The sequence below is a fragment of the Myotis myotis genome, unplaced genomic scaffold (assembly GCF_014108235.1).
Source record: "Myotis myotis isolate mMyoMyo1 unplaced genomic scaffold, mMyoMyo1.p scaffold_m19_p_4, whole genome shotgun sequence".
Classification (NCBI taxonomy): Eukaryota; Metazoa; Chordata; class Mammalia; order Chiroptera; family Vespertilionidae; genus Myotis; species Myotis myotis.
The window spans coordinates 47,256,206-47,328,294 of record NW_023416346.1 but is presented as its reverse complement, the minus strand read 5'-3'; the positions used below and the strand labels follow the sequence as shown (position 1 = coordinate 47,328,294).

Genomic DNA, 72,089 nt, shown 5'->3' with positions numbered 1-72,089 from the left:
TACATTTAAAGCACTTAGAACAGTATCTGACTCAAAGAAACTGATTAATAAATACCAACTGATATTATTTTTATTATTATAGTCATTATTTAGGAGCTTAAGGTAGAAACACAGATAAACACATGCATTCAATACACTGTTTAACCACTAGTTTGTTTAAAAAATGCAGATGGGAAAATTAAAGGCTCTATTTATTATTAATTATTCTCAAGAACAGGAGAGAGTAATTGTGCTGAATTTTTAAATATGACATTTTTGTTGTTGTTTTTAATCCTCACCCAAGGATATGTTTATTGATTTGAGAGAGAGAAAGAGAGAGAGAGGGAGAGGTGAGATAGAGACCCATCAATTGGTTACTTCTTGTATATGCCCCTCCTGGGGTGCCCTGGATTCAGCCTGCAACCCAGGACCCTTCAGTGTGTTGGCTGATGCTCTAACCACTGACACACACCAGCCAGGACTAAATGGTATTTCTTAAGAGCCTAGATAGAATAAAGTTTAAGTGACCAGGTACATGAATCATTTTGTTTCTCTGCTTTTTTGAACTCTTTGTCAGCTTCATCTTAACAAGATTTCCTTTATAGTCACAAGATGGCTGCAGCAGTGCCATATATCGCATGCAGATAAGACAATGTCCAGAGGCAGAAAAGGGGCCACGGCCTTGGTGTCTTCTGATGAATGAGAAAACAGTTATCAGAAGCCCTCAATAAATTTTTACTCATGTCTCATTGGCCAAAATTCATGATCACTCTTACATGAAGCAATGGCAAGGAGGATAGGACCATTGATCAAGATTTATGCCTGGCTGAAAATAGGATCCTTAGCATGTGGGCAGAGGTGGACACATTAAATAAGTTGTGTCTTTGCAAGAAAAAAAGAGGGGAAGTGGATATTTAGTATGCAAGTAACTGTTGTAGAGAAAGTATTCTACAGGTTATTCTGTAAAGTCGTAAATATTGAGTACACCTCAAATAAAATTGAGACATATAGTTTTGATGTGCACATTTAGAAAGAAAAGTTTAATTTCTACAACTAGGCCCTTGCCTAGGAAGTGTTCTAATGTCTAATATTAGTAAATGCATAATACTAGGCTTATTAGAATTCAAATCAAATTTCTATTATAACTTAAAGCTTACTAAGTTTTCTATAGCCAACTTTATAATTTAGACCCAAGTAAATACAGATATATTTTCCCAGATTAACTACTTTTTTCCTCTTTAGGCATTATGCATAAGGGAAAAGAAAATTGCATGAAAATATAACCATATTTTACAATCAGAATTGAATGTCAGTTCAGTGTCTTTTTTTAAAAAAAATATTGATTTTTAGAGAGGAAGGGAGAGGAATGGAGAGATAGAAACATCGACAGGAGAGAAACATAAATCAGCTACCTCCCACATGCCCCATACTGGGGATCAGGCCCACAACCTGGGCATGTGCCCTGACCAGGAATCAAACCGGCAACATCCTAGTAGTTCATGGCTTAATGTTCAACCACTGAGCCACACAGGCTGGACTGAATGTCAGTTCAGGTTCTTTACTTCTAACTATACCCAAAGAGTATCTGAGAAAAGTGAATGAGTCCCATTTCTGACTTCCTGTCTTTCTGAGTCATTAGAAAATGAATTATAATTCTCCAATTTGCCTTACACACTTTAGTGAGCTAATTACAACAACACTTTACAGTTCAGCCTACTTAAAAATCAAACTGTGGAAGTTGTGATAAACCTACTGGCAATTGAGAGACAGCAAAGATGGATTATCTCCACATGCTCAGGAGACTGCTTGAAGTTTAGAGAGTCACATCTGTTTCTGTTATACTTGGTATTTTTCCTCTCCTTATGGAGGCTCTCTCTGGCCCTGTTGACTTGCAGATATGCAAATGAGTCTTATCCAAGCATGCTTAGTTTCTGGGATGGAAAGTTTCCAGGCAGAGACACAGCAAAAAGTCATGCTACATTCACCTTCAGAGCCTGAAAAAATGTATGCTAGGTCTCATAAGCAAACTTTCAATTTTGGAGAGAGATAGTAAAAGCTTATGATATATTTCAGTGTGTTTGGGGTTGAAAAGAGGTGAAACATTTTATTACTATAGGATGCACTGATAAGAATAAAAATAATACCTCTGAACAAGTTCAATAAATCTTTCAATATTTGTTTTTTGAGTTCTCCATTTTTTATTCATTCAAGTTTCCTGAAAACATTCCCATAATTCTGCATTGGAACCATGTAATCAGAAAGCCATAACCTGCAGAGATAGTATTCTTTCACACAGATACTTCATTGACTTTAAAGATTAAAGTAATGTTTTTAAAAATAGTTTTGTTAATCCATGTGCAGACTTAGTTTTGTGATTATCAGTCATAGTTGAGTCCACTATTTTAGATGGAAGTCAGAGAAGTGATATATAATCGAGCAGTCAGAAGAATAACAGTTATTTCTATAACCAAAAGAAGTGAATCGACCAAAATATTCCTTCATATAGATATGACATTCACCAACAGTGGGTCAAACCCCCCAACCCATCAGAAAATAGTTGGTTCAGTTTATCTCATAAACACTGACATATGATCCCATTAAAGTAAAAGTAATCACTGGAGTTTTGAACATATCCAATTGCTTATGGGAAATTTTAGTTTTCCACCATTGGTTGAAATGCATCAATTTGAGATTATTAAAGATTTTGTCTTATTAGCTGTATGTCCAGGGCACATTAGTACAAGAAACTAAGTCTATACTGATTTATAAATTTATTCCACTGCACTGAAGAGCTATATGTTTGTGTACAATCAATTAACTAATGCACGTTCATAAAGATACTGCTGTATGGGTAGTACGGTGTTAACAGCAATAAAAGATAGGGAAGGGTTAGAACATAAGGACCCTATTCCTAACCTATCCCAGGTTAGGCCTCTTTGAGAGAAGAATAGTGTCTGGAAAATTAAATAGTTTCATCCTACTATGTGATGGTTAGCCTACTCATTGGGAATATGTTCATTTTTGGCTGTCACCCCAAGAAAAGTCATCCAGATGCTACAACTTTGTATGTAAGAAAACGAGGGTTGGAGAGTGTGTGCATTGGCATTGGCATGTGTGGAAGAAAGATCGTACTTGTTTGCATAATATAGGATATTACTTAGACCAGTGGTTGGCAAATTCATTAGTCAACAGAGCCAAATATCAACAGTACAACGATTGAAATTTCTTTTGAGAGCCAAATTTTTTAAACTTAAACTATATAGATAGGTACATTGTTATTAACTTAATTAGGGTACTCCTAAGCTGGCCTTTGCTAAAAACGTCCTCTATCTGATTGACGTATGTTCGCTGAGGTCAACCCCTTCCAACTCTCCCATCCACCCGTCTTGTATACTTGTTTCGTCTATCTCCTTTCCGAAAACTGACTTCTGCGCATGGGCCACGAAGTTTCAATCGCACTGTACGTGCGTGCCCGCACGTGGTATTTTGTGGAAGAGCCACACTCAAGGGTCCAAAGAGCCGCATGTGGCTCGCGAGCTGCGGTTTGCCGACCACTGACTTAGACCAAAAAGTGAGAAGTTATATAGAGAATTAATTCATCTTATTTTAAAACTCTTTTTATTTTCTTACTGCATCTCTGTTGTGGAGGGTTGAATTAATCATAGTTCTCAGTTGATGGTACATTGATACCATTGTTGCTTGCAAAGCCCAGACTTGTTTATTTTTATCTATTTCCATTTTTCATTCCCCCAGGCAACCATTCTCATCTTTTAATGTGTTTTGTGCTTGTGTAATTTTAGTTTACACAAATGGTATTGTGATATAGATCTCATTCTCTTTATTTTCCTTTTTCACTTGACATGTTTTTTTTTTAAAAATTCTACTTCAGTGCATGTATATCTACTTTGTCATTTCTAAATGCTGCATAATCTCCATAATGCACACTCACCACATTTGACCTATCAGATACCCCACTGATGAATATTCCAATCACCTTCAACTCTTTGCCTCCATAAACAACAGTGCAGTAAATAGCCTTGGACATGTACACGTCTGTGCTTTTGTAAGAATGTATCCTGGGTTACACAGTGTACATACACTTAGTTTGACTAAATAGTTGTTCCCTATTGCTCTCTGGAATGACTCATCCCAGCAACAGTGCATGACAGACCGTGGAGTCCAGCGGTTAGGAAACTTTTTATGTAAAGGCTGAGATAGTAATTTAGATTTTGCAGGCCATACAGAGTCATGTTCATGTATGTTTCCTGTTTTTCTCATCACCTGTCACAAGTGTAAAAACAGTTCTTATGTTGTTGACTGTTCAAAAAATGGGCAAGAACAGCATTTGTCCTTTGGGCTGTCCAGAGGCCTGATGTAGCCTCACACCCCTGCCAACATGTGACAGATTATTCACTACTCTTAACTTTGGTCAGTCGCATGGATGTAAACTGAGAGCTCACTGTCTTAAATTCCACTTCTCTGATTATTAATCAGTTAGATCATCCCTTCAATTATTTGTTAACATTTGGATTTCTTCATCAATACACCTCCTATTTGAAAATTTGCTCAATTTTTCTAGTTTTTGTTGTTGTTGATTTTTAGTAGTTTGTTTTATATTAGATATTATTCATTTTCAGTTTTAGGTACTTTTAGTATCTCTTTCCAACCAGTTATCTGTTCATTAACACTATTCATTCTGTCTTTCAGTGAACAGAAATTCTTAATGTTGATGTATTTGAAGAACTTTGTAATTGTCTGAAATATAAACAGATGGAGTGAGTCACCAGAAAAGACAGTGAGTTTTTGAGCACTGAAGTGTTTCTGAAAAGGCTGAATGGACATTTGGCATCAATGTTATATTGTAGTGTTTCAAATATTGAATAGGTATTGTGGATTCGATTATTAAAGTTTCTTTAAACACTGCGATTATTTGTTATGTATGAAGCAAGTGAGAGCAATATTTGGAAATCACAGGATTTGAGTAGTAGAAGGGATATTAGTGATTCACCTAATCCAGACTTCTCATTTTGTGTAGTAAGAAACAGGACGGAGCAGTGGGGGTTCTGGCTTGTTTCCCACGGTGAGTCACTGGCAGAGGCTGGATCAGAATTTCCTTCTTCATCATTCATTGCACTTTCCACTACCTCAAGATAAATTCTAAATTGAGTGGTTCAGCAGTAAATAGTGTAGGTGATTCCAGAAGTAGGAGGATGCCACTGAGGTAGAAAAAAATATGCAGAAAGGGGAAGCTACAAGTTTTCCTAGGACTGACTGGTTCATGATAAATGCTGGTGCTCCTTCTGTAACAATTTATAATCTATTTTGTTGTCATTTACAATATAGATTCCCTGCTTGAAATTATTGGCTTTCCCATGCACCCCACACACAAATTGTACTATCTCTTCTCTTTCCAAGAGCACTGTGCTTTTACAGCTAAGCTGAGACTGTATAATGAACTAAAAGCATTGCAGAATCCTTAACATCATGCACTCAAGAGAGCTACTAGGCTGGTGTCCAGCTGCCATTGCACAGAATCAGTCTCCTCACACAGAGTTCAGTAACAAAGCCTTTCAAGATCTCTGCCCCTTTCTGCCCTTTCTCTACTCTAATGAAAAAGCTTATGGGAAAACATGGAGTTGTTTAAATCAGCTTATTTGAGTGAGGTCTTACTAGGTCCACCCTGGCACTATTAGAGAAATTATATCTTTAGACACAGTTTCTTCTCTTTCCATGGATTTCAGGCTTTTTGAGTTTTGCACATTGGTAAACTACACAATACGATTATGGGGTCCTTTTGGTAAGGTGATAACATTACCAAGCAACTCTTACAGTCTTCTAATGTTCATATATGAGTTCATAGCATTAGCGATTTTAATGTTGGTCGAGAATGGGATACAGGGGGTTGATAGGCTAGAAAATGTATTTGCAATATTATAGGGTAGCCATAACTTTGAGTGTGATTTATAGGCACATGCATATGTCAGGAGTTCAGTAAAGATGCTCCAGATCTTTTTTTTTTTGTCAATAGGGATGTTTTCATGACTAGCTTGTTTCATCATCTCAGAAGCACAGTGGGAGATTTCCCAGTTTTCTCCCAGAACTTTACCAAACTTGACAGCTAAGTGGAAGGATAAAGAGGCTACTTTCATAAGACTACTTTCAAAAATCTTTGCTCAATTTCAGTTTTCGTTGTCATCTAATTCCCTCTACAATGTGTTCAGCACTCCTGTATAAGAATATACACAAAATAGGGCAAAAACAGTTGTGAGTACACAAAACACAGTTTATTCTATATTATTATTTAGTAGAGGCCTGGTGCACAAAAATTTGAGCACTCGGGGTGGTCCCTCAGCCCAGCCTGTGCCCTCTCACAGTCTGGGACCCCTCGGGGGATGACCACCTGCTGGCTTAGGCTCGCTCCTCCGGGGATTGGGCCTAAGCTGGCAGTCAGACATCCCTCTGGCAGCCCGGAAGCCCTCAGGGGATGTCCACTTGCCAGCGGGGAGCAGGCCTAAGCTGCAGTCGGACATCCTTAGCATTGCTGAGAAGGCGGGAGAGGCTCCCACCACTACCGCTGTACTGGCAGCCCTCAGCCTGGCTTATGGCTGAGCAGAGCTCCCCCTATGGGAGCACACTAACCACCAGGGGGCAGCTCCTGCACTGAGCATCTGCCCCCTGGTGGTCAGTGTGTGTCATAGTGACCAGTGATTCCCAGTCTTTCTGCTGTTAGGGTCAATTTGCATATTACCCTTTTATTATATAGGATAGAGGCCTGGTGCATGGCTGGGGGCTGGCTGGTTTGCCCCTGAAGGGTGTCACAGATCAGGGTGGTGGTCCCCCCTGGGGTGCCTGGATAGCCTGGGTGAGGGGCTGATGGCTGTTTGTAGGCTTGCCACAGCCCCTTCAAGGTCGGGGTCCCCCCTGGGGTGCCTGGCCAGCTTGGATGAAGGGCTGATGGCTGTTTGAAGGCTGACCACAGCCCCCTAGAAGGGACCATCATCCCATGAGGGTGTGGCCATTCTGGGTGAGGGGCTGATGACTGTTTGCAGGCTGGCCACGGCCCCCAGCCACCCAAGCTCCCAGTGAAGGCTGGCTGAAAGCAGGTATCTGGGATTTATTTATCTTCTATAATTGAAACTTTGTTGCCTTGAGAGGAGCCCACAGCCTGCCAGGGCAGGCGGGAAGCTTGGCTTCCTCCATCACCGGGGCAACCAAGCTTCCTGCTTTCTCCAGCTCCGTGGCTGCTGGCCGCCATCTTGGTTGGGTTAATTTGCATATAGTTGCTCTGACTGACTGGTGGGCATGGCTCGGGGCATAGTGGAGGTGCGGTCAATTTGCATGTTTCCCTTTTATTAGATTAGATTAACTATTGTATTATATTCCATATGAACAACTATAAACATACTTTGCCCCACCCAGAATTTGATGCAACAAGATATTCAGGTGCTGCCCTGGCCAGTCTTGCTCAGTGGATAGATAGTTGGCCTATGGACTGAATGGTCCCAGGTTCAATTCCAATCAAGGGCACATGCCCAGGTTGCGGGCTCGAAATCCAGTTGGGCAGCAATTCCCAACCTGTGGGTCGCGACCCCTTTGGGGGTCGAACGACCCTTTCACAGGGGTTGCCTAAGACCATCGGAAAACACATATATAATTACATATTGTTTTTGTGATTAATCACTATGCTTTAATTATGTTCAATTTGTAACAATGAAAATACATCCTGCATATTAGATATTTACATTACGATTCATAAAAGTAGCAAAATTATAGTTATGAAGTAGCAACGAAAATAATTTTATGGTTGGGGGTCACCACAACATGAGGAACTGTATTAAAGGGTCATGGCATTAGGAAGGTTGAGAACCACTGCAGTAGGGGGTGTGCAGGAGGTCAATGATTCTTCTCTCTCAAATCAATAAAAATATTTCAAAAAGAAAAAGATATTCAGGTGCTGGTAAAGTTTAAAGTAACCAAGAACAGTTCTTTATGACATGCATCCCAATTTCTCAGTATTACCTACTTTTGACTTCGGGATTCGCCACTATGCTGAAGCTATTTCTGTTGCCTCTTTTCTGATTCTAGTTTTTATTAAATTTATTGCAGTGACTGGTTAGTAAAAGTACATAGGTTTCAGGTTTACAATTCTATAACACATTATCTGTATATTGTATTTTGTGTTCACAACCCCAAATCTAGTCACTTTCCATCACCATTTATCCCCCTTTATCCTATTTTACCTCCCCCCAACTCCCTTTCCCTCTTGTAATCACCATACCATTGTTTGTGTCTATGAGATTTTTTTTTTTAATTGCTTAAAGTATTACAAAGGGTATTACATATGTGTCCATTTTATCCCCCCGCCCTAGAAAGTCCCCTAGCCTCCCCTATCCCCCAATGTCTTATGTCCACTGGTTATGCTTATATGCATGCATACAAGTACTTTAGTTGATCTCTTACCCCCCTACCTCCTGCCCCGCAACCCTCCCCGGCCTTCCTGCTGCAGTTTGACAATCTGTTTGAGGCAGCTCTGCCTCTGTATCTATTATTGTTCAAAAGTTTATAATGGTCTCTATTATCCATGAATGAGTGAGATCATGTGGTATTTTTCCTTCATTGACTGGCTTATTTCACTTAGCATAATGCTCTCCAGTTCCATCCATGACATTGCAAATGGTAAGAGTAATCACCATACCATTGTTTGTGTCTATGAGATTTTTTTTTTTTTGCTTAATTCCCTCACCTTTTTTACAAAGCTCCCTAATTCCCCCCATGCTGACATCTGCCAGTTTTCTGTATCTATGACTGCATCTATATTTTTTGTTTGTTTCTTTTGTTGATTAGATTCCACATATAAGTGAATTCATATGGCATTTGTCTTTCTCTGACTGGCTTGTTTCACCTAGCACAGTGGTCAGCAAACTCATTAGTCAACAGAGCCAAATATCAACAGTACAACGATTGAAATTTCTTTTGAGAGCCAAATTTTTTAAACTTAAACTATATACGTAGGTACATTGTTATTAACTTAATTAGGGTACTCCTAAGGCTTAGGAAGAGCCACACTCTCCAGGTCCATCCATGCTACTGCAAATGGTAAGAGGTTTTTTTTCTTCTTTTTTACAGCTGTGTAGTAGTCCATCATATAAATGTACTATAGCTTTTTTATCCATTCATCTGCTAATGGGAACTTGGGCTGTTTCCAAATCTTAACTATTGTAATTTGTGATGCTATGAACATAAGGGTGCATATATTTTTTCTTACTGGTGTTTCAGGTTTCTTAGGATATATTCCTAGAAGTGGGACATTGGGTGAAGTGGGAATTCCATTTTCCACAGTAGCTATACCAGTCTGCATTCCCAAAGAATATATATCCTGCTGCTTTGTGGTGAAAGGCACTGAAGATAACAAATACATCTATCTGATATCATGTTTCAAATAAGGCTGCTGGATCTTTGTTGATTTTCTGTCTGGAAAATATATACATTGATGTCAATGGGGTGTTAAAATCCCCTTCTATGACTGTATTACTGTCAATCTCTCCCTTTATGTACATCAAGGTTTGCATTATATATTTAGTTACTCCTCTGTTTGGTATATAATTGTTCACAACATTTACATCCTCTTGTTGGATTGCTCCCTTTAATATTATGTGGTGTTTTTTGTTGTCTCTTGTCAAAACCTTTGTTTTAAAGTCTGTTTTGTCAGTTATAAGTATTGCTACCCAAGCTTTTTCAATTTCCATTTGCATGAAATACAATTTTCCATCCCTTTACTGGTATTCTTTGTGTATCTTTCATTGTAATGTAGGTTTCTTATAGACAACCTATATATGGGTCTTGTGTTCTTATCCATTCAGCTACCCTATGTCTTTTAATTAGATCATGTAATCCATTTACATTTAAAATGATTATTTTATATATATATATATATTTTATTGATTTTTTACAGAGAGGAAGGGAGAGAGATAGAGAGTCAGAAACATCGATGAGAGAGAAACATCAACCAGCCGCCTCCTGCACATCCCCCACTGGGGATGTGCCCAGAACCCAGGTACATGCCCTTGACCAGAATCGAACCTGGGACCTTTCAGTCCGCAGGCCGACGCTCCATCCACTGAGCCAAACCAGTTTCAGCAAAATGATTATTGATAGTTATGTATTTATTGCCATTTTCTTTTAACTGTGTTCCTCTTTTTTTTCCTTCTCTTATTTTTCTTAAAGAAGACCCTGTAACATTTCTTGTAATACTGGTTTGTTGGTAACAAACTCCCTTAGCTTTTTCTTTTATGCGAAGCTCTCTATTTTTCCTTGGATTTTAAATGATAGCCTCACTGGGTAGTAGTCTTGGTTGTAGGTCCTTGCTTTTAATCACTGAATATTTCATGGCAATCCCATCTGGCCTACAGAGTTTCTGTTGAGAAATCACTTATCAGTTTTGTGGGGGCTCCCTTTTAGGTAACTGTTTTTCTCTTTCTGCTTTTATGATTCTCTCTTTGTCTTTAATCTTTACCATTTTAATTATAATGTGTCTTGGTGTGGGCCTCTTGGTTCATCTTCTTTGGGACTCTCTGTGCTTCCTCGACTTGTCTGTTCTTTTTCCTTTCGCAGGTTAGGTAACTTTTATGCATTATTTCTTCAAATAGGTTTGCAATCCCTTGCTCTCTCTCTTCTTCTAGTACCCTTATTATGCAGATGTTGTTACACTTCATGTTGTCCCAAAAGTTGTTTAAACTATCGTCATTCTTTAAAATTCTTTTTTTTTTCATTTGCTGCTCTGATTGGTTGTTTTCTGCAAATTGCTGATTTGATCTGCTGCTTCATCCAATGTACTGTTTATTCCTTCTAGTGTATTCTTCATTTCAGATATCACATTTTTCATTTCTGACTGGTTCTTTTTTACAGTTTCTATGTCCATTTTTATGCTTGCTAACTCTTTGTTTATGTTCTCACTGAGTTCCCTGAGCATCCTTATAACCCCCTTTTTGAACGCTATATCTGGTACATTGCTTGCTTCAATTTTATTTAGTTCTTTTTCTGGAGAATTGTCCTCTTCTTTCATTTGGGGAATGGTTCTTTGTCTCCCCATTTTGGCTGCCTCTTTGTGTTTGTTTTTACATAGTAGGAAGATCTGCCATGACTCACACTCTTGATGGATTTATTTATGTAGTACTTGGCCTGTGGAACTCAGTTGCACTGTCTCTTTGATAATCTGAGCTGGATAGTCCAGGAATGTCCCTTCTGTGGGTTATGTGGGCCTTCCCGTTGTAACTTAGTTTTGATTGCTATTGGCTTGTTTGGGTGTTTGGGGTTGACCCTCAGGCTAACTGTGAAAATTGTCCCTGACCACCGTATATGAGTTGTTGTTCAGGTGCTGACCACATGAAGCAGAATTCACCTCAGCAGGTTCTGGTGCCAGCTGAAATCTCCCTTTGGATATTCTGCTTGTGAAGCTAATTGGATACTGCTGTTGCCTCTTTTCTTTCCCAATAGAGCACACAGCTCTGGCAGTAAATAGCTTCCCTCCCTATCCTTTCCAGTAGCACTACACCTGCTTCCATTATACTCTTTCTCTTTGTTGTTTAGCCCAAGGACACAATTTAAACACTGCTTATTTCTCTGCAAGTCAAAACATTCCTTGCTTGAATAGAAAGGGAATGAGAAAATGGAGGTAGGAGAAGGAGTAGTTCTTTCTTTATTTTACCTTCCTCATGCAACGAATGTCTTATTTGAGAAGTCCTAGTTAAAAAGAATTGCAGGTGTACACACAGGTATTTTCCTATAGTGGTTGAACAATTCAGACTCAGTTGTATTTCCTTTCTAGAAGCTAAAAAACTGATGAGTATCCAGCAGTCTCTGGAGTGTAGTGAAGTGACACTCTCTTTCCTATGTACAAGCAAATGAGCTTCTCAGAGTAGCTCAAACCACTTCTACTGCAACACCTGTTTGACATAAAGCATCTCATTATACTCCCCTCAAGGAGAGGGGGACAAACTTGCCATAGGTCCCCATACTCTAGGTTCCAAATCCCTGGCACTAGCTAATCCCAAATATGTGTGAAGCCCAGATAAACACTGAAATGCTGACCAGAGCCACAGTAAACAAGTGCTTCAAGAAAGGCAGAGTAAGGTATCAAAACAATATAATCACTTACTGATACTATAGTGAATTGAGATTAGATGTTAATTATGTAAATAATAAAATCTTACTTGTGCCAAACATAACTTCTGCAGGTTATCTCTCAGGCTACTTTTTTCCTATAACCTTAGGGAAAAACTAGAGATGAGACAACACATTTATTGAGGTGCAGTGTGAGATGACTATAAATGCAGAATAAAACAGTCACTTGTGGTAAAGATATTAAATTGGCCTAAAAAACTCAAAGTATGGTCCTACTTAATCACCACCAGTAAGAATAAATATTGTTGTTCTGAAAGGTTTTGATGGTTTTCTTATCAGTAGCCAACTTGGGCAGAAATTTCATGTCTTGTTACTGGGCTTTCTCTCACCATGAGAACTATTGTGTACTTGCTTGCCCATTCTGGCATTGCTTTGCACACTTGTTCGGGTGTGAAAGCAGCTCTTTCCATATAGGAAAAGCTGAAAGAGTATCAGCTGCATTATCTGTTGACTATCAGGTGACTTAACCTTGCTCTCAGTACTAGGAGTCTTTCATTACCTATGGACTGCTTTTCCCAAAGAAAAGTAATTTTTTTCTGGCTGTGAGGACCATCTATATAGATAAAAGCCTAAGCCCGGTAGCTATGACATGCAGTGGCCACCAGGGGTCAGACACTCCAACCAGTAGAGGAGGGAGCCCAATTCCTTGCAGAATCGGCAGTGGGTTAGGTTGCTGCTGGGGCACTGTTGGCCCTGAATCTGCTTCACCCACACCCTGGACCCAGAAATCAGTTTTGGCCTGATCCCCCCAGGCTAGGCCAAGGGGCTCACTGATGCAGGAGCCTGTGCACTGGTCCTCTAGTAAAAGGATAAAATAGTATAAGGACTCATTGTTGGGATTTCCATTTATGGTGACACAATAGAATTATGAACACCAGGAAAAGCCTATCAAACCTTGCTCTAGAGCAGCGGTTCTCAACCTGTGGGTCGCGACCCCTTTGGGAGTCAAACGACCCTTTCACAGAGATCGCCTAAGACCATCGGAAAACACATATATAATTACATATTGTTTTTGTGATTAATCACTATGCTTTAATTATGTTCAATTTGTAACAATGAAATTGGGGGTTACCACAACATGAGGAACTGCATTAAAGGGTCGCGGCATTAGGAAGGTTGAGAACCACTGCTCTAGAGCCTTTCTTCATGAAGGGAACACATTCTCCAGGTCAGGGTTTGTCAGTGGTGAACACTGGAGTTTTAATTTCTCATTGGATATTTCATTGTAAGAATCATAGAGGTGGTGATTTTTCCCCTTTATAAAATTCAAATGAAGCCTTAAGTTGTATTCTCTCGTTTTCTGTTTCAGTGAGCTAATGCTGTGCTTGGGATACATTAACTCTAAATTTGACATTTCCAATGACCACAGGCTGGACTTTAGTCTAGAGATATTATCCTGCAATGTAGTATTCATGCTAGCTGCTCACAGTGGAGGAAAAGGTGACTGCAAGCATTTTATTCAGCCTGATCATTATGTACTTAGGCTATTCATGGTTACATAAAGCTAGGTGACATGTACATTCAGATGCTTGGCATTGTCATTACAATGCAGTGCAATTCAATAAATATTTATTGGCCACTTATGTGGCTAGTATCACAATCATGTCTTTTCTTTCCATAACACTTGATATATCCAAATAGGTACAAGAGATATCTGGGTAGAAATTCTTCTGAATTGTTCCCTTGATTGGCCTATTACTGGATCTTTTCTTTTGGATCTTAAAATATGCTTTTTTGTTGTTGTCCTCTGAGGGTAAACAAGAAGAGGCCCTGGATGGGACAATTAGAGCAAGTGTCTTTGTTGTGGTTGGTAGGAAACAAAATCAGAATTATAAATTGAATCAAAATTGGGGAGTAAGAGAGAGTTGTAGTGTCAGAGAGAAGATGCACACTAAAAGCAAATGGAGAGGAGGAGGAGAAAATCACTGAGTATCCTTTTCTACCTCTTAGTTTTATTAATATTTTACTATTCATATAGGGTAGAGAAACTCTAGATAAATTGATATGATGTTAAGGAGTGTCAACTTCCAGAAAGAACCAGATTCAATTATGTCCCAGTTGAGGGGAAAAAAATTACATTTTATTGTCAAATACTTGCTTAATTATCCATGCTACTGCTTTTCTCTTTTAACATGAATCATGTTGGAAATTCTTGAATTTAACTTGCAAAACACGTGGGTCAAATAATTCAGAGACACATTTAACAAAAATATCTATAGAACATGAATGAATGCTCCCAAATAGTCTGTTTCTTTTGCTTCTCTCCCCTTCAGATAAGTATATGAATGAGTTGGAACACTGAAATTGCCTGCAGATTTTATAAACACTGATGCACAATTCAGTAGCAACTAACATTGTTTTTTAATATATTGGTTTTTTATTTTTATTGACTTTATTGGGGTGACATTGGTTATTAAAATTATATAGGTTTCAGGTGTATAATTCTATAAGGTATCATCTGTATATTATATTATGTGTTCACCACCTCACGTCAGGTCTCCTTCCATTACCATTTATCTGCCCTTTATCCTTACTCTCTTGTAATAACCATACTGCTAATGAACAAAAACTAACACACAAAATAGAAACAGACTCATAGAGAGCAAACTGACAGCTGTCAGAGGGGAAGAGGGGTGGGAACTGGTTGAAAAAGATGAAGGATACAAGCAACTCACCTTGTTATTAAACACAAGGCTCCACTATTAATTTTCTTCAGAGTGAATTTGTTCCCGTATTTGCCATTCTCAGAGAAGGTATAGGGTAGTGAGTTTCATGAGGAAATGATAGAAAATATTAAGGATACAAGTTCTCTTGTGGGTTTTATTTGTACCAGTCTGTCTATCTGTCTGAACTCTTAACGGTTGAGAACACCAGACAGTAAGTTTTACCAAGGGAGAAAAGTATAAAGTAAAGAGATTATTGTTTTCAACATACAATGTAGCCAGAGACTTGGAATTGGGATTTGGATAGAGGGGGTCAGATAGCATATTCATGTGTATTATGGCTGTGTTAGGGTGGAACAGGTATTCAGGTATTTCATAACAGCGTGCCACCACCTTCTGGGATGATGTTGCACTGACAGTGAGAAACTCATTATTTTCCCTGGAGTTGGTAAGTACAGCAGCAATCTGTAGTGTGAGGATTCACTCTCAACCATTCCAAGTGGCTTGCAATATGTAATGCTATTTGAAAGTGAACTGCAATTATAACTTTCTTATTTGTTTGAAAAGTATGTCCCCTGCTAGAGTAATTATTTTTTACTTAAGACTTTATTGAATCTCTCTGTATAATTGAGCCTAATCAGTCTTCTCTAATCTTTGGAAGGATTAATCTTTATATGTAGCAATAGTTATTTTTGGTATTTCCATGAAGGTGCCTGTAGAAGAATTATTGTACTTTTTAGATTCGTTATTAATTTTTTATATTCCAGAACTTCTATTTGTATTCTAATTTTATAATATGTAGTGCTCAGGAGAATGGACCTTTGGAAACAATATACAATATGGATTTTAAGAGGCATTTTTCCCTATTTATTCTTATAGTTTCTGTAAGAAAGTGCTTGCTGTGCACAAATGAGGATAACTTATAAATATGAATAGTTGGAAAGATCCCCAGGGTCTTTATAACTAACTTCTTGGTGTTGATAGGCTAAGGACAGGGTTCTAAGAGCAATATTCTCAAGTTTTTGTTTCCTCCACTTTAAAATTTAGGAGAACATTCTAGAAAATGAGTCAGGAAACATCTATTGAGCAATTACTGCATGAGGAAAACAAAGGGTGGTTACAAGTATTTGGAAGGAAAAAGTTTTTGAATTTGGGATGAACAATACAAGTGGGAGAGACTGCACCGAGGATATGTTGTGCATCAGTGTTTGATTGAAATGGGAGAAGGTTTACATGAAGAATCAAAGTTAGGGAGTAGCTGGAAGACAGTAATTGTGAAAAGGCTGAACTGTTGAACTAGGCAAACTGTTTTATCCTATAGGTAGTACGGAGCCACAGAATATCATCAGTTTATTCACTTTCTTTCAGAGATGAAGCATTTTAGCATTCTATTAGCTATTATTTAATATGAAATGCAGACATTTATTTGGAACTGCAGTAGTAGTTTAATTATTAGCATAACAGCCCATGGTAATATACAACATTCAATAGTCTCTAAACAAAAAATTTCAAACAAAAACTGAAATTCATTCATGTTTCTACTCTATACTTCAGGGTGATGGTGAATGTGTGATCTTGATCTTTAGGGAGTGATGCTGCTCATTATCATGTATGAACTTTTATTAAATTCAACAGTGTGCCAAGGAAAGTGTAAACATACAACTTGTCGTGACAGTTCTTGCCATGGTTGATAATAATTGGAGGCATTTAAAGGTTAACCTCTAACATAAAACTGTTAAACTCTGAGTTTTTCCTTTGGTCAGAATCATAAAAAGGACTTAAAGCTGAGATTCAGAGCTTCCTGAAGGTAGAGACTATGACACATTTCCTCCACCATTGCCAATATCCTGTACATAATTATATGCCTGACACATATTTAAGGGCTAAACGGAATTTATTTAATGAATAAATGAGTAAGCGGTATTCTGAACTTCTGTGACCCTTTCCAATGTGATTTCACCACTTTTCCACTTTAGTCACTCACTGGCACGTGTACATTGTTATTATTTAAATTCATTTACTCATAAAACTAGGTAATTTGGCAATTCATGAAAGTCATGATCCTGGAATGGATTGTTGCAAAGAAAGGAGCCATTAGGAGGGAAATTGGTGATATTTGAATAATATCTTCAGATTAGATAATAGAATTGTATCAGTGCTAATTTGGGGATTTTGATAATTGTACTTTGATTATGTAAGATTTTAACGTTTGCAAAATCTGGATAAAGGGTACACAATAATTATTTTTGCAATGATTGTGAAAGTCAAAATTATTTCAAAATGTAAAGCAAGAAAACTCCTCTATCACCCTTAAAATTATATTCTTACAACTCTTAGTAGCAATAGTAGTATATTATTCATTTCATCTCCCATCTCATTCCTGCTTATTACTCTTATTATGATTTCTTATCCTTTGATCTAATGGTATTTTCCATATCAGAACAATTTTCTGACCTCATTGACTTCCCTACCTACCCTGTAGAAACAAAGTCAACTTTTTAATTAATATCCTTACGTAGTTTCAAAAATTGGCCAGACTTTTGACCCACTTTGCCATTACCATTATGCTAAACTACAAATCTGAGTCATCGACTTCTCACCTTTCTGTTCTTAAGATGCTAAGAGCTTATATGATTAACAAATTGTGTGGCAAAGTCCACCACTTACTATTTTCAGATTAAGCTCTCCCAAATGCTTTGCAATTCTTTTATTCATATATCATTGATTGCCAACTACATCCTACTTTTTCTGAAATGCTCAAACACCCTTAATCCTGCCACATAGACATAACCACTATTAACACTAAGGGGCATATTTTGTTAATGTGCATGTAGAAAGAAAATAGCTTCATAGCTGAAATTTTCAAAATGAGTTTAGCATCAACTCCACATAGTTTTTATAACTTGGTTTTCTCAATAATATAATTTGAGAATTTCTGACATCATCAAATATTACCAAGGACAGAAAATTTTAATTATACTTCATGTCACAAATACCATTTCAGTGAATATCTGTACATTTATGATATTTAGTATTAATTTTTTGTAGTGGAATAAAAATAATGGAAATATTCATTTTAAGGCTTAATCTATGTTATTAACAAATTCTCTTTTATAATTTTGAACATGTCTATTATTAGAGCAAATGCATTATTTGTTTTAACTTATCTTTTTTTTTTTAATTGTTGAAAGTATTGCCCTAACCTATTTGGCTCAGTGGATAGAGCGTCGGCCTGTGGACTCAAGGGTCCCAGGTTCGATTCCGGTCAAGGGCATGTACCTTGCTTGCGGGCACATCCCCAGTAGGGAGTGTGCAGGAGGCAGCTGATCAGTGTTTCTCTCTCATCGATGTTTCTAACTCTCTATCCTTCTCCCTTCCTCTCTGTAAAAAATCAATAAAATATATATAAAAAAGAAAGTATTACAGATGTCTCCTTTGTTTGTAAAGGCATCATTTCTATATTAACTTTACCAATTTAAAGAATAGATAATAATCATTTCAATGATATTAAAACTTCATTTTACATTCCTTTGATTGAAAATTTATTTTATATTTATTGGCTATTTGTCTTTTCATTTTACCTTTCATTTAAAAAAATTTTCCCTGAAATTGCCTATATATCCATAATTTATGTTGAGGGGTCTTAGGTGTTGGATGGAATGAGGAGTGTCCCAATTTTTAATATGTTTAATATATATTTAGTTTTATAGATAGTAACTTTTAATCTACCATATATAGAGTAAGTATCTCTCCAAGTTTCTTATTTTACTTTAAAATTGAGTTTATGATTTTTAGTATATAATTTTTAATGTTAGCATAGCTTTTAATATTTTATTTTATGACTGTCTCTTTCATTTATACTTTTTTATGTGTCTGAAATTAGTACTTATGAGTTGGAATGAAATAAAAACCATAAATGTATTTTTAAAAATATTTAAAACAAATGTTTTCTGTACTGACTTAGTGACATTCACTATTGAATGAATTAATGTTGATAAGTTTATATATTTTTATTTAGTGGATTTTTCCTCCTTTAGTCTCATGCCATTAACTAACTCCTTAATTATGGTTTTTACATACTTTTAATGTCTCATAGTGCAAGACCTACTCATTAATTTTTAAAATCCTTGACAAATCTTACACATGTATTTCCCCCACTGAAACATTTATAATTATTTTGAAAAGTTAAAAACCTGTGTCTGTTTTATTTACATTAATATGTTAATTTTAGAAAAAGTCCGTAGGTTCATTAATGCCATCTCCTCCAGGGAAATTACATCTTACCATTAATTGTGTCTCATTTTATGCAACTCAAAAATTTGTAGTTTCTCCTACATAGGTTCTATTGATATTAATACTATTTTATTTTAAATTTTGAAATCTGCTAGTGATTTTCAGAAATTTTCAATTTCTCCTTTAAATGCTTCTAAAATGGATATTAAACTTCCAATTTTACAAACTGCCTTTTAGGTTTCTACCAAAATCATATGTTATTAATTACATTTATAGATTACCTCATTGAAACTTCATGTTGAACTTTCCTGGCATGCCTGAACTAAATCTGGTCTTGGTATAATAAAAATGTTTATTTTAATTTCTTTTAAAAAGTGAGGTTTATTGAGGTATAACTTACATATATTCAATTCATCCTTTTTAGTGGTACAGTTCTACGATTTTTATTAACACACATTTATATAGTCTCCACCAAATTCAAAATGTAGAACTTTACCAGCACACCAAAAATGTCTTTATACTATTTTAAAGTCACTCACCTTTCCCCCTCCCAACCTCTGGCAACCACTGATATATATCATTTTCGGATAATTTTGCCCTTTCCAGAATGATGTATAAATGGAACCATACAGTATATAGCTTCTCAGTCTTGTATCTTTCTCTTAGCATAGAGCATTTTAGATTCTTGCTGTTCTGATTTTGTTTTGTTTTGTTTGATTGATTTTTAGAGAGGGAGGAAGGGAAAGAGAGAGACAGACAGAGAGGGAGACATTGATGCGAGAGAGACACATCAAATGGTTGCCTTTCATATGCATCCCAAATGGGGATCAAACCTATAACCAGAACCCAGGTATGTGCCCTGATTGGAAATCGAACCCGTGACCTTCCAGTGCACGGGATGACACTCCAACCAACTGAGCCTCACTAGTCAGGGCCTGATTGTTTTTTGATTATACATATGTGCCACAATTTGTTTATCCATTAAGAAGATGATGACATTTAGCTAATGTCCTGATGTTTGCATTATAAATAAGACGACTATAGACATTTCTCTACAGGTTTGTGTGTACTCACTTTTATTTCTCTTGACAAAATACTTAAGAATGAGATTGCTGATTCACATGATAAATAAATGTTGAACTTCATAGGAGATTGCCAAACTCCCAAAGTGGTTATAATATATTGCATTTTCCACAGCATTGTATAAAAGTTCCAATTGCTTTACATCCTTGCCAGTACTTTGTAATGTCAAACTTTTTTCTTTTTAAATATATTTTAGCCATTCTAATATGTAAGTGTATCTCATTTATAACAATTTTATTAAGATATAATTCACATATCATGACTTTCTTCCACCTAAATATGAAATACAATGTTTTTTAGTATTTTTAGTATATTCACAAATATGTATATCTATGACCATGAAGTCCATTTTAGAACATTTTTATCACTTCATAAAAAAAACCCCTAAAACCTTTAGCTAACAGTCCCTTTTCCCTTTATCCCCTGCTCCCGGCCTTAATACCCCAAATCTACTTTCTGTCTCCATTGGTTTCTCTATTCTGGATTTTCCTGTGAATTAAATAATATATTATGTTGAATTTGTGACTGGCTTTTTTCACCTAAAATAATGATTTTGAAGTTTATTCATGTTGTAGCATATAGCAGTGTTTCATCCCTTTGTATGATGGAATAATATTCTACCAAATGATTGCACATTCTGTTTATTCATTTGCTCATTGATGATTATTTGGGTTGCTTCTACTTTTTCACAATTATGAATAATGCTGCTATCAGCATTTATGTACAAAAGCAAAAACAAAACAAAACAAAACAAAAAAACAAAAAAAAGAACCCCATAAAACCAACAAAAAACAAATGGGACTTCAAACTAAGAAATTCCTGCACAGTGAAGGAACCAATCAGCAAAACAAACAAACAAAAAACTAGCCTATTGAATGGGAGAATATATATTCACAAATGATATATCCAATAAGCGGTTGATATCAAAAATATATAAAGAGCTCATGAAACTCAATAACAAAAAAAATAAATAATCCAATAAAAAATAGGCAGAGGATACAAAGAGACTTTTCTCCAAAAAGAACATACAGATGGCCGACAGACATATGAAAAGATGCTTAAAATCACTAATAATCAGGGAAATGCAATAAAAACCACAATGAGATGCCACCTCATAAGAGAATGATTATTATCAAAAATTCAACAAATTAGTGTTGGTGAGGACGTGGAAAATAGAGAACCCCTTTCATTGTTGGTAGGAATGCAAATTGGTGTAGCCACTGTGAAGGGTAGTATGGAGATTCCTCAAAAAAAACTGAAAATAGGACTGCCATAAGACCCAGAAATTCTACTTCTTGCTATTTAGCCAAAGAAAATGAAAACACTAATTTCAAAAGATATATGTACCCCCATGTTCATTGCAGCATTATTTGCAATAGTCAAGATATGAAAGCATCCTAGTTATCTATTGACAGATGAATAAATAAAATGTTTGATATATATGCAAATCTACACACACAAACACACTGCAATGTTATTCAGCAATAACAAAATGAAATCTTGTCATTCATGACAACATGGATGGACCTAGAGGGTATTATGCTAAGTGAAAAAGAGAGAGAGAGAGAGAAATACTGCATGATTTCACTTATATGTGGAATTTTAAAAAATCAAAACAAATGAACAAAACAGCAGCAAACAGACTCATAGAAACAAAGAACAACCTGATGGTTGCCAGAGTGGACAGGGGTTTAAGGCTGGATGACAAAGGTGAAGCACCATAGAGTCAATAATAGTGTGATAACTTTGCATGGTGACAGATGGTTTCTAGACGTAATGTGATGAGCACAATGTAAGATCTATAAATGTTGAATCATTTGGTTGTACACCTGAAACTAAAGTAATATTGTATGCCAAATATACTTTAATTTAAAAAGTTCAATATGGCCTTAACTGGTTTAGCTCAGTGGATAGACCATTGGCCTGTGGACTAAAGGGTCCCAGGTTCGATTCCGGTCAAGGGCACATGCCCGGGATACGGGCTCAATCACCAGTGGGGGCGGGCAGGAGGCAGCTGATCAATGATTATTTTTCATCATTGATGTTTCCATCTCTCTCTCCCTCTCCCTTCCTCTCTGAAATCAATAAAAATATATTTAAAAAATAAAATAAAAAGTTCATTATGTACTATTGCAAAACTTTAAAATATATATGCAGTTTTTTGTGTGGACATATGTTTTAATTTCTCTTAGGTTCAAATTTCTTTTAATAGACATTATTTTTTAGGACAGTTTTAGATTCTTACCAGAATTGAGCAGAAAGTACAGAGTTTCCATATATCCTCTTCCCCCACTCATGCACAGCCTCTCCAATTATTAACATCCTGTGTCAGAGTGGCACATTTGTTACAATTAATGAAACAATATTGATACTTCGCTAAATCAGCCAAAATCCATACTTTGCATTAGTGTTCACTCTTGGTGTTGTACATTCTACAGGTTTAGACAAATATATACGTACATGTATCCACCATTGCAGTATCATACAGAATAGTTTCAGTGCCTTAGAAATCCCCTGTTCTCTACCTATTATCCTCTCCACTCCCTTAACTACTTTCAATCACTGATGGTTTTACTATCTCTATAGTTTTGCATTTCTTAGAATGTCATATAGTGGGAAGTATATAGTGTGTAGCCTTCTTAAACTAGCTTCTTTTCCTTAGTAATACACATTTGAGTTTCCTCCATGTTTTTTTTACAGATACCTATATTTACCTTCATATTTATAATTTTTAGTGTTCTTTATTTTTTGCCTGTAGATTCACATTTCCATATGGTATCATTTTATACTAGTATATAGAACTTCCTTTAGCATTTGTTGTAGCTTATGCTTCCTTGTGACAAAGTCAGTTTTCCTTTTCCTGAAAATATCTTTATTTCTTCTTTATTTCTGAAAGATGATATCACTTAATGTAGGATTATATTTCACGTCTTGTTTTTCCAGGACTTGAAAGATGTCATAGAAGTCATTATATTTTCATTGACCTCCACTCTATCTACTGGGAAATCAATTGTTCTTTTTATTATTTTTTCTTCTGTATATAATGAGTAATTTTTGTGGATACGTTTAAGATCTTTCTATATTTCTATTTAAATATTTTGGCTATTATCTTTTCTTTCTATCTATATGCATTGAGCTTTCAAAATCTCTAAATGGATATGTAAGTTTTCTATAATATAAAAGTGTTCTTTTTGGATAAAATTTTTCCATATTTTTTTTATATTTCTTTTTTTTTTAATTAAATCTTTATTGTTCAGATTATTACATTTGTTCCTCTTTTTCCCCCCATAACTCCCCTCCTCCCAGTTCCCTCCCCCCTCTCCGCCCTCACTCCCCACCCACTGTCCTCATCCATAGGTGCACGATTTTTGTCCAGTCTCTTCCCGCATCTCCCACACCCCTTTCCCCCCCAAGAATAGTCAGTCCATTCCCTTTCTATGTCCCTGATTCTATTATGATCACCAGATTATTTATTCACTTGATTCTTAGATTCACTTGTTGATAGATGCATATTTGTTGTTCATAATTTGTATCTTTACCTTTTTCTTCTTCTTCCTCTTCTTAAAGGATACCTTTCAGCATTTCATATAATCCTGGTTTGGTGGTGATGAACTCCTTTAGCTTTTCCTTATCTGTGAAGCTCTTTATCTGACCTTCAGTTCTGAATGATAGCTTTGCTGGATAAAGTAATCTTGGTTGTAGGTTCTTGGTATTCATCACTTTGAATATTTCTTGCCACTCCCTTCTGGCCTGCAAAGTTTCTGTTGAGAAATCAGCTGACAGTCGTATGGGTATTCCCTTGTAGGTAACTGGGTTTCTTTCTCTTGCTGCTTTTAAGATTCTCTCTTTGTCTTTTGCTCTTGGCATTTTAATTATGATGTGTCTTGGTGTGGTCCTCTTTGGATTCCTTTTGTTTGGGTTTCTCTGCGCTTCCTGGACTTGTAAGTCTATTTCTTTCACCAGGTGGGGGAAGTTTTCTGTCATTATTTCTTCAAATAGGTTTTCAATATCTTGCTCTCTCTCATCTTCTGGCACCCCTATAATTCTGATGTTGGTACGTTTGAAGCTGTCCCAGAGGCTCCTTACACTATCTTCGTATTTTCGGATTCTTTTTTCATTTTGCTTTTCCAGTTGGGTGTTTTTTGCTTCTTCGTGTTTCGAATCTTTGACTTGATTCTTGCGCTCCTCTGGTCTGCTGTTGGGTGTCTGTATAATATTCTTTATTTCAGTCAGTGTCTGCTTAATTTCTAGTTGGTTCTTTATCACAACATCGAGGGCCTCATTAGATTTCTTGAGGATCTCACTACATTTATCGGCGATCTCACCAGTCTTTTCAAGGGCCTTACTAAGTTTATCGGCAGCTTCTAGACAATTCTTGAGAGACCTTAAAAGTGTGGTTTTGAGCTCTATATCTTCCATTTCTGACATTGGCATCCTGTTTCTTTGTCTCCGCATTTTTTTATCTTTTCTTGGTGCACCCCCTAGTGGTCTTTGTGCGCAGTCTTGTTGTAGTTAAGCCTTTATTGTCAGCAATACCAGGGTTGATTTGACCTCCAGGCTAACTGGCTATGAGAGAAAATTTTTCCATATTTTTTCAAATATTTTATCTGTATCTATCTGTTTCTTCTCTCTTTCTGGGACTACACAAACACATAGATTGTTTAATATCCTATATAATAAAAAGGTAATATGCAAATTCTCCCCTTGGGAGTTCGACTGGGAGACTGGGAGTTTGATCATTCACTATGATGTGCACTGATCACCAGGGGGTGGCTCAGAACATGGCAGGCGATCAGCGGCAGTGGTGGGGTGCTGAGGGAGTGAGGGATGGAGGAGGCGGGGAGGCCGGGAGGTGGGGAACCACATGGTGGCAGCACATGCAGGCAGCGAGGGAAAGAGGAGGTGGGGAACCTGAGTGGCCCTGATCACTGGCCTGGCCTAGGGACCCTAACTGTGCATGAATTGTGTGCACCGGGCCTCTAGTTGTCCCGTAAGTCACTGAGGCTTTGTTTAATTTCCCTCTCTGCTCTTTAAGTTAGGTAATTTCTATTAATATATCTTCAAACTCATTGACTCTTAATTTTGCTCTCTATAACTATAGGACTATCTGCTCATTCCACTTCTAAAAATATATTCCAAATCTCATCATGTCTGTCCACCTCTTCTGCTTTAACCTTCATCCAAAACATCATTACCTCTTGCCTGCACTACTAACCTGTACTGACTAGTTCTTGGGTCCTCACTAGGCACAAAAATCTCCTATACTTTATTAGATATTTTCACATAGGGGCTTGAATAAATAGGGTTCTGAATGGAAGTGCATCTGAAAATCTTTTACACTGGTTGCCTTTCATATTGCCCCTCTTATTCTTTCACTGGATCAATTAATTGCTGCCAGGAAATACTTATGTAGAACTGGGCAGAAAAGGCCAGAACAGTCTGACTCACTTTGATACAACTATGTGACATGATTGATAAAAAGGTAATGGCAATAAAACTTTGTTTATAGTATGAGGCTTTTTTTTTTTTAAGGAAGTACCATCATCCATTGAAGGACACTCAGGTTGTTTCCATGTATTGGCTATTGGACAACTGTATGATTTCATTCACATGTAAAATATAAAACTAAAAGGAACAAATCAAACAAAAAAGGAACTCATAGATACCCACAATAGAATGGTGGTTACCAGAATGGAAGAGGGTGTGGGGGAGAATGAAGAGGATAAAGGGGATCAAATATGTGGTGACAGGAGACTAAGTTTGGGGTGGTGAGCACACAGTAGACTATACAGATATATTATAAAGTTGTACACCTGAAATTTATATAAATATTATTAACCAATATTATCCCAATTACTTTAATTAAAAAACATAAAAAGGAAGAACAAATAAGACAATAAAAAGTTTGCTCCTTTTTTGACTTAAAAGACAGATATTTAAATTTATAAAATGCAGAAAAACTTTTAAATTAAGTGAAAACTTCTCATTACTGTAACTCCTACACACTAACACTTCCCTTGAGAATTAATTATTATTTGGCATTTGTTATCATTTCTTTAAGAAAAAGTGTATTCCATCATATATATGTATCTCTGGATGTATTTTTCTAAATCCTATACATTTAATCATAATACATAGTTCTGCCCCTTTAATTTAATTTTATTTTTTAAATATTATTTTGTATTGATTTCAGAGAGGAAGGGGGAGAGAGAAACATCAATGATGAGAGAGAATCATTGACCAGCTGCCTCCTGCATGCCCCCTACTGGAGATGGAGCCTGCAACCCAGGCATGTGCCATTGATCAGAATCGAACTCTGGACCTTTCAGTCCACAGGCCGATGCTCTATCCACTGAGCCAAACCATCTAGGGCCTGCACCTTGCTTTTTAAACTGAGCTCTTCAATCTCATCTTGTCTACTAATATCCCAATGTGTGTGTGTGTTCGTGTGTGTGTGTGTTCGTGTGTGTGTGTGTGTAGATTTAATTTGTTTTTTGAGGAACTGCCATTCTGTTTTCATAATGGCTGTACCAATTTTTAGTCCCACCAACTCATCTTTTCTAATATATAATATTTAAATTATTTATTGTTGAAAGTTTTACATATGTCTCTTTTTTCCCCATTGACCACTCCCCTCCTGTGCGCTCCTGCCCCCCAGCACACGCCCTCACCCCCATACTGTCTGTGTCCATTGGTTATGCTTATGTGCATGCAAACAAGTCCTTTGTTTATCTCTTACCACTCCCCCCCACCCTCCCCTGCCTTCCCTCTGAGGTTTGATGGCCTGTTTGATACTTCTGTGCCTCTGGATCTAGTTTTGTTCATCAGTTTATGTTGTTCATTATATTCTCAAACTAGGGGCCCAGAGCACAAAATTGCACAAGACCCAGACCTGGCATGCCGCAGGACACAGCATCAAGTCCTGCCGGCGCTGCAGGGCGCAGTGTCAAGTCACCTTCTGGTGACTGGTCTTTGTTCATTATGTGTCACGACCACTGGGTTTTTATTATATAGATGAGTGAGATCATGTGATATTTATCTTTCTCTGACTGGCTTATTTCGCTTAGCATAATGGTCTCCAGTTGCATCATGCTGTTATAAATGGTAAAAGTTCCTTCTTTTTTATAGCAGCATTGTATTCCATTGTGTAGATGTACCACAGTTTTTTAATCCACTCATCTGCTGATGGGCACTTGGGCTATTTTTAAATCTTAGCTATTATAAATTGCATTTCTATGAACATAGGGGTGCATATATTCTTTCTGATTGGTGTTTCTGTTTTCTTCAGATATATTCCTAGAAGTGAGATTACTGGGTCAAATGGGAGTTCCATTTTTAATTTTTTGAAGAAACTCCATACTGTTTTCCATAGTGGCTGCACCAGCCTGCATTCCCACCAGCAGTGTACCAGGGTTCTTTTTTCTCCACATCCTCGCCGCACTTACTGTTTGTTGATTTGTTGATGATAGCCATTATGACAGGTGTGAGATGGTACCTCAATTAATATTTGACAAAGGAGGCAAGAACATACAATGGAGTCAAGACAGTCTCTTCAATAAATGGTATTGGGAAAATTGGACAGATACATGCAAAAAAATATGAAAGTAGACCACCAACTTATAGCATACACAAAAATAAACTCAAAATGGATAAAAGCCTTAAAGGTAAGATGGGAAACCATAAAAATCTTAGAAGAATACATAGGCAGGAAAATATCAGATATATCTCATAGCAATATCTTTAGCACTATAGCTCCTAAGGCAACGGAAACTAAGGAGAAAATAGACAAATGGGACTACATCAAAATGAAAAGCTTCTACACACCAAAAGAAACCAAGAAAACAACAAGAAAGCCCACTGCATGGGAGAACATATTTGCCAATGTCATATCTGATAAGGGTTTAATCTCTAAAATTTATAGGGAACTCATACAACTTAACAAAAGAAAGATAAATAATCCAATAAAATGTGGGCAAAGGATCTAAATAGACACTTTTTGAAAGTGGACATAAAGAAGCCCAGAGACATATGAAAAAATGCTCAAAGTCACTAATCCAAGATATGCAAATCAAAACCACTTCATATTTTAAAAGATTTCATATTTTATGATGCACTATAGTCTCCTCTTCCAGTAAAAAAAGTGTAAATATTTATTGTTAGACTATTTCTATAATTTTAGTTATTTAGACTATGAAAGGGAAGCTGCTGAATATGTTACATTTCACCCACTTCAACTGGTACCAAAACAAAATCTTAAACTATGTGAGTAATAGAGTTTAATTCTATGCGGCTCTAGATAAACTGCACAGGTAAAACTAAGTGTCATATTAAGATGAGAAAGGATGAATTAATGTGAGCTGCTTAAAATTTTTCAAGGCATAATGGAAGTAATAAGTTTATGCAGCATAAAGAAAGAAATATTTGTGGTTTGGGTATAAAATGTATTCTTAAATATTTTAAAAGCAGTTAAGAATTAGAATGAGAACTTGGATTCAAGCTTATATATTGACTAGAGGCCTGGTTCACAAATTCGTGCAGAGGTGGGGTCCCTAATCCTGGCTGGTGATCAGGGCCTGCTGTCTGGGGGGAAAGATTATGGGAGGTTGGCCGGCCATAGGAGGTTGGCTTTGGGAGTGCTCTGGCTCCTGTGTTGAGCATCTGCCTCCTGGTGGTAATGTGTGTCATAGCAACCAGTCGATCAGTTGTTCAGTTGTTCAGTTGCTTAGGCTTTTATATGTATAGATACTCAGCTCTGGAAAACCAGTCATTTCAAGAAAAGTAAAATTAAATTTGGGGAGTATCCTTTAGTGATAGAAGAAATTTATTTATTTATTTATTTATTTATTATTTTTCTAAAGAAAGTATTGATTTTAATGATAATTTATCAATATTGATTCATTAATTATACCAACTGTACCATACTCACATATAATGTTGATAGAAAACACTTAGTGCAGGGTACATGGGAATGCTATTGTCTTCTCAATTTTTTTGTAGAACTAAAATTGTTCTAAAACAATAAAGTCTACTTAAAAGAAGACAGAGAGACTTATGTGACATATCAGCCAAATTCAGTGAATGAATTTTGATTTGATCTTGATTGAAACAAATTGTCTGTGTGTTAGATAATTTGGGAACTTTAAACATTGGCTGTATATTTAAGGATACAGATTAAGGAATTATTGTAAACTTTAGACACATTAATGATACTTTGAGCCTGTTTTTTTAAAAGTTCTTAACTTTTAGAGATACTAAAATATTTTTGATAAAAATGATGTGACATCTAGGGTTTGTTCAAAAATAATCTAGGGTGGAGTGTGGAGGGTGGTGGGGGAAAAGATGGAACAAGTGTGGTCCAGAGTTAATGATTATTATATATGGATTATGGGTACATGGGGAATGCTGAGTTGAGAAATTTAAAATGGGCACTTAGAGCACAGGACCTAGAGAATACTGAAATGGATAATAGACAGTTTGCAGGCACTATAGTCAGGTGGTCATTTCAGTGTGACCCTGTGTATTAGGCAAGTATAATAGTACTAGAGGACTGGTGCATGAAATTCATGCACTGGGGGGTTGTCCCTCAGCCCAGCCTGAACCCTCTCCAATTTGGAACCCCACAGGGATCGTGTCTAAACCGGCAGTTGGATATCCCTCTCACAATCCGGAACTGCTGGCTCCCAACTGCTCGCCTGCCTGCGTGCCTGCCTGCCTGCCTGATTGCCCCTAACTGCTTCTGCCTGCCAGCCTGATCGCCCCTAACCACTCCCCTGCCAGCCTGATCGACGCTTAACTGCTCCCCTGCCAGCCCGATTGCCCCCAACTGTCCTGTCCTCTCCTGCTGGCCTGGTCCCCCCCAACGTCCCTCCCCTGCTGGCCCGGTTGCCCCCAACTCCCCCCCCCCCCCCGCTGGCCTCATTGCCCCTAACTGCCCTTCCCTGCTAGCCTGATCACCCACAATTGCCCTCCCCTGCTGGCCATCTTGTGGCTGTGGGTGCCGCCATCTTTGAGGGTGGGGCAGTCAATTAGCATATTCCCTCCTTATTGGCTGTGGGTGCCATATTTGCGACGGCATGAGGGTCAGTTAGCATATTCCCTCTTTATTAGATAGGATGATGGGGAATCTGGGAGCAAGAATTACAGTATCACCATGAAGCCTCAGTTTTAGGACAGACATAAAAATTTAAACAACCATATGAACCCTGAATATTCTCTGGGACATTCACACAAGGGGCCATTTAATGTAAACATAAATGGATACACTGTCAAGGTACTCATCTTAAGGTCCTATATTTTATCATTGGAAAGCCCTGTTTATGAAAGTTATTTTTAATAATATATATATTATTGTTGACAGTATTACAGATGTCCACCATGAAAGTTATTTTTATACTGAGCTTAAATCTATCTCTTTAAGCTTCTACCAATGGACACTTCTCTGTCTTATTTCCACACTTTTGCACCCAACATTTCTATATCCTAGAATGCCTGATGCCTATCCCTCCTGATAAGCCAAGGGTTACTCCTAGCCTGTATTCTTTTTAAAATGTTTTTCATTTTCCCAGTTCATAGTGTTTTTTATCAATTATTATAGAATGTCCTGCATCTAGCTGTTCTCTATCTATCTATCTATCTCTCTATCTATCTATCTATCTATCTATTATCTATCTATCTATCTATCTATCTATCATCTCTATCTGGTATACTTACTGAATACATATATAAATAAATATATTTAGATTCCTTTTTCAGTATACCTTTCCTATGTCCCCACCTTCACTGTAAATTTGTAGGCCAAGATTATGTCTAAGTAGATAACTTAGTATTCCATTCCTTCTCTCCTCATTTATCAGTCTTTTAGATATTTACTCCTCATTTCTTCATGATTAGTGCCTTTAAGCGATTGGGGCAGCCTTCTCAGAATTCAGCATTGTTCCCTCCTACCAGTCTAAATGTTTCTTTAGGCTTCTGACCCAGTTAGTTTGCTCAAAGCTTGCTCTACTCTGGATGCAATCTTAGAAAATTACCCCTTGTTAATGAGTTATCGCAAAGTACCTGAAAGTGTAGTCTTCTTAAGGTTGGTGATTCCAAAGACTGGAAGAAAGGACAGAAATTCCCATAAGCATAATCAAAGTGATGTCAGATGCAATGATTTTGATTAAACCTTTCCAATGGCAACAATCCCTTGAGCTACTTCTTCCTTCATGAGTCCTTGAAAAATACACCATGTTCTTTGGTTTTAAATGAGAATAAAAAATCTGTAGATACATTGGTATCAGAGGAATCTGATATTCTCAGAGAGAGACCTATAGAGAACAATTTGAAATTTTTGCATTTTTAATATGTATGTGCTTATTTATTTATTTTTAAATTTATCTTTATTATTGAAAGTATTACAGATGCCCCCCATTGACCCCTCGAACCCACTCCTGCCTATTTTAATTAATTTTATTGGGGTAATATTGGTTGATAATTCCTGCTTTAAAATCATTATCAGACAATTTCAATATCTCTTATCTCAGTTTTAGAGTCATTTAATTGTCTTTTCTCATTCACGCAGTGTTTTCATTGTTTTGTATGACTAGTGATTTACAGTTGTATCCTGGAAATTTTGTGTATAATGTTAGAAGACTCTTGATCCCATTTAAATATTCCATTTCAGCACAATCACTCTATTTAGGTTTTTGCATAGGTCCTTGCCTACTTTTGTGAGCTGCAGTTCCAGTGATAAATTACGTTTTAGAGCCTTAAAATTCTATTCTGATTGGCTGTGTACTTATGGCTCCACTAGAACACTTGCTCAATTCCTGCATGTGCTGCATAGGCTTCCCAGTGTCCTTGAAATGAGGTTCCTGAAACTCTGGGCTTTTGTTGCTGCTGCTTTTCAGAATCAGTGTCTCCCAAGGATCTCAATGTGCTGTTGCTGGTGTAGCAGATTGGGATGCCACTAACTTGGGTGGGGAATGGTGGATGGGTCCCTGATTGGTTCTGCTGATACTCTTACTGTGGAAGATACGACTGCTGATGCTCTGGTACAAGAAATAGACCCTGATGTTGTTGCTTGCATGGTGGATTAAACTCTCACTTATTTGGATATGCTATGTGAGATGGGTCTTCTCCTGTGCCCCATGGTTGCTATTACTTAAAAAGATCTGGCCATTATTTCTCTGGGTGTTGGATAGGGATCTCCTGAAACTCCCACCAAAGCAAAACAGGCCACCTGACTCACTGCACAGTAGCCACTGCTGTTATTGCTACTCCTGTGGTTGTTTGAGCTTGCGGCTGCTCCAGGCATGAAGTTATAAGTTTAATAATGTCGGACCCTGTTGCCTGATGCTCCTGCTGTTTCTCTGTGGATTTGGTCAATATAGTCTTGGGTGTTATGCAGGGGTAGTACTGCTGCTGCTGCTATGGTCCATTGGGCTATATGATACCCTGAGTATAGGTTATATAGATGGATCTCTCCATTAGGTCTCTGCTGAGCTGCCTGTTTTAGGTACTTTGGCCATAGATGAGGCTTCTCTTATTTTCTTGTGTGTGTGTGTGTGAGTGTGTGTGTGTGTGTGTGTGTGTGTGTGTGTGTGTGTGTGTTTAATGCCCTTTGGAGGGTCCAGAATATCTACTCTCCCTGGAGCCCAATCTGGAATATATGGGAGAAAAAAAGGAAAACCCAGGGGACTCACTGTCATGTGATTTCTCAAATCCTGAGGTTTTTAGACCTTCTGACTTTTTCTTTCCATCATTCCGGGTAATTTTATCAATGTCTATTAAATTAATTTCACATTCTTCGGTTATATTTAGAGGGGAAGAGCAGGGAAAGTGAATCTATGCCATCTTTTTTCAGGAACTGAAATTTCTGCCTTTTTATGATGTTTAATAATAATGAGGGAATGAGGGTTTATTATTTGTAAAGTGTATGATGCTACCCTGTTGGGAACCATATTGGAGCCATATTAGTTTTACAAAATTAAAAGTAATTATCTGCACTCTTTCATTCTTTTCTCCCTTCAAATTAAATAGTGTAATTGTGAGGAGGATTAGAGATTTGTTTGATTATTATTTCTTCCTAATGAAGTATCAATTATCAGCAATGAGGAACCATAATTACTGGGTTTATTAGCTTCCTTTCAATGAGCTATACATCAATTACTTTTACTGTAACAAAATGAGGCATTTCTTTTAATATTCTGAAATATTCTCCTACTTTTATTGCAGATATCTTTCTGATGTTTTCATTCTAGATTTTAATATAAAATGATGCAGAAGGATAACACATGATAATTGGGAAATTCTAGAAAAATGTCAGTTAACACAGGGTGAACAATACATGAAAGCCTAATGAGTTTTTGACCCACTGAGTTTCTAATACATTTTGCCTACCATTTTGACTGACATGGGAAGATAGAGGATTTAATTAAGCATAATATTTTTTGAAAGGTCATTGTTTCAGTAAACTTTCATCTTTCTTCCTTTCTTTTTTTTTTTTTTTTTAGAGAGAGAGTGGAAGGGAGGCAGGGAGATAGAGGTAGAAACACTCTATTTATTGGTTGCCTCCAGCAAGCCTCCTCCACCAGGGCCAGAGCCTGCAACAAAGGTACATGCCTTTGGGGGTACATGCCCTTGACCAGAATCAAACCCAGGACCCTTCAGTCCTCATGGCAAGGCTCTATCCACTGAGCCAAACCAACTAGGGCTGTGAGCTTTCATCTTAACCCCAGACTTCCTTACCACTTATGACACAATCCTATATAATAAACAGGTAATATGCAAATTGACCGTCACACCCTCACACAAGATGGCCTCTCCCAAGTGGTCAAAGATGGCTGCCCCCATGTGGACACAAGATGCTCTGCAGGGGAGGGCAGATGTGGGTGATCAGGCCAGCAGGGGAGGGCAGTTGGGGTGATTGGGCCAGCAGGGGAGCAATTAGGCGTTGATCAGGCTGGCAGGGGAGCAGTTAGGGAGTGATCAGGCTGACAGGCAGAAGTGGTTAGGGGCAATCAGGCAGGCAATAAGCGAGTGGTTGGGAGCCAGCAGTCCCAGATTGTGAGAGGGATGTCCCAGATTGGAGAGGGTGCAAGCTGGACTGAGGGACACCCCCCCAGTGCACGAATTTCATGCACCAGGCCTCTAGTCCTATCTAATAATAGAGAAACATGGTAATTAACCATAACTTTGTTACCCTTCCCATTGGCTAATCAGCAAGATATGCAAATTAACTGCCAGCCAAGATGGCGGCTGGCAGCCAGGCAGCTGAAGCAAACATGAACATGAGGCTTGCTTACTCCAGTGATGGAGGAAGTCAACGTTCCCGCCTGCCGCAGCTCAGCTCTGAGCTCCGGATGAAACAATGTTGCAATTATAGAACCTAAACAAACCCCAGAAACCTGCTTTCAGCCAGCGTGGCCTCAGAGCTTAGAGCGGCCAGTGATGGCAACAGAGTTTCAATTATAGAATCTAAACAAACCCAGATACCTGCTTTCAGCCAGCAACGGCCTCAGAGCTGGAGCCTGCTCTCAACTCCAGTGACAGCTATAGAAGGTAAATTAATCCCAGAATTAAAAAAAAGAAAGAAAAAAGGAGAGGCTGGGAGCTTCAGTCGCCCACCAGCCTGAAAACAGCCCTCAGCCCCTCACCCAGACTGGCCAGGCACCCCAGTGGGGACCCCCATCCTGAAGGGGGTGTGACCAGCTGCAAACAGCCATCATCCCGGCTGGCCGGGCACCCAAGCGGGACACCCACCCTGAAGGGGGTGTAACCAGCTGCAAACAGCCATCATCCCATCATCCAGGCTGGCCAGGCACCCAAGAAGGACCCCCACCCTGATCCGGGACACCCTTCAGGGCAAACTAGCCGGTCCCCACCCGTGCACCAGGCCTCTATCCTATATAGTAAATGGGTAATATGCAAACTGACCCTAACAGCAGAAGGACTGGGAATGACTAGTCACTATGACACACACTGACCACCAGGGGGCAGAGGCTCAATGCAGAAGCTGCCCTCTGGTGGTCAGGGTGCTCTCACATGGGAGGAGCTCTGCTCAGCCACAAGCCAAGCTGATGGCTGCCAGTACAGCTGTGGTGGTGGGAGCCTCTCCTGCCTCCTCAGCAGTGCTAAGGATGTCTGACTGCAGTTTAGGCCTGCTCCCCGCTGTCAAGTGGACATCCCCCGAGGGCTGCTGGGCTGCCAGAGGGATGTCTGATTGCCATCTTAGGCCCAATCCCCTGGGGAGCGGGCCTAAGCCAGCAGGTGGTCATCCCCTGAGGAGTCCCAGACTGCGAGAGGGCACAGGCCAGGCTGAGGGACCCCCCATCCCCCCCCCGAGTGCACAAATTTTTGTGCACCGGGCCTCTAGTAAAATATATAAAATCCTTGGAATATCCTGATCAAAGAAGTGATAGGTGTGCCTTTTGTAATTTTTAACAGGCCACTTTCAAACATACTTGAGTTTATGCCAGTGATGGCGTACCTTTTGAGCTCGGTGTGTCAGCATTTTGAAAAACCCTACCTTAACTCTGGTGCCGTGTCACATATAGAAATTTTTTGATATTTGCAACCATAGTAAAACAAAGATTTATATTTTTGATATTTATTTTATATATTTAAATGCCATTTAACAAAGAAAAATCAACCAAAAAAATGAGTTCGCGTGTCACCTCTGATGCGTGTCATAGGTTTGCCATCACTGGTTTATCCTAATAAAGAGACTTTTGGTGGCCTTGCATTCTTAGATAGCCTTAAGGTGGGATTTGGTTGCCAGATGGACAACCTTATAATAAGAGGTTTGGAACTTTCCACCTTACCCTTCAGCCCCTGAATTCCAGAGAGGAGAAAAAGACTAAGGATTGAGTTCAAGCCCTGGCCAGTTTGGCTCAATGGATAGAGTGTCACCCTGCACACCAAAGGGTCCCATGTTCGATTCTGGTCAAGGGCATGTACCTTGGTTGCAGGCTTTGCCCTGGCCCTGGCCCAGGTCCTGGTCAGGGCTAGTGAAGGAGGCAGCCAATCGATGTGTTTCTCCTACATCAGTGTTTCTCTCTGTCTTTTCTTCTCTCTTCCACTCTCCTTAAAAATCAATGGAACAATATCCTCTGCCAAGGATTTAAAAAAGAAAATTTAAAAAGAAATTTTTAAAAATTAAGTTCAAATACCAATGGTTAATGATTCATCAATCATACCTATGTGATGGAACCATCATCAAAACCCCTAAATAGTCAGGTTTAGAGAGCTCCTAGGTTAGTAAACAAATCCATGTACCTGGAGGGTGGCACACCCCAACTCCAAGGCAATAGGAGCTCCTGCACTCAGGACCCTTCTGGACTTCTTAATCTGGCTGTTCATTTGTATTCTTTATAATCTATAATAATAAAAGCATAATATGTTAATTAGACTGGACATCCTTCCAGATGACCTTCCGGAGCCAGGGTTGTGAGGGAAGCCTGTGTCCCAGGTGCAAGAGGCAAGTCGGTGCCAGCAGCCAGGGGAAGGAAGGCCTACCCTTGCACGAATTTAGTGCATCAGGCCTCTAGTATCTTTTATAAACTGGTAAAGTAGTTAAAGTTTTGTGAGCCATTCTACCACATTGTTGAGCCTGAGGAGAGAGTTGTGAGAACCCCTTGAATTTATAGCTGGTTGGTCAGAGGTACAGGTGGCAACCTGAGACATGCAACTTGGACCTGAACTTGGGGTAGTCTTGTGGGACTGAACCAATAAATAGCCTGTGGGTCTATGCTAACTCCAGATAACTATCATCACAATTGAATTGAATTGAACACATCCAGTTGGTGTTCAGAGAGCGGAGAATTAATCGCTGTGGGGGAAAACAAACATCCCTTTGGTGTCAGAGTGTTGCTGGAAAACACTATGGACGACAGCCCCCATTGTTTCCCTCAAGTAGATGAAGTTCCAGAATTGCAGCTGCTGAAATACAGTCGAATGGTAAGAAATGCTGAATAACTAGTTTTTAATTTATCTTGGCTTTTTTGAATAGTATACGCTCTTTTCTGACCCAAAGACTTCTTAGTCAAAAATAAATGGTACACATTTTAGCGGGAACCTATATTCTGGAGAAAATATATTCTAGGCTACTGTATGCTGTAAATAGACTTCCTCTTATATGAAAAGGATTGTGTCTTATGACTTTCTGTGTTCGATGCCCTTAACCCACTGCCCTAGCACTACACAATGCTCAATAAATGTTTGTTCTTGATGATATTGATGAAATAATCATTCCCACAAAGGGCACCCTGTACCCTCTGAAATGGACCAAATATGTCACCACCTTGGACTCTTTGCAGGAGGTATGCTTTTTAAATAACAAGCACAAGTAGGAGCTACCTGAGTGTGTGCTAACCTTTACCATGAAATCAGATTAAAATTCTCTGGAGTGCAATGAGTCCCTGGAAGGCTGTTCCACTTATTACAAATTTCCTTCATTTATCTCATTACCTGGAATGACATTTAACATCTTGCACAGTTGGAATAATTTGATCTAAATCACATTATCTTTCTTATGAATGATGATGGTTCTAGAGAAGGATGAAAGCTCAGTTATAACGAGCACATTTTGTTAAATGGGCATTATATTGCCAAAAATGTTGCAAATAATAATTTAAAGATACTGTTTTTATCCATTTTATACTATCTTTTTTTTTCTGGATCTTTTCAGCCGCTTACCTCCAAAACTGTGTACTTGATTTTCCATATGAGTACCTTGACTCTCCTATTAGCCCTTCTTCTGACCTGATTTGATAGACTTATCTATTATCTGAGTTGGTGAAGTCTAAGGTGGGCTATAAAAGATGCAACAAACTTGAGGTCTGCTCTGGAAATATGTCTAGTCCTTATCGTTGTCACTGTTATTGGCTCTTGTCAGACTAGTTCCATTGTACTACATTGTGGTTTTAAGAACCACATAATTGATTGTTTTCACATTCTCTTTGAATGAATACCCAATTTTTTAAATCTCTGATTCTAGTTGGTTAACCAGATTTCTTGACGGGACCCTGGTTGTGCCAAGATACTGATCAATTACAGCCACTACTTTTCTAAGAATTGTTTGAAGGACACATGATTCCTCTGGATGAGCCAGCTTAGTTCCTGAGCTGCCTAGAGCTCTACTTTATGCTCTGGAGCTTTCCCAGTATTTGGTTGCCTCTGTTTTTCATTAAACTCAGATCTTTTGTATGCAGCCAAAGAATGATAATTGTCTCCAAAACCTAAAAACATGAAAAACATCTATTAACATCCGATAGATTTAGCCTAGGGACTATGGAGTACCTTGTCTCCATTGTGATGGTTTATGTTAGGTGTCAATTTGGTTAGGCCACTGAAACCAGATATTTTGGTCAAACGTTGTAGCCTTCACAGTGAAGATATTTTAAAAATGTGCTTCAGTTGTCAATCAGTAGAATTTGAGTAAAACTTAGCCTCTATAAATGTAGGTGGGCCCCATTCAATCAGTTGAAAGCCTTAATAGATAAACATCTCCTCCAAAGAAGAAAGGATTCTGCCACAGACTGACTGCAGACTCAAACTGCAACTCTTCCCTGGGTGTTCAGGCATCTACCCTATCCTGCAAATTTTGAACTTGCCAACCTCCACAAACACGTGAGCCAATTCCTTGAAATCTCTCCCTTTCCCCCTTCTTCTCCCCCTCCCTCTTCTCCCTCTCCGTCATTCACTTCTCTCTCTCTCTCTCTCTCTCTCTCTCTCTCTCTCTCTCTCTCTCTCTCTCTCTCTCTCTCTTCCTCTTCCATATGTACATCCGACTGACTGGCCAGTACATGTGACGCACACTGGCAATCTACACTAATAAAAGAGAAAGATGCAAATTAACCATCACTCTATCAATCTGCCACTCTGCTACACCCACAAACCACGCCCACCAGGCAATAAGGAGCGAGTATGCAACCACAGAGTTGGAGCCAGCAGGAGGCTTGGGTTGCCCCCGGTGATGGAGGAAGCCAAGCTTCCTGCCCTGGCCGGCCCTCATCTCTGCTCAAGGCTACAAAGTTTCGATTATAGAAGATAAATGAATCCCAGAAAAAAAAGGAGAGGCTGGGAGCTTGGGTTGCCAGGGGGCATGGCTAGCCTGAAAACGGCCCTCAGCCCCTCACCCAGGCTGGCTACACCTCCATGGGTGAGGGTCCCCAAATGGGCTTGACCAGCCTGCAAACAGCTATCAGCCCCTCACCCAGGCTGGTCAGGCACCCCAGTGGGGACCCCCACTCTGAAGGGGGTGTGGCCAGTCTGAAAACGGACCTCAGCACCTCACCCAGGCTGGCCAGGCACCCCAGTGGGACCCGCACCCTGATCCAGGACACCCTTCAGGGCAGACCAGCCGGCCCCCATCTGTGCACTAGGCCTCTATCCTATATAATAAAAGGGTAATATGCAAATTGACCCTAACAGCAGAATGACTGGGAGACTGGTCACTGTGATACACACTGACCACCAGGGGGCAGATGCTCAATGCAGGAGCTGCCCCCTGATGGTCAGTGCACTCCCACAGGGGGAGCTCTGCTCAGCCACAAGCCAGGCTGATGGCTGCCAGCACAGCAGCACTAAGGATGTCCGACTGCAGCTTAGGCCTGCTCCCCGCTGGCAAGTGGACATCCCCCGAGGGCTCCCGGGCTGCCAGAGGGATGTCTGACTGCCAGCTTAAGCCCGATTCCCCAAGGAGCGGGCCTTAGGCAGCAGGTGGACATCCCCCGAGGGGTCCCAGACAGCGAGAGGCCGGGCTGAGCGACCCCCCTGAGTGCACAAATTTTTGTGCACTGGGCCTCTAGTTTAAAAATAAATGTTGACTTGCACATGCGCTGTAATTCGAAGACAGTTTCCCATGATGCCAGCATTTGCAATGACTATTAATAAATCACAAGGACAAACTCTAGATAGAGTAGGAATATTCCTACCTGCACCCGTTTTCAAACATGGTCAGTTATAGTTCTAAGAGCACGTGACGTTAAAGTTGTAAATCATCAGAAGGGAAATTAGTCAAGTAGTCTGAAAGTGTTTTTACTCTTAATGTGGTATACAGGGAGATATTGGAATAAATTTACTCAATTTATCAATCAATTTATGTATTATTTTCATATACATTTTACTAATGTCTTTTTTTATCTCTGACACTTCTATTATAGAGAAATGTCAAATAGCAATATTAAAATATTTATTCTAATTAATTTCCTTTTAATATACAGGAATCCATGCACTGGGCCACTAATATGTGTGTGTGTGTATACACACACACACATATTAGTGGCCTGGTGCACGAAATTCGTGCATTGGGGGGGTTTCCCCTCAGCCCGGCCTGCACCCTCTCTCAATCAGGACCACTGGCTCCTAACTGCTTGCCTGCCTGCCTGCCTGCCTGATTGCCCCTAAACATTCTGCCTGCCTGCCTGATTGCCCCTAACTGCCCTTCCCTGCTGGCCTGACCCCCCCTAGCTGCTTTCCCCCACTGGCCTGATCGCCCCTAACTGCCTCTGCCTTGGCCCCGCCACCATGGCTTTGTCCGGAAGGATGTCCGGAAGATCTCCAGTCTAATTAGCATATTACCCTTTTATTAGTGTATATAAATATAAATATAAATATATAAATATATATATATATATATATATATATATATATATATAATTTTTTGGAATACACTAATTATATACTCCATAATAACCAGTAGGGATTAAACCTTCTGAATTGTTGAGAAGAAAGAAATCACACATATTCCCCCTTCCATTTTGATACCTCCTATGAAAATGAAACTATTTTGAAAGTATATGATGTACCACCTTGCTTTTGCAGCATCAACCTTATGAGATAAGGTAGTAACATCCCACTTTACAAATGTAGAAAGGAAAGCTTATGGAGTTAAATTATTTTGTTCAGTGTCACCCAGCCATGGAGTAGTGGAGTTAAGTTTCACACTGTGTCCTGTCTGGCATCAGAACTCTTATTGTTCCAATTTGACTCATTGATTGAACCCTGTTTATTACAATAATTATTAAGTCACTTATAGAGAGATCTTGGGAAATAATGATGGGAGACTTATACCTACATTCAGATTTTGGTCCATATGTCATTCATGAAAATTCTCAAATTTTATTCTCTGAGGGTGGTTAAGTGGTTTTGTATATATTTCATTTCAAAATCATGAACTAGTGCCTTACCATGGGAACTGGGCAGGTTTTGGTATGAGATTTTCCTGGGATGGTCCCATTTTCAGCACTGAAAATCTGATGTCCTCAGAAACGCCCCCATCCCTAGCAGACCAACAAAATTGATGACCATAGGGCAGCAAAAATTAGCCCTATAGAAAGCAGAGCAATCGATACAGAAGAAGCTTCCTTTGTAATATATTAATCAAAGTTTTATGTTTAATTTCAGACAAACCTTATGTACAAGTAACTTACTTTGTTTTCTTAATATTGGTCTGTTAATAGTTATTAACATTTTTATGCTATATGTGGCTTCTTGGATTTTTACTGTTCTGAATTTCAAGTTTGTAGAATTAAACATGTTTACTATTATTAACCTAGTGACAAGGAAAGTCAACTTATCTAATACTAGGGACCCAGTGCACGAATTCGTGCACCTAGAAAGGAACTGTGGGCCATGAGGTTGCGGTAGGCACAGGGTTGGGTCTCGGCCCATCCTCTGTGCCCCTGCCTAGCCCCTCCCACCACGGCCCCTGGTTCTCTGTATGCCAGGAGCTCCACTCCTGCTGCTGCTGTTCCTACACACTGAAGGTACTGGTCCTGCTTGCACCCGCTGGCTGCGCAGAGCAATTGGGGCTGGCGCCGTCAGCGGGTGCAAGCGGCAACTGCTGCCCTGATCGCCCCTCAGGAGCAAGGGGAGGTAGAGAAGCCCTTAGGGGCAATCAGGGCCACCAGCCGCCGCTTGCACCCTCTGATGGCACAGAGCAATTGGGGCCTGCGCCAGCAGTGGATGTAAGCAGTGTTGGTGTGGGCAGTGGGTGTGAGCGGCGGCTCTGACGCCAGTAGTGGGTGCAAGCGGGGCTTGCACCAGTAGCAGGTGCGAGTGCCAGGCGGGACCGTGCAAATTCCTTGCACAGGAGCAAGGAATTTTCAGGAACCACCAGAGGCTTGCCTCAATGACAGCGACTGGTCCCCCGCCTTGGTCTGGCATCCCTGCTCACCTGCTCTGCCATCCTACAGCAGCCAATGCCCGCCATGTTCCACACTCTGCTGCCTGCTGTTGACGCCTCCCATGTTCCACATGTGCCCCCTTGTGGTCAGCGCATGTCAGAGCAACCGGTTGTTCAATTGTTCCACCTTGTGGTCTATTTGCATGTTAGTCTTTTATTACATAGGATGTCTAATTTGTAATCACCTACAGTTTTCATAAAAGTTAGACTTTACAAATCATTTTAAAATCTTTATTGTTCAGATTATTACAGATGTTTCTCTTTTTTCCTCTCCATTGCTCCCCTCCACCCGGTTCCCACCCCACTCCAGGCCCTTGCCACCCCACCCCCTACTGTCCTCGTCCATAGGTATAAGCTCTTTGTCCAATCTCTTCCCAAACCCCCACACCCCTGTCCCACTGAGAATTGTCAGTCCGCTCCCTTTCCATGCCCCTGATTCTATTACATTCACCAATTTGTTCTGTTCATCAGATTTTTTATTCATTTGATTTTTAGATTCACTGGTTAATAGATATGTATTTGTTGTCACATTGTTGTTCATAATTTTTTATCTTTACCTTTTTTTTAAACTTTCTCTTCTTAAAGAATACCCTTCAGCATTTCATATAATACTGGTTTGGTGGTGATGAACTCCTTTAGCTTTTTCTTGTCTGTGAAGCTCTTTATCTGACCTTCAATTCTAAATGATAGCTTTGCTGGGTAGAGTAGTCTTGGTTGTAGGTTCTTGCTATTCATCACTTTGAATATTTCTTGCCACTCCCTTCTGGCCTGCATAGTTTCTGTTGAGAAATCAGCTGACAGTCGTATGGGTACTCCCTTGTAGGTAACTAACTGTTTTTCTCTTGCTGCATTTAAGATTCTCTCTTTGTATTTTGCCATTGGCATTTTAATTATGGTGTGTCTTGGTGTGGTCCTCTTTGGATTACTCTTGTTTGGGGATCTCTGTGCTTCCTGGACTTGTAAGTCTGTTTCTTTCACCAGGTAGGGGAAGTTTTCTGTCATTGTTTCTTCAAATAGGTTTGCGATATCTTGCTCTCTCTCTCCTTCTGGCACCCCCATAATTCGGATGTTGGTTCGTTTGAAGTTGTCCCAGAGGCTCCTTACACTAACTTCATATTTTTGAATTCTTTTTTCTTTTTGCTTTTCCAGTTGGGTGTTTTTTGCTTCTTCGTACTTCAAATCTTTGACTTGATTCTTGGGATCTTTTAGTCTGCTGTTGAATCTCTGTATATTATTCTTTATTTCATTCAGTGTATGCTTAATTTCTGACTGGTCCTTTTCCTTTTTTTGGGGGGGGGGGGGATTCTCACTAAGATTCTTGAAGCACTCACTAAGTTCCTCACAGGTTTCTAGAAGATTCTTGAGTAAACTTATAACTGTGGTTTTGAACTCTATATCCAGTATTTTGCTTTCATTCATTTCTTTCATTTGTGACATCTTTCTTTGTCTCCGCATTCTGGCTGCTTCTCTGTGTTTGTTTCTATGTATTGCATAGTTGCTAAGTCTCCTTGAGCTGATAGAGTGGCCTTGTGTGGTTGGTGTCCTATAGGGCCCAGTGGCTCAGCCTCCTAGTCACCTGAGTGGACAATCTTGGTGCACCCCTTTGTGGGCTGTGTGCACAGTCTTGTTGTAGTTAACCCTTGATTGCTGTTGGTATCACTGGGAGGAATTGACCTCTAGGCCAATTGGCTGAGAGTACCAGTTGTGTCTACAATGGAAGAGCTGCTGTACAGAGACACCCTTATGGGGCAGGACTTGCTTCAGTGGGGCTTTGGTGCTCACTGAATCTGCCCCTTGAATGTGTCACTTATGGATGTGATGAGTTGTAATCTGGTATGGTCTCACACTGACCACTGGGTACACTGGCTCTTGGATCTCCAAGGAGGTTCAAAGTCAGCCACTGCCTTGGCCTGCCAAGCAGGAGCTACAGAGAGATCTGCAGATTCCTCCTCTTTATATCAGGTTTGGAAGTGCCTAGACAAGGCCCAGCTATGAAGCAAGGCAGGCTACTGCTGCAGGATTGATTGCTTTGGGGCTCCTTGACCCAGCTGCTGCCTGTTTGGCAGGTTTTAGGCTGAGAAAGGACAGGCCATTCATATGTAAAAGCCACTGCACATAGCTTGGGTGGGTTTGTAAAGTGTGTGGGGCAGGGTCTCAGGGGATCACCAGTGTGGAGCAAATAGCAATGGCTACCTGTTGGCCTTGCATCAGAGCGGTCCCAGTGCAAGAACAATGACCACTGCAAGCACCTCCATCTGAAAGAAAGCCTCCCTCGTGTTCCTGTCCTGATGCCAGATAGTCCAGTTTCTCCCTGTATTTGTCTGGGTCTCCTAGAGTCTCGCCCAGAACTGAGTTCTGAGCAAACAGGAGCTTGTATTTCCCTCCCAATTAAAAAAGCAGAGCATCCAGGTGTCAGCCCATTCCGCACCTCTGCACCTCCTATGAGTCTCAATGCGCATTCTTCTTTCCCTCTCTAGTTGTAGAACTTTCACTCAGCCAGCTTTCCGCGGTTCTGGATGATAGTTGTTCTGTCTTTTAGTTGTAATTTTGATGTAGTTGTGAGAGGCAGCAAGTACAGGTGTTAACCTATGCCAACATCTTGGTTCTTTACAAATCATTTTAAAAAATATATGGCCAGATGACCTTTGAAATTTGACATTGCTAAGATTTTTTTAAAAACTCCATTTAAATTCATAATCACACATTCCCTTGTTACTATTTCAGAGAATGGGAATTTTAAAAGCAAATAAGCATTTGAGAGTCCACAATCATGAAATGCGTTACCCTGATGGAGCATTGGCCTGTGTGCACTGACATGTAACATCAAAACATCTAGTTGGCTGAGAAGTTCAGCAAATAAATTGGTCACTTTGGTAAAAGGTCAAAGAAGTAACTTGTTTGAATATTTTCCCTCTACTTAATCTGGCCATTTTAGGGAAATTGTTATTTCATGATGCAATTTTCCTATTATAACCTGAATTTTCATAAAACTCAGGGTATTATAACACAATAGTATCAGTATTTTTGGAAAACCTTTGATTTATATGGCAAGTGAAATTATACATAAGAAAAATTTGTCTTTAAATTCATTTTTTTTAGGTCTCTCCATTTACACTTTCACTACCATTACCTTAATGATTTATCCATAGGGAAGACCTCTGAATGAGGAAATTTCTCCTCTTTGTCAAATGCCTACTTTTTCAGTGTTTTGCTGTCTACCCCAAGGTATCTGTAATCACCATCCTATATACTTACATATAGACCCATCATGCCTGAGTCACTTCTAATTCTAAAGTAACCCTATCAGTGCCATGCTATATTCTCCATCTCCCTCAGGCACAGACGTGTGAGGTCCATGTACCACAGACAGTTCTGTATTCTAAACTATGCTCAACTCTTCTGAGTTATCCTTCTGGTAGTTTTCCACACCTTGTCTATGGATCATCACAATACTGGGTGACTAAGATCCTTTGAGACTTGAATAATTTGTAAGATTTACTCAGATCAGGTAGCAGAGAGTATTCTAGGCCATGGTAATGACACACATACATAAAAATAATAGAAACACAAGAGAGAAAGTTGCCATCACTGGAGCATCTATATATATATAAATGCCTAAATGACCATTACAACTGAACGACTAGGACTGGCCAACCAGTCACTATGATGCACACTGACCACCAGGAGGCAGATGTTCAATGCAGGAACTGCCCCCTGGTGGTCAGTGCGCTCCCACAACCAACCTCCTGTGGTCCCACCCCCTGACCGGCCAACGTCCTGCGGCTTCCCCCCACACCAGCCAACCTCCTATGGCCCCTCCCCCCACCCCACCAGCTAACCTCCTGCAGTCCCTCCCCACTGCTGGCCGGCCCCCCCGATAGGCCCCAATCTGGAGGCCAGCCAGCCAACATCCTGGGGTCCCTCCCCCTAGCCAGCTGGCCTCCCAAAAGGCCTCAATCGCCAGCCAGGCCGAGGGACCCCACTTGTGCACGAATTAGTGCACCAGGCCTCTAGTAGATATTAAGGTGATACGTGTCATAAGAAGAGTATATAATTTTAATTGAAAGACGTAAGTCATGTGGTCATTTCAAGAAATATTATGTCTAATTTGGGAGATACTTAGGGTCAAGGGTCTTTTATTAATGCTTTTTTCTTATCACATTTTGGTGGCAATTTTCTGCTGGGCCTATGAAACAGATAGCTCTATTCAAAATTTCATTCCCCAAAGAAATTTTTAAGACCTTTACACCAAGTAACACTTTTCTTTGAGGACATGTAGGTTTCTTCATTCATAAGTGGTATTGTTATACATATATCTATATCTATATCTATATCTATATCTATATCTATATCTATATCTATATCTATATATATTAGAGGGCGGGGGGAGGAGAAATCCTGGAGGGTACTTTTGAGCTTGACTTCCTTGAAAATATGTGGGTGCTAGTGATAGGGTATACTTTTGAAGGAAAACAACAAATGTGGATTTTTTGTACATATTTTAAACCTCATTTAGAATCTGGATGCTATTTGAGCTGATGTCAAGGATGCATGAAATTAAATTTGGGAAAGCTCATCTTTAAGAAATACCAATTCCTTCCTCCATCAGGTAGTTAGATGCTGGGTAGGCATTAAAACTGGCCATTTTCCCATGGAAGTTAATGGAGTTAATGAAACTGGTTAAGAGCTTTTTCTTAATCCTGCACAACAAATATGTACTTATGATTTAAGGGACTGAGGTTGGATTCAAGGAGCTTATGAAAAGGAAAGTGTAAGATCTGTGGGATGGAAAAGCATCTGGGAGTTTGCTACTTTCTAACTCAGGGGCAAAAGCCAGATTTTTAAGTGTGTCTGCAAAAGTCATCCTCAGAGAAAGTATGTTTTCAACAGAATGCTAAAGCATATTGTTGAAAAGCATATTTTAACATAGTATACTCAACTAGGTATTTTAATTTAAAATATTAGAGAACCATATGGTATATTTTGGGAATAACTTGAAGTTTAAATGTTCATGTTTTCAAATAAGAACCTTATTATTGAATTAGAAAATATTCCATTTTAAAATATACACTAAAGTAGTTTTCATATGTATTTTATTGACACTAATGTGATATATTTTAAAACTTTATTAGAGGAAGATTGTTTTTCCACATTATAAATGTATTGTAATATGAGTTATAAAATTGAACAAACATCACCAGTACTCCTTAATATATTTTAAAATATAGGTTGTTTTATGCAGTGGGGATTTTTTACAAAAGGTAATAGCATGTACTTTTTCCTGTATTGCAAAGTTTCTAAATTTTAAACCAGATAGTCCTTTAATCAAAGAGTCTTTGCATTATACAATTATGCTTTTTCAAATTGCTTGCTCATCTCTTGCCATTTGACCATTTCTGCAACACTAGGAAATAATTAGAACTGATGTAGTTGATCACAGAAGAGGAAATTGAGATTTAGGAAGCTAACAAGACTTAACTAAGATTACATGGATAATTGGTTGCAGAGGGACATCAGCCCTTGGAATTTCTAGCTCTCAATTTAGTGTTCTTTCTATTATTCTGTGTGGTCTTTCCTTTAAACTGTCATAATCAGATCACTTATTTCAACATGAATATTTTTCCATAACCCAAGAGTTTGGCTGGATAAACATGAGCAGATAGCATGGTGCCTTTCTTAATCCTCTGACAAATGGCCCAAGTGAGATATAGTTCAAAAAGTATAAAATAAAGAAATTGATAAAGATAGATAATACAAATACTAAATATAGAAGTTAGACTTTGCAATATCAATATAATAACAATAGACCGGCTAGTGTGGCTAGTGGTTGAACATTGGCCTATGAACTAGGAGGTCACGGCTCAATTCCCAGTCACAGCACTTGCCTGGCTTGTGGGATCAATCCTCAGTAGATGGCGTGCAAGAGGCAACTGATCAATGATTTTCTCTCATCATTGATATTTCTATCTCTCTCCCCCTCTCCCTTCCTTTCTCTGAAATAAAAAAGATATACACACATACACACACACACACACACACACACACACACACACACACACACACACTAGGGGCGCAGTGCACAAAATTCGTGCACTGGCGGGGGGGGTTCCTCAGCCCAGCCTGCCCCCTCTCACATACTGGGAGCCCTCAGGGGATGTCCTACTGACAGCTTAGGCCCGCTCCCTGCTCCCCTTGGGAAGCAGGCCTAAGCCGCAGTCTGGCCTCCCTTTGTGGGAGGTGACCGGGCTCATCAGGGGAAGGCACCAGCCCCATCACCCCGATGCTGCAGCCACTGCCAGTGACCGCAGCCAGCAAGGTTTTTTCATTAATACAGACTCGAGTCCCTTCACCATGAAAAAATGACAACTTTCTTTAGGCATTTTCAAGATGTGTCTTTCATAGGATATGACATTTCTTTCTTTTTTTTTTTTTTTTTTTTATCCTCACCTGAGGATATGTTTCCATTGATTTTTTAGAGAATGTGGAAGAGAAAGGGAAAGACAGAGAGAAACATCAAAGTGAGAGGAACACTTTGATTGGTTGCCTCCTGCATGAGCCCTGACCTGGGCCCAGGCCAGGGAGGAGCCTGCAACCTAGGTACATGCCCTTGGTCAGAATTGAACCCAGACCATGCGGTCGAGGCATTATCCACTGAACCAAACCAGCTAGGGTAGGATATGACATTTCTTAGCCCCTCCAGCAGCGGACCTTCATTTTTTTTTCCAGGAGTGTGGTGGAAAAACCCTAGATCAACTTTCTGGATTCTTATTACCCAAGTTACTAAGAATATTACCAGTGGCATACAGGGAGCTTAACCAATAAGTGGTCTGTAAAGGTGTTTCCTCTGTAGTTCGCTCCAATCGCCGGCTCTGCCCCTGCCCAGGACCCTCCGATCCCGCCTCCACCCTTGCCCAGGCCTGTAGCAGGGGACCCCAGGCCCCTCCGATTGCCGGCTTTGCCCCTGCCCCACTGCAGCCTCTGGCCAAGGCTGCAGCACTGGACAGGGGACCCCCAGGCCCCTGCGATCACCGGTTCTGCCCCTGCCCCACTGCAGCTTCTGGCTGAAGCTGCAGGCCTGGGCAGGGGACCCCCAGGCCCCTCCGGCCAGCTCCGCCCCTGCCCAGGCCCCTGCGATCGCCAGCTCTGCCCCTGCCCCCTCCAATCCCAGCTCCACCCCTGCCCCCTCTAATCGCCCCTAGGCTCCCCCCCTGCCTCCCCTGCCACCTGCCTGGCCAACAGGTCTAGACACCAGTGATGGAGCTGAGGGGACTGGGCACCGCCATCTTGTGGCTATGGGCGCGGCCATCTTTGTGATGGAGTAATAGAGTGATGATGAATTTGCATATTACTCTTTTATTAGATAGGATATATATTAACAAACCAATTCCTTACATATTTACATTTTTATGTGGTGAGAACACTTAAGATCTATTGTTATAGCAAATTTCAAGTATACACAGAGTTTTATTATCTATAGTCATCATGCTGTACATTAGATCCCTAGTACTTGTTCATCTTATCTGAAAGTTTGTGCCCTTGAACCAAGTTTGCTCCATTTTCCACCACCAAGGCCTTAGTAATCATTGTTCTACTCTATCTTAAGTTCTTTTATGTAGAAAATTTTATTTCAAAAACATTGATATTTAAGGACACCTAAGCTAGATGTAAATTCTTGATTCACACTTCCTTTGTTAAATAATTTAATATTTTGAATAAACTTTATAGTAGTTTTTAGATTTACAACAAAATAATAAAAATAGTACTGTATAGAGTTCTGATAGACTCCCTGCCCAGTTTCCTTTGTTATTATGTCTTTATGTAGTATGGCATATTTATCATGATTAATGAGCTGATATTGCTACATTCTTTTTAAAAGGAGTTCATACCTTATTTAGATTTTTTTTAAATCCTCACCTGAGGATATTTTTCCATTGATTTTTAGAGAGAGTGGAAGAGAGAGGGAAAGATTGATGTGAGAGAGACACATTGATTGGTTGCCTCCTGCACGTGCCCTGACCAGGGCCTGGGCTGGGGAGGAGCCTGCAACCGAGAACCGAAGTATCTGCCCTTGACCAGAATCAAACCCCGGACCCTTTGGTCTGCAGGCCAACGCTCTATCCACTGAGCCAAACTAGCCAGAGCTATTTAGATTTTCTTGAATTTTACTTAATGCCCTTTCTGTATTCCATTATCACATCCAGGATATCATATTACATTTAGTTTTCATGTGTCTTTAGGTTCCTCTTGGTTGTGACAGTTTCTTAAACTTTCCTTGTTTTGGATGATAATTTTGCGGAGTATTGGGCAGGGATTTGTGGAATGTTTCCCAATTGGGATGTGTCTAATGTTTTTCTTGTGATTAGACTGGGGCTATAAGTTTTTGGGAAGAAGGCTGTAGAGGTAAAATGCCATTCTCATCACATCATATTAAAGTACATTTTATAACTTATATAAATGTAAGTTTAACCTAACTTGTATAACCTTGGTCACCTAACAAGTATAACCTTGGTCACCTAACTGAATTAGTTTTTGTCATGTTTCTCCACTGGAAAGTAGTCAGTATGTACAGTCCACACTCAGGAGGGGACATTATGGTCCATTCTGCACACCTCCAAGTTCCCTGTGATTCACCTATTTTACTCTCCCCACTCCAAACCCATGATAAACACTGATCGTTTACTATCTCTAGAATTTTGCCTTTTGCAGAATGTCATATAAATGGAATCATACAGTATACAGCCTTTAAAAGATTGGCTTCTTTTACTTAGGTATGCACACTTAACATTTATCTGTATCTTTGTAAAATTTCATACTTCATTTCTTTTTATTGCTGAATAGTATCCTGTTATGTGGACATAGCTGTTTGTTTATTCATTCATGTATAAAAGGACATCTAGGTTGTTATCTTTATTCATTTGAACAAAGCTTGCTATAAACATTTGTGTGTAGGTTTTGTGTAGACGCAAGTTTTCAAATTAGTTAAAACCTAGAATCATGATTGCTGGATTATATGATAAGACAATGTTATCTTCGTGAGAAATTGTCAAATTGTCTTCTAAAATGGCTATATCATTCCATTTTGCATTTCAAACAGCAAAGAATAAAATTTCCGGTTGTTCTGTTTAAGTTTTTTCGTATCTTTAAGTACTTGTTTTGGTATATTTTATTATTTCTGTAGTGTAGACTTATAGTTTTATTCTGTTTCAAAGGTGTTTTTTAGTACCAGATCATACAGTTAATGAGTGAAATTTCATTTATTGATTTTGTAAATATCTATCTACAGATATTCCTTTCCTCTTGTTCATTTTGATGGCACTGGGGTGATTTACAATATCCCTAGTTTAATGTTCCCCTTTTCATCAGTCTAGAAAAGTTTAGGTTCTTTGGTAACATTTTATTTGAGTGCCTTGCTTTGTTTATTTTGATGAAAAGGGGGCTTTTGAATATAATGAATCTTTAAGTTTATCCTGAAATTTTTAGGACTTTAAATTTTCCCTGTTTTTCTTTTTTCTCCCCTTCATCATCCAATTGCCATATAGTTCTTCTTCCTTTCTTTCAGCTTTTATTCTCCCTGAGGAGCTAAGAAATTATCCAACTATCTCTTTAAATTTTATATTGCTCTTTAAATTGTATCTGGCCCTTGAAATCAAGTTTATTTGAAATTCCTTACCTGTAGTCAATCTGATCTGCCTGGACACCTTGCCACTGAATTTACATTTAGGGTTGTTTTAAACTTTTAGGTGCACATTCCAAATCACCCTTAGGCCCCTTTACTAGCCTCTCTTCTTACAGCTTTTCTCAGTCTGCATTTGCTTCTCAAAAAGCCCTGTAGCAGGTCAGAGGGTTGGGGTCATGAGTGTGACTGTGTGCTAGGAATTGTCGATTTTTCCCCCTGCCCTCCTCCCCACTTAAAGCCATTCTGTAGTTTCAGTATTCTGGGTCTTGAAGCAATGCTGAAGTATACTTTTGGTGTAAAATGTTCATAGTTGTAACATCGTTTCACATAATTTGGGAAGGAAATTTTGGGAGTTGATAACTACACATTCTATTCAGTACCTGGAAGTTCACCTCTGTTTCTCTCATTTTTTAGTGTTCATTGCAGAATACTGATTTTTTCAGAGACAACTATAGTATTATAGTGTATTAGTTATGAGTGGAAGCCTTGGGCTCAGGCCTGAATTATAGTTTTAGCTTTTCTACTTTTATTTGGCAAGTTATTCAACCTGTTTGAATCTATTTTGTGAGGCATAAATAAGAAAATAATATAAATGCCCAGTGTGAAGCATTCCATATGTAGAAGTTTACTGACTATCAGAACTTAGTGAAAACACATCAGTGTAACAGTTATAGTTGGTTTGCATTTCTTTATTTTGGGATTATTTCCACATTAAAAAATTCACACACAAGTTCCATTTAGTAAGTCCAGCCATTTCTACATTTTTGTGTTAGAGTCTAACTTGCATCTTGCATTGTGAAGAGAAAACATTGCAGACTTGCGAAACATAGGGCACTTTGTATTTAATTTCAGAGACCAACCCATGGACGTAGACAACAGAGTGGTGAGGGCCTGGGGTGGGGTGAAGGGGTAGACCAGAAGAGGTTAGTGCAGGGGGGGAATGGGGCATATATAATACTTTCAACAATAAAGATAAAAAAAGACAAACTAATAGTAATAAACAGACTTTGCCATAAAAAGTAAATTCTGTCAAAATCAAGTTTCTTCTATTATCTGCTTAACTGGAAAAATGGGGACATTAATGAGATAAGTTTTTAAATTATTTTTTCTATTCTAGGACTTTGAGTCAATATTGACAGAATATTCGATAACAGAAAATGTTAGAATATCTTTTTATATGATTACTGTTCCGTTAATGACATGATATATTTTTTACCAAGTGCTTATTTATTAATTTCTCATGCATGGATAATTTATTCCTACATTTTAAAAATTCAGAGCATATTTGGAATTATTATAATTTGCTCTACTGCTTTTATTTCAATTGTGCTTTTATTCATGTAGTAAGGTAGTAAGTAAAAATGTCCTAGTTCCACAATTTTGCATTTGGTTCACTAATAATTTATTCATTAAAATATTTTTTCACAAATCCAAGCTTTGTAAGTAATATGGCAGAACTTTGAATTCACCTAATGGTGATTTCATAGATATTTATTTTGGGCAAAATTATACAGGTACACTTGGATAACTTGTAAGTAGAAGGCTACATAAGAAAAAATTAAAAATCAACTTTTAGTCAACATTTTTCTTCAAATTTACATGAGTTGATCATTCCAAATATATTTGAAATGAAAAATTCCTGATCTTTTGGTAATTTAAATGCTATGAATGACGGTTTTTCCAGGCTACTTAAAGCATATTTTTCTGGATATGCAAGCTATTTCATAATACAGAATTTCATGGGAAAACTAATACTTAGTTTCTGAGGAGAAAAATACAAATATTAACATTTATCTGTACTTGCACAAATGTATTAAATTATGAATCAAAACATCAAAGTATTATGTAACATAGTTCACCATCATATTTGACTGACACATCTGCTATGTTTCATATTAATAAACTGGTAGTCTTAAATGCTCATGATCATAAGTTAAGACTTTTTTGAATATCCCGTGGAAGCATAACAAAGTACTCAGATGTGATGTGTTCTTTGAATGCAGCAGAAAGAAGATAATTCCATAGGCTATTGCTAAGTAACTTGCTAAGTAATGGCATTGAAAGGCAACTTGACAAAATTGTGACAAGATTAATGCTGTTCTGGTATTATTAATAGCTTCCCCTTTTTTGCCCATCTTTCAAGTCATGCTGTCTATGACCTCATGGTGTACCGGCTTTGGGCCAAAGTTCTACAGTAAGCTAACCTTCCACAGGAGAATCCCAGAAAAGAGCCTGAATAAGGCATCTTTTAAATGAATTAGAGTACAACCTCATTGGCAGGCCCATTGAGTCAAAGTGGGGGCTGGTAGACATGGTCCACAGAAGGAAGTTGCAATTAATTGTCTCTTAGGTAGTAGCTTGTTGTAACTGTTTGGGTCCTTGCACTTTCAAAGTTGTATTTTATTTCAATTAACTAGAGCTGTTTAAATGAAAGGTCTGGTCTGATTTGCTGCTAGACTTTCCTATTTCCCTTTAATAATGCAAAATATGAAGAAAAAAAAATCTATGCAATGGAGAGCAGGTTTGGGCAAGCTGCTGTCTGGTAGAATGAAAAGTCAAAACCTAATTTTAGAACTTTAGTAGAGACTAACAGAAAAATTAAACACGTTTATTTTTTGAAAAGATCCATTAATAAGAATTCTGCCTTATTTTGTTTCCCCAAAGAAAACATTTTCTCTTTTAAGTTGGGGAAACTATGTAAGCACCTGCAATATTTAGCAAAATCTATGCCACTACCTCTCTCTAATAGAACTACTGCACAAAAGCAGAAATATGCTCATTAAATATAGCTGAAAATCATATCATTAGCATGGATAGTTCATGCATGAATTACCTTATCCAAAGCAAAATAAAACCCTTTCTGCAAGCAATTTATAATGTGCTAAATTTTGTTGGGGTTCATTCACAAGATATATACCAATTTCAATTCAACAGCTGCTTGAAAGTCCCATGGATGCAGTTCAGGTTTTGTCCAAATTTTATCGGTGTCTTGCTGTATCATGAGATGGCAAAACAATCTGCATTTTTTTTTTTTTAGTCTGAACTTATAGTTTATGGGAAAGCTGAATGTACATTGTAGAATGCCAACTTTTTTAGGTAAGCATATGCTATGCATAGACTAGAAGCTAGCTAGCACTGGTTATACTTTTTATTTTATTTGCCATCACCTGAACTTTGAAGAAATTTTTAAAAATATTACCCAAGATAAAAGCCAATTCTCTTTAGGATATCTCTGAATGCCTTCATAGCTTAACCCAAGCAATGGGATTCCTCTAAATCTCGACTCAAATGTTCACTAGTAATTGATGTGAATATAACAAAAATATATTTTAAAATTAATAAAAAGTAAAGTACATCATCTAACTATTTCCTGTATGTAAATATTTGAACATATGAAGTAGCACATCCTTATTGGGTTTTTGTGTTCAATGCTTAAAATATGTTTTGATGCCAGAAAACCTTATTTTGGAGGCCGTGGATCCTAGGTTTTTGTTAATTAAATTCAACTGCTATGTGAATTGGCTAGGGCAAATTACATCTGTATTTTCCCTATCCTCTAACTAAAAGTTAGAATTTTCTTTGATTTTGAAAGTAGGCAGCAGACCACTTAAATGTCAGCAATACACAACACAGATAATTTCATATCACATAAAAGTTGTAATTATATTGAAATAAAATTTAATCTCATTTTACTTCAATATTATGATTATTGTAGACTTAATACTAATTTTAATCAAATGTGTTTAATAGAAACAAATATATTTCTGTATTATGAAAATCTTATATAATAAAACCCTAATATGCAAATTGACTGAACAGCAGAACCGGTCGCTATGATGCGCACTGACCACCAGGGGGCAGACACTCAATGCAAAAGCTGCCCCCTGGTGGTCAGTGCGTTCCCACAGGGGGAGCACCGCTCAGCCAGAAGCCAGGCTCATGGCTGGCAAGCACAGCAACGGTGGCGGGACCCTCTCCTGCCTCCACTGCAGGCGGTGGTAAGGAGCGAGGAGTTTCGGACTGCGAGAGCCCTAGACTGCAAGAGGGATGTCTGGCTCCTCGGGGCCGAAGCTGGCATGTGGACATCCCCCGAGGGGTCTCAGACTGTGAGAGGGCACGGGCCGGGCTGAGGGCCCCCCCCCCGCAGTGCATGAATCCATGCACCAGGCCTCTAGTTTAAATATATTTTGATAGTTGTATTTCATTATAACTTTTTTATTTGTACATGGTATATTCAAAGAACCTACTTTATGTGGTTATTCTAAAGATAAATAAGTTAATGTATATTTCAAGTGATTATACTAGTATTTGACACAGTGTATGCAATTGTTACCTGTTTTTAGAGGTTTCATAATCTGCTAGATATACAGAGCATGCTTCTATGAAACAGCCTTATAAGACAGAATGTAATATGTGGCAAAATGAATAGTAGAGTGATAATTATTTTAGGAACCCAAAGAAAGGGAGAAATTAGTGTTGTCTAATATTCTTCTGGGGTGGCTTCATGGATGAAGGAGTTTGGCATTAGTTGGGTTCCACAGAGATCCCATTTTCAAACTGCTAAAGGTTACTTGATCACAGTGAATGCATACAACATTGAGTGAGTGTAAGCAAAGATTCTGGTACAGATTTTAGGACCACTGTGGGGTGTCTTGAGATGGTACAGAAGAATGAATGACTGCCTATGTGATTATTGCTATTGCTGTCATGGAGACTTGATATTGCTGTACAGGCAAACAGGAAAAAGTGTGGCAGGGTATGTAAAGAATGGGTTCGTGAATCATCTGGGCATGGTTTTAAATCCTGCCTCTGCAGCAAGTATTTATTACTGCTTATTTTGTACCAGGTACTATGCTAGGTTCTGAAGATAAGGCAAATAAGATACATAAAGCCTCATAGAATTTGAAGTCTCTAGAATGAGAAAATTATACCTACCTCGTAGGTTTGTGTTAAAAATTAGGGATATTATAAGTTTGTGTTGTAATATTATAAAATGTAAAGAAGGCCATATATTTAAACTGCGTGACACCATGCTTGGCCTATAGTAGGTCCTCAATAAATGGTAGCTGGTATTACTGATATAAACTCTTACTAGTAAAGGTGTATTTAATGGGCCTTGAGTGAGACTAATATATAGGGAGATTTGAGAACCACTAATCTAGAACAGCAGTTATCAGGCTAAATTGCCTATTGGAATCACTCAGGGAGTTTACAAAGCAGATTATGGATTCTACCCCTAGACATTCTTATTTACCTGAACTCGTGTCGCCTGGAAATATTTAAAAGCTCCTCAGGTGATTAGAATGTGCAGCCACTACTGAGAACAACAAAAAAATACCAAGTGCCAAAATATGCTAAATATAATGCATTTCACTTTCTCTATGAGCTAATATTATCCCATTTAGATATGCATAAAAGGAATTTATGAAAAATAATTTGACCATGGTAATAAATCTAGTACATTTCAAAGCCTGGATTTAAACCCAATTCTACCAGACTCCAAAATATGCATACTTAACTACTTTAGACTGTCTCAAGGAGATGACCATTTGCCTATATTTTAGAGCTTTAGCTTTACTCTGATTAGAAAATATTTCCTCGTGCTCTTACCTGTCATCTGGCTTTTTAAAATATATATTTTATTGAGTTTTTTTACAGAGAGGAAGGGAGAGGGATAGAGAGTTAGAAACATCGATGAGAGAGAAACATCAATCAGCTGCCTCCTGCACACCCCCTTCTGGGGCTGTACCCACAACCAAGGTACATGCCCTTGACTGGAATTGAACTTAGGACCCTTCAGTCCACAGGCTGACCACTGTCCACTGAGCCAAACCAGTTAGGGTACGTCATCTGGCTTTTGATGTGTTGCTTTTCTAGATTCCCAATGGTTATGTATATTTGCATTGTCACTCTCAACCAGGTATTGACTTCAGCTGACATTTAGTATCTGCTTTAATACTTATACAAAGGTAAATATAATCCTATATAATAAAAGCCTAATATGCTAAGTGTCTGGTCATCTGGTCATCTGTTCAACCAATCAAAGTGTGATATGCTAAGGTCACTCAACCGCTCTCTATGATGTGCACTGACCACCAGGGGACCGACAGTCGACCAGTCGACCAGTCGCTATGACGTGCACTACCAGGGGGCAGATGCTCTGACTGGTAGGTTAGCTTGCTGCTGGGGTCTGGCTGATCAGGACTGAGTGAGACGGGCCAGACACACCCTGGAGCCCTCCCCTAGTCCCTCCCCAGCTGACCAACCTCCCACGCCCCTCCCTGACCCTGATTGTGCACCGGTGGGGTCCCTCAGCCTGTCCTGTGCCCTCTCGCAATCTGGGACTCCTCGGGGGGATGTTGGAGCACTAGTTGTGGCCCCATCCTGATCAACACAGGGGGAGCACCGCTCAGCCAGAAGCCAGGCTCATGGCAGCACTAAGGATGTCAGTTGGACATCCCCAGAGGGCTCCTGGACTGCCAGAGGGCACAGGCTTGGCTGAGGGACCCCCCCCCAAGTGCAAAAATTTCATGCACCAGGCCTCTAGTTATTTTATATTACAGGTGAGAAAACAAGTTCGCAAGTTAGATAACTTTCCATAGGTGACAACTAGTTATTTGAGCCAATACCAGGACTCAGGAATACCAAAGTGCATGCTTATAACTACTGCAATGGAATAATATTCTATTCCCCTTCCATTTCATTTCCCATTCCCCTCCCAGACACCCAACAACACTCTACAACAGAACCACATACTCAGGGGAAGAAAAACAAAACAAAACTCCTCAGAAATCAAGGCCTCAGTTTTTTAGGAAAAAAATGAATTCCATCAATTTAACAGTGCATTCAAATTAAAATCAACTTGTTATGGATTCATTGAATCTGACATGCATAAAAGGGACATCTGATTAGGAGAATGGAAATGGCAGTCACTGTTATATCACTCATTTTTTGCCCCAAGCCATCAAGGAAAGTTTTTAATATCATTTGGTAAAGGAGGTGAATTCTAGAAAGGTTCATTTCAGAGATGACCAAATAAAGGGATAAATGATACTGGAGCTTAAATGTATAAGTTGCAGTTATCTAAAAAATTAAATATGTCCTACTTTATTCTCTACTTGTATAAAATAAGTGCATGTATAATGTACCAACTCCCTTTTGGTAGATTGCTGTCTGTAAATTTGAATTTAATGCTGTTCACTTTGCTTTATCTGTGGATGCTATTAAAAGCAATTAATCACTGTACTTGCTGTGGTATTTTTCCTGAAGATGCATCCACAGTGTTATTTAATGCTTTATAATAAAGGAAATGGCATAAACTTGGCTTAAAATAGTTTAAAATGCCAACAGCATTAAAAGTGATTTATTAGGGATAAAAAGTTGCCCAATGAAGGTGTAGACGGCTTGTCAATAATGTGATAATAAAGTAATTAGCCCAGCATTTCCTCTAGCTCCTACTAGAGAACATTAATTTCATGGGATGTTGAAAGTTGGTATGCAAAAAATAATTTCTTAATAAGTTTGAAAACACTGGACTAAATGAATGTATATGATTATTTTCTTACAGGACCTCTCAGTACCTTTAATGTGCTAATGCACAATTTGATTTCCCAAGAGGCGAATATATTATGCAACATTTCCCAAACTAATTTGTTCATTGAAACATTTCTTTACAGGGTAACCATAAAATATGAGAAAATGTTGCTTTAGATCTTTTAATGAATAATGAAGGGTTGGGGAATTGGTGTTTACACTGAATTAAAGGAAGAAAAAGGAAGTAAAATTGTAGCAAGGCTTGCTCATCCTGCTCCTACTCAGTCTGAAACAGCTGTTCTAATGGTTTTGAGTGACACTTAGATATTCTTGTTCAGTCAAGGCTAATCTGGAATAGAGCCAGATTTCAGGTACATATGGCATAGAAACACTCCAAAAATGATAAGGAGCACAGGACTTCATCCCAAAAGAATGGAAGGAATATTCTTAAATACAGAATGTTTTTTTTGCTTTTCCTTTTTTAAAAAAAATATACATTTTTTATTGATTTCAGGGAGGAAGGAAGAGGAAAAGAGAGATAGAAACATCAATAATGAGAGAGAATTATTGATTGGCTGCCTCTTGCATGCCCCCCACTGGGGATCGAACCTGTAACCTGAACCATGATCTCCTGGTTCATAGGTTGATGTTCAACCACTAAGCAACACCAGCCAGGCTGCTATGTGATAGAAATCAGAATAATGGTCACATTTAGAGGTAGGTATTAACTGGGATGGACACAAAGGAAACTTCCAGGTGATGGAAATGTCTTGATCTAGGTGAAGATTTTATATATATATATATCCTATCTAATAAAAGAGAAACATGGTAATTAGCGTACGACCGCTACCCTTCCCATTGGCTAATCAGGACAATATGCAAATTAATTGCCAGCCAAGATGGCAGCTGGCAGCCAGGCAGCTTAAAGCGAACATGAGGCTTGCTTGCTTCAGTGACGGAGGACTCCAATGTTCCCCGCCTGCCGCTGCAGGCCTCTGACATGCAACTCTAAGCAACTATGTAACAAATATAGAAGCTAAACAAAACCCCAGAAACCTGCTTTAGTCTGCCGGGCTTCAACCAGCAGGATCGCAACATTGTAAACAAAGACCAGAAACCACTTTCAGCAGCGGAGGCCTAAGAGCTGGAGCCAAGCCTCAAAGCTAAAGCTGGCCCAGAATAAAAAAGAAAAAAAAAAAGAAAAAAAGGAGCAGTTGGGAGCTTCTGTCACCCGCCAGCCTGAAAACTGCTCTCAGCCCCTCACCCAGGCTGGCCAGGCACCCCAGTGGGGACCCCCACCCTGAAGGATGTGTGACCAGCTGCAAACAGCCATCATCCCCTCACCCAGGCTGGCCAGGCACCCCAGTGGGGACCCTCACCCTGATCCAGGACATCCTTCAGGGCAAACCAGCCAGCCCCACCCATGCACCAGGCCTCTACCCTATATAGTAAAAGGGTAATATGCCTCCCAGCACCGGGATCAGCGGAGCTGTGAGGCCTCCCGGCACCGGGATCAGTGTGACAAGGGGCAGTGCCCAAACCCCCTGATTGCCCTGTGGCTCTGTGTGTGACAGGGGGCGGGGCCACAACCTCCCTATCCGCCCTGCTCTGTTCGTGACAGGGGAAGGCACCCCAACCCCCAGATCAGCCCTGCTCTGTGCCTGATAGGGGGGAGCTCCCCAAACCCCTGATCGACCTGCAGCTCTGTGTGTGACAGGGTGCGGCACCCCAACCCCCCCGCCCCCCACGGGCCCTGCTCTGTGTGTGACGGGGTAGAGCCATAACCTCCCCATCGGCCCTGCCCTGAGTGTGAGAGTGGCGGCGCCCCAACCCCCTGATCGGCCCTGCTCTGTGGGTGATAGAGGGTGGCACCCCAACCCCCTGATGGGCCCTGCTCTGTGTGTGACAGGGTACAGAGCCCCAACCCCCCTGATTGGCCCTGCTCTGTGCATGACAGGGGGTGGTGCCGCAACCTCCCTATCAACCCTGCCTTGAGTGTGACAGGGGCGGGGCCCCAACCCCCCAATTGGCCCTACCCTGAGCATGACTGAGGGTGGCATCGCAACTTCCCAATCCGCCCTGCTCTGTGAATGACAGGGGGTGGCGCCCAACACCCCAATCGGTCCTGCTCTGAGCCCGACCAGGGGCTGCACCTAGGGATTGGACCTGCCCTCTGCCACCTGGGAGCAGGCCTAAGCCAGCAGGTCGTTACCTCCCGAGGGGTCCCAGACTGCGAGAGGGTACAGGCTGGGCTGAGGGACCCCCCCCCCGAGTGCACAAATTTTTGTGCACCGGGCCTCTAGTATATATATATGGCTTGATACACTTTATATATATATATATATATGTAATTTATAAATATAATTTATAAATATAAGAAATATAAATTTATATATGTAAAAATGTATCAAGTTGTTTATTATATACTAGAGGCCCAGTGCACAAAATTCGTGCTGGGGGGTGGGTGTTCCTCAGCCCAGCCTGCACCCTCTCCAATCTGGGACCCCTCAGGGGATGTCCAATTGCTGGTTTAGGCCCAATCCCTAAACCAGCAGTCAGATATTCCTCTCACAATCTGAGATGACTGGCTCCTAATCACTCACCTGCCTGCCTGCCTGATCGCCCATAACCACTTCTGCCTGCCAGCCTGATCACCTCCTGACCACTCCCCTGCCAGCCTGATCGCCCCTACCTTGCCCCCCTGCCTGCCTGATCACCCCTAACTGCCTCTGCCTGCCTGATTGCCCCTAACTGCCCTTCCCTGCTGGCCTGATCTCACCCCCAACTGCCCTCCCCTGCCGGCCTGATTGCCCCTAACTACCTCTGCCTTGGCCCCCACCACCATGGCTTTGTCTGGAAGGAAATCGGACATCTGAAAGATGGCCAGATGACCCAATCTAATTAGTATATTACCCTTTTATTAGTATAGATAGATTATATAGGATAGGATTGCTTAAATGGGATAGAAAAGCCTTTTTCAGCAGGAGGAGATGCTCTTGGCAGATAAAAACACATAATCCCTATATCTGGACTCATAGCCAGCCATATGCACTATACTGCCAAACCAGTCATTAAAAAATTGAATCACTTTCTTACACCTTACACCAAATAGCTGTTGCCCTTAAAACCCCTCCTCAGCCCCCACTTTAGGTTCTGCCTTCACAGTTCAACCAGATTTGGTTCTGATTTGTCTGTTTCTATCCCAGTCAGCATCAAAAGCTCCGCCTCCTAGGCAGCCATTGGCTCCTTGCAATTCACCTAGATTTGGTTCTGATTGGTCAGTTTCTATGCCAGTCAGCATCAAAAGCCCCACCTCCTAGGCAGCCATTGACTCCTCGCAATTCACCCAGATTTGGTTCTGATTGGTTGGTTTCTATGCCAGTCAGCATCTTCGGGCCTATCTCCGGGCCTGATCATAGAGGCAGGGCTGATCAGCAGCCGCCCCCAGCTGCTGGTGAGTGGGTTGAACTGCTGACCTCTGGGAGAGAGAGAGAGAGAGGCTTGGCTGCTGGCGAGGCTGGGAGAGAGAGAAGCAGGGTCTAATCACCCTGCTTCTCAATCTGGGCCTTGCTAGCAGCGACTACCGCTGCTGACCAGCCCCGCCTCTCTCTGTCTTCCAGAAGTGAGCATTTCAGCCAGCTCGCTTGCTGCACGTGCAGCCTGGTGTTTGGTCAAGCCTCTGGTCATTGTTGATGTTATGACCCTGGCTCTTTATATGTATAGACATGTGTACATTATGGGATGTAACAGTTATATCACTAAAGAATAAAGTTTTAAAACTTTATTTTATATATATATATATATATATAATCACTCTATATATTTTTTCATTCCTATTGAATACAGATTTCTTTTTTTTTATTTTAGTAAATCTTTATTGTTCAGATTATTACATTTGTTCCTCTTTTTTTCCCCCCATAGCTCACCTCCACCCAGTTCCCACCCCACCCTCCGCCCTTACCCTCCCACTGTCCTCATCCCTAGGTGCACAATTTTTGTCCAGTCTCTTCCCGCATCTCCCACACCCCTTCCCCCACCCCAAGAATAGTGAGTCCATTCCCTTTCTATGTCCCTGATTCTATTATAATCACCAGTTCATTCTGTTCATGAGATTATTTATTCACTTGATTCTTAGATTCACTTGTTGATAGATTTATGTTTGTTGTTCATAATTTGTATCTTTATCTTTTTCTTCTTCCTCTTCTTAAAGGATACCTTTCAGCATTTCATATAATACTGGTTTGGTGGTGATGAACTCCTTTAGCTTTTCCTTATCTGTGAAGCTCTTTATCTGACCTTCAATTCTGAATGATAGCTTTGCTGGATAAAGTAATCTTGGTTATAGGTTCTTGGCATTCATCACTTTGAATATTTCTTGCCACTCCCTTCTGGCCTGCAAAGTTTCTGTTGAGAAATCAGCTCACAGTCGTATGGGTATTCCCTTGTAGGTAACTGAGTTTCTTTCTCTTGTTGCTTTTAAGATTCTCTCTTTGTCTTTTGCTCTTGGCATTTTAATTATGATGTGTCTTGGTGTGGTCCTCTTTGGATTCCTTTTGTTTGGGGTTCTCTGTGCTTCCTGGACCTGTAAGTCTATTTCTTTCACCAGGTAGGGGAAGTTTTCTGTCATTATTTCTTCAAATAGGTTTTCAATATCTTGGTCTCTCTCATCTTCTGGCGCCCCTATAATTCTGATGTTGGTACACTTGAAGCTGTCCCAGAGGCTCCTTACACTATCTTCGTATTTTCGGATTCTTTTTTCATTTTACTTTTCTGGTTGGGTGTTTTTTGCTTCTTCGCATTTCAAATCTTTGCCTTGATTCTTGCGCTCCTCTGGTCTGCTGTTGGGAGTCTGTATAATATTCGTTATTTCAGTCCGTGTATGCTTAATTTCTAGTTGGTTCTTTATCATAACATCGAGGGTCTCATTAGATTTCTTGAGGATCTCAGTAACTTTATCGGCGGCTTCTAGACAGTTCTTGAGAGACCTTAAAAGTGTGGTTCTGAACTCAATATCCTCCATTGACAGTTTTGTCCTGTTTCTTTGTCTCTGCATTTTTTATGCTTTCTTGGTTCACCCCCTAGTGGTCTTTGTGCGCAGCCTTATTGTAGTTAAGCCTTGAATGTTGTAGTTAATACTAGGGGGATTTGACCTCCAGGCCAACTGGCTGTGAGAATCAGCTGTGTCTGCAGTGGGAAAACTTCTGTCCTCTAGGGAGGTGCTAATCTAGCCTTTGCCTGAGGCTATCTGGCAAATGGCTCTGCGCAGGGCTTGGGCGGGGTGGGTCGCACGGGATCAAACAGGGCGGGCAGAGGGAGCAGTTATGGCTGCTCTCAGTCCCATCCCCAGAGGCTCTGCCTCTCAAAGTCCCAGCAACCGCTGCAAACCTCAGAGAGAAAGCTGCCCTTGCGTTCTGACCAATGCTAGACAGCCCCGCTTCTCCCGTTTGAGTCTGGGTCCCTAGAGACTCGCCCAGAACTGGAGATCAGAATCTGAGACTCCCTCCCGATTGAAAATGACAACCGCGCCCTCAGCTGCCAGCCCGCTCCGCGCGTACCTCCGCACCTTTGTATTTTCCGCACTGCACCTCCTCTGAGTCTCGTATGCTGTTCTCTTTTCTTCCAGTTGAAGAATTTCCCCTCAGCCAGCTTTCCCATGGTTCTGGGTGATGTCTGTTCCGTCTTTTACTTGTATTTGTGAAGTGGTTGTTCGAGGCAGCTAACTCCGGTGTTTACCTATGCCGCCATCTTGCTTTTCTCCCAGATTTCTTAATACAGACATTCGAAGTAAACTTTGTACTGCCTTGACAACCATATCAGCACAAAGAATTAAAGAATGGCTGCATATGTATAAATAGTATTTACTGGTTAGCACATATACAAGGTGGGCATAAGTAGGTTTACAGTTGTTTTATGGAAAATAATATAATAATGAATAAATAATAATACAAGAACTGTTTTGCATACTCACAACTGTAAACCTACTTTTGCCCCAACCTGTATTTATCATTTATTGTTGAGAATGGCAGACTTAAGGAAGGAGGGGCAGTGGTAACCGTCTGCCACAATCAGGAGGAAGATTTCATCAGTGACATTATTTAGAATAGATGGTGCCTGATGATATTTAAAACAAAACAAATAAAAAACTGCCTGGCTGTGGTGGCTCAGTGTCCTCCCAGGGACTAAGATATCCCAGGTTTGATTCCCAGTCAAGGCACATGCCTGTGTAGTGGGCTCAATTTTCGGTAGGGGGTATGTATGAGGCAGCCAATCAATGATTCTCTCTTATCATTGATGCTTCTATTTCTCTCTCCCTCTCTGAGATCAATAAAAAAGTATTTTTTTTGGGGGGGGGGGAAACTTTCAGGAATTTTATCAATTTTTAAATTCTCCAAAAGCAAAGTACTCCCTCACCTAGAGTGTTAGAAATTATCTTTAAATAATTCTCCACTTAAAATATTAATTTGCTAATAAAATAATGATTCATTCATGCTTCTTCCAAAAACAACTAAAACACATTTCTGTCAATACTGGATTTCTTAATATATACTAATATTTGTTATTCAAAACGGAAAAAAAAAAGGAAGAATCAGTAGACCCTCTTAAAAGTGGTATAAATTTGACCATAGGAATGAATAGTTACAAATACTGGCATGGTTATATTGAAATTCAGTCAATAAAACCCATTAAAGTCAAGTACCCTGGACATTTCACTTGTATAAATTTAGTGCCATAAGCTCATCTCCTTCATTAAAGTAATACTTAAATTGATTACAACCTGTATTTCTCAGTGTTTGCATTTTGAATGTACAACATATTTATCATGGGTGAAATGATGTGCCTAGCCATATACTAAATTAAAAGGGCCATTTTAATTAGCATCCTCTAGCCTCTCTTATTTTTACCTCTTCTCTGCTACAGATCTACTTCCAGCTGCTTGAAGTCCTTCTAATTCTTTATCTCTCCAGAGAATTTCACTGGCTCAGTGTTATGCCCTCTAGTCTCTGATCTAAAATTACTTTATCCCTATGATTACATCCTCTCTTGCTTCTCAGAAAGAAATGATATAGTAAACGTGTTACTTTTACTCTTTTTATCTGAAGAAAATTGGGTTAAAGACCTCAGGGTTATTAGAAAAGTAGAGGGTTCCAATGGCTTTTATAAACACCACACACCCATCCAGAGTGTGAAGAAAAAAGTAGTGGTACTTTATTGGGGGCAATAAAAATGTGAAAAATACAATTGCTGATTGGTTATTAAATCATGGTCAATGATCACTAGGAAATATGAAGAAAATTTGTATTCTGCATTTCATTTCTTGAATTACTATGAAAAGGTTTAAAATTTCATCTTGTGTATTTAATTCTAAGAATATGGGTATATTAATTATTATCTATTAGACCAAAATTATAATGATTATTTATGAACTGCAAATGTAGTTACCTCAACAAGTTTAAAATGGAACTGCCTTATGCCCCAGAGATCCCACTTCAGAAATATATCCAAAGAAACCCAAAACACTGGTTCAAAAGAATATATGCACCCCTATGTTCATTGCAGTGTTACAATAGCCAAGATCTGGAAGTAGCCCAAGTTCCCATCAGTAGCTGAACGGGTAAAAAAGCTGTGGTACATTTACAGATTGGAATACTATTCAACTTTAATAAAGAAGGAAATTTTATTACCCCTTATGACAGCATGGATGGACCTGGAGAGCATTATACTAGGTGAATTAAGCCAGTTAGAGGAAGATAAGTAATATATGATTTCACTCATGTTGAATCTAATGAACAAAATAAACTAATAAATAGAGTAGAAACAGACTCATAGGTAGGGAACAGACTGACAGCTATCACAGGGAAAGGGGCTTGGGGAGCTGGATGAAAAAGGTGAAGGGATTAAGCAAAACAAAACAAGACAAAAACAGACACAACAGTATGGTGATTACTAGAAGAAAGGGGGCTGGAGGGAGTTAAAACAGGGTGAAGGGGGGATAAATGGTGATGGAAGGAGAGTTGATTTGAGAAGGTGAACACAGAATACAATATACAGATAATGTGTTATAGAATTGTGCACCTAAAATCCATACAATTTTATTAACCAATGTCACCTCAATAAATTCAATACAAACTTCCAATATTTATAAAGCTAAAGAATTTGGCATCTAAAAAGTCTTAAATCCATCTCCCAACAGTGTACCAAAAGTAATGTATATTAGAAACTGATAATTGTACTTTCAGAGCCTGGATGCAATTGACATAAATAATGCATAAGTAATACTATTTGTAAAACAGAAGGATAAACTACACTTAAATTACCACATACACACACACATGATAGATATCATCATCCTATATAATAAAAGGCTAATATACAAACCAACCGAATCATGGAACGACTGGTTGCTCTGATGTGCACTGACACTCAGCGCAGGAGCTGCCCCGTGGTGGTCAGTGTGTTCCCACAGGAGGAGCGCCACTCATCCAGAAGCCAGGCTCATGGCTGGTGAGCGCTGTGGTGGTGGCAGGAGCCTCTCCCGCCTCCTTGGCAGTTGGACATCCCCCAAGGGCTCCCAGACTGCAAGAGAGTGCAGGCTGGGCTGAGGGACTACTCCCTCCCAGTGCATGAATTTCATGCACTGGGCCTCTAGTTAAAAATAAATCAATAAAAACAACAAATTATCAGCTATAAAGAAAACAAGAAGAATAAGTTGAGGAAAGGATTGAATGAGAAAAAAAAAAGTGTGGTTCTAGTAGAAGTTCTGTCAGTTACCAGCTTGGTGACCTTGGACAAGTCATTTAAATGGCCTGACTCTAAAGTTTCTTACATCTAAACAAAAATGTTTGAATGGATTATCTTTAAAATCACTTTCAACTCTTAAAATACATAATTTGAAATGTGGCCATGATTTGACCTGTAGCTTCTCATTTAAGAAGAGTCAGTTATTTTCTGTGGCTTTAGAAGATAATTTTTCTTCATCTTAAGTTTCATGTGTTATCCAGGGAATTGTAGAGCTTTTTAGATATTTTAAATGAAATTCTGATACTAATATAACATACTAGAGGCCTGGTGCACAAAAATTTGTGCACTCGGGGCGAGGGGGGGGAGTCCCTCAGGCCGACCTGTGCCCTCTCACAGTCTGGGACCCCTCGGGGGATGACCACCTGCTGGCTTAGGCCTGCTCCCCGGGGGATTGGGCCTAAGCTGGCAATCAGACATCCCTCCGGGAGCCCTCGGGGGATGTCCACTTGACAGCGGGGAGCAGACCTAAGCTGCAGTCGGACATCCTTAGCGCTGCTGAGGAGGCAAGAGAGGCTCCCACCACCACTGCTGTACTGGCAGCCATCAGCCTAGCTTGTGGCTGAGCAGAGCTCCCCTATGTGGGAGCGCACTGACCACCAAAGGGCAGTCCTGCATTGAGTGTCTGCCCCCTGGTGGTCAGTCTGTGTCATAGTGACCAGTCATTCCCAGTCATTCTGCTGATAGGGTCAGTTTGCATATTATCCTTTTACTATATAGGATAGAGGCCTAGTGCACGGGTCGGGGCCAGCTGGTTTGCCCCAAAGGGTGTCCCGGATCAAGGTAGGGGTCCCACTTGGGTGCCTGGCCAGGCTGTATGAGGGGCTGATGGCTGTTTGCAGCTGGTCACACCCCCTTCAGGGTAGGAGTCCCCACTGGGATGCCTGGCCAGCCTGGATGAGGGGCTGAGGGCCGTTTTCAGTCTGGCTGGCAACTGAAGCTCTCAGCCTCTCCTTTTTTTCTTTTTTTTCTTTTTTATTCTGGGTTTTATTTACCTTCTATAATTGAAACTTTGTTGCTGTCACTGCTCTGAGGCCACAGCCTGCTGAAAGCAGGTATCTGGGGTTTGTTTAGCTTCTATAATTGAAACTTAGTTACTTTCAGAGCTCAGAGCCAGGCCGCAGCAGGTGGGGAACCTTGGCTTCCTCCATCACTGGAACAAGCAAACCTCCTGCTCGCTTCAGCTGCGTGGCTGCCAGCCGCCATCTTGGTTGGCAGTTAATTTGCATATCGCCCTGATTAGCCAATGGGAAGCATAGCAAAGGTATGGTTAATTACCATGTTTGTCTATTATTAGATAGGATAGATACCTATGCTTAGGTTAATCCCTAGGTTATCAAATAATATTGAGAGAAACAAGTATGTTAACAAAATTTCTAGGAGCTAATCATCTGTATCTTAATTTGAACTATGGTACACTATATTCAGTTTTCTGGTTAAAGAAGTAAAGACCACCTCCTTCCATTTGTGACTAGTGCCACTCAGCTTCATACATTCAGCTCTGAAACTTTACAAGAGACATGCAGTTAGCCTACCAACACATTTTTCATGTTCTTAGAGGTGGCATGGCTTAATTCTTTATACCCACAATCTTGTTAATTACTATCATCTGACAAGTATGCTTTGGTAAAGTAATTTTATTAAACTGAAGATATTCTGTATTAGCAATTAATTTTTTAAGCTCTTTCACCTCTACATGTAGAAGAAGTGTGTTTTATCAACATTTTGCCAATATGAACATGCATATTAGAAATATTTCTCTTCCTAGATTTGGTTCAGTGTAGCAAACATTCATTGAAATCTACAAAAGTCAGGGAGGCACCAGTGGTAAATGTAGGTATTTGTTCTGAATGTATATTTTCTCTCTATTCATAGAATTAACTTATTAAGTTTAAATTGCTCTTTCTACTATAAATATCTATATTTGGAGTAACAATTTTCCAGTCACCCAATCACATTTGGAGCACTGGCTGATTCTTATTTCTATATTTCTGGATGATTTTAATGTGGAAACTTTATTCAAAGAATCATGGCTTCATAGAGCTTCTAAAGGATAATATTCAAATTGAATGGTAGTTATTTTTTATAGATTACTAGTAATATGCTTAGAAAACATCTTGAAGTTGTTAATCACCCCTCTTCAATGAGAAGGCACAGGTTAGAATTCCGTGAGCATATTTGTCAAGTGATTTCTCTCTTTTTCTGTAAGTAGTATTATGTAGACACACAAACCCAAAACAAACCAAACAAACAAAATGGAAATGTTTCACTACATTCCGGAGATGGTGAAATTTTGGATGGTTATTTGCTCCAATGCTGTATCTCACTGGTAATATACTATTCTAGATAAATAAAAGTGACTTCTTTTGCAGATCCAGGCATAGGTATTTTTCTTAACAAGCAAGGTAGAATATATAAATAGAAATACATACATACTCACACTTCATAATAGCTCGAGTCCTTGGAAATAGATTTTGATTCTTCTTGAAACTCTAATTTTTTAACTTCATGTAACTTAACTTTACTCAGCATTAGTTTTCTAATCTATAAAATAGAGATGATAATACCTAGTTCACTGGGTTATCATTAAAAGTAAGCAAAACAACAGATGTGTAGCACAGTGTAAACATATTATTTGAACAGTTGGTAACAGAATTCCTCTTATGAAGGTAACTGTCTTTATTTAGAAAAAGTAAATTATTTTTTTATTTTTTTGGCTGTGTACAGTGTACTTTATTGATGATATATATCAAGGTAGGGCTCCCTAAGCCACTGCCCTTTTCAGAGGGTGTGGGATGGTAACTGTGTCAAGTTAGGGAGACACTCAGTGTGTTGCGGGAAGAGTGGGGCAAGGACTTTTCAACAACAGGAGGACTCTCTCATGCTCTCCCTTGGTCTGGTGTTTCATGGGGCTCTTACTCCTTGGAGGCCATGTGAACCGTAAGGTCCACTGTCCTGGTGCTGTAGCTTAATTTATTGTTAATCCAGGAAATAAGCTTGACAAAGTGATCATTTAGGGCAATGCCATCCCCAGCATCAAAGATGGAAAAGTAGATACCGCTGTTAAAGTTGCAGGAGATAACCTGTTCCTCAGTGTAGCCTTGGATGCTCTTTAAGGGCACCTATGATGCCTGCTTCACCACCTTCTAGATGCCATCATATTTGGCAACTTTCTGTAGGTGGCAGGTAAGATCCACATCTGACACATAAGGGATAGAGGCACAGGAGAACATGACACTGAGCTTCCCCATTCAGCTCAGCTGTGACCTTTTTCACAGCCTTGACAGTGCCAGTAGAAGCCGCTCTTCATCCAACATGCCACACATTCCAGAGGGACCATCCATGGTCATTTGGATGGCAGTGATGTAATGGACGGTGGTCATGTGTCCCTCCATGATGCTAGTGTTTCTATGGAAGGCCTTGCCCAGGAGAGACAAACAGGTGGTGCTGTATGAGGCATTGCTGATAATCTTTTTTAAAAAAATATGTTTTTATTTGAGTCACCAGAAAGATTTTCATGTGGTCCAAAGCAAACATTGAGAATCATAACAGGCCAGAAGGATTTGATCCCAAGCAAAAGCCCATGAGGGAGGGGACCAAACAAACCAAGAAGAGACAACCACCCCATATAAAAAGATGAATGACGGCTTCACACACGGATGAAATGTTTGGACAGAGGCAAATCTCATATGGTCATTTCTGTTTCTTTTTAAATACAGGTTTGTGAGGTGGTATTTTTTTCCAGCTATTAAAAAAAAAAAAAGGCCTAAAAGTGCAT

The 72,089-nt window shown here is 39.6% G+C and overlaps 1 pseudogene; it reads right to left on the bottom strand.

The window, feature by feature from the left end:
* Window positions 1-71,226: 71,226 nt before the first annotated feature.
* Window positions 71,227-72,089, bottom strand: part of LOC118653392 — a 2,428-nt pseudogene continuing 1,565 nt past the window's right edge.